The sequence below is a fragment of the Coturnix japonica genome, chromosome 1, assembly GCF_001577835.2.
Source record: "Coturnix japonica isolate 7356 chromosome 1, Coturnix japonica 2.1, whole genome shotgun sequence".
Classification (NCBI taxonomy): Eukaryota; Metazoa; Chordata; class Aves; order Galliformes; family Phasianidae; genus Coturnix; species Coturnix japonica.
In genome coordinates, this window is record NC_029516.1 from 97372730 (window position 1) to 97444818 (window position 72089).

Here is a 72089-nt window from a genome sequence, read left to right on the forward strand (position 1 = left end):
AATGTAACTCTAAAAGGTTTCTAGGGCAGATGGAAAGGGTTTGGATGCCTTGACTTTTTACTTTTTCCTGTAAAGAGTTTGACAAAGCTTGAAAGTGCTGCAGCACAAAGATCAGAGGTTGTTTTGAAGCCTTTGCTCTGTCTAAAGAAGAAAAGCAAACAGGACAAAAATCCTTCTGAACTTCAGCACTATGCTTCTGCAGAGAACAAGAAATCCACTAGATTCAGCAGTCACTGTAGCAGCACTGGGTGGTGCACAAAGGGGTCTGGCAGCAATATCCGTCATTTTGGGTCAAACTAGATTTCTGTAGCTGAAGGAGAGAAGACTGACCACTGAGCTTCAAGCAGCAGTGAGTACTAGCAGTGATGTTATCTTTGCAAAGTACTTCAGCTCCTCTGAAGCTGGGAGCCTTCCCGAGACATTGTCTGTGCAGAATAAGGACTCAGGTAGTACACAGGGGGGAAAAGGATGCCTGAACTCTGGCTCCTGTGCTAGAGTCAAGAGCCAATGAGATTCTCCTAGATATCTTAATTAATCCTGACATATACTATAAAAATACATGCATGTACATATATACACATATATATACCTATGTGCATGTATGCTATGTGTGCTATATGTATATGTTATAGGTATGCAGAACCAAATGATCTCAGCTTGTACTGGAATTAAACTCTTCACATCTGCAAAACACCACTGAGAATTTTGGGGCAGAGGATTTGATTTTTTTCTTTGCTTTTTTAATCTAAAGGGCACAGAAAAGATGATGAGAATGGAGAGTTTGTCCTTAACCTTAATTTCTCCAAAGTCATTGAAGTAAAGGAAGGAGTACGTTTAAACTTATTTCTCTCTACACACCGCAAGCTATAACTGTTGTGGATCTTTTTAATCACATTAATTCCTTTGTCTGTAAAGAGATTGAAAATTGTTAACTGATAATTAACATGTCTTTTTACCATTTAATTAAAAAGTTAACTGCCATGGGCGAGTGCCAAATAATACCTGGGTACTACACATTTTAATATCCTCTCCGCAAATCAAAAGCCAATCAAAAAGTCAAAACCCACAGCACTCTTTGGGCCTTGTAACATTTAGGGAATTTAACTTTAGCTGAGACAAGCTTTCTTTCCACCAAAGCTCAAGACATGTCTATGAATTATATTCCTCAAAATTCTTTGGCTTGACTGAAAAATTCACACTTGCATTTGGGTATATGTATAGTTTTAATGTCTGTTTTGGTTGTGTTTTGTTTTTCAGGATAGAAGATTACTCACACTGTAGAGTAAGTCATATCATTCAGATCCCTGGATGAATGTCTCAAAGTTTCAAAGCTATACTTGATATATTTTTGTGACACAGACAGTGGTAAGATTTTGTTGAAACCACTGGCTCCTAGCTCTTGTATGAGAACACAAGTTAGATTATAATACAGGCCTTAGGGCAAAGATTTTCAGAGGTGCTTTGTTCCTTAACTACATACAGCCATTAGCTTCTTAATTACAAGGTAAAAATATGTACTATTGGGAATTAAGGCTGAGGAAACTGATCTTTTTTTCTACATTTTCAGTTATTTAGCAAATTAGCTGATCTGTATGAGTGGCCAGTCACAGAGTGCAGATCTATGCTTGTTAGATCTACTGCTATCAAGAAGACCAAAGCCTATAATTACAGCACATTCTCTGTAATGAAGGTCATGTTCTAGATCCCATTCTGCTTTCCAGTATTCATATGTACACATCTTTCTGAAACAAAACCTTACAATTTGAAATCAACATCCTTGATTTAAGCTGCAACACACGCTTCTTTGTCACAAAGTTTGTGTAAAATTGTTCTACCTCTTTAGAAATTCATAGAGCAAAAAGGAGGCACAGGCTTCACATCAGTACACTGATCTCAAGTCCTTGGAAACTTCAATTTCTGCAGTCACAATCAAAATGCAAATCTATTCTAGCACCAGTGGAATGTAGAATACCTTTCAAGGCACAGTCATATGTTCATTTTTATTTTTTTTGGGGGGGTTTGATTTAATTTGGATCAAATTTTGACTGAAAATATGTCAGCCTACCTTCCCCTGTGCTTTCTGTGTCTTCTGGAGCAGTTCTTCTAACTTCTGCAGTTAGCCATACTTTAATAAAACCAGCCCATTTCCAAGACACTTTAAATGGTAGGATTTAAAGTGAAGCAAGACTGCACAGTTACTGTTACTGCTAGTGACCATGACTGACAGTACAATTAGATTTTGTCATGTATATGCAACATATAAATCTCCAATTAGGCTTTGCTCGCACTTGCAGAGAAGAGCTGTTATTGGTCTTCCTGCACAGGTGAAACTCCTTGGAAGCCTGTGAGCAGTTCTACTTCAAAAGCCAACTCAGATGCTCTTCTCCATGTTAATTCTTTCAGGTAAGTGGGAGTAAGAAGCAGTGAAATTGTAGTCATATGCCAGCAGACAAGATTGAATGCATAGCAAGTGCAGACATGATGAACAAGAAGGTGGTATTTTAATAGTCAATTTTCAGAATATAACAACTCTTGAAAATAGAATAGCTTAGAACATTTTCTCTATTTAGAAGTGTCACTGCTTAACTGTTCACTTAAGTAAAAGCTGAACTGTGGTGTACCTGTAAGGTAAAGTATTACCAGAGGCTGTAAAGGCTTTCAGCAAAGGGGTACCTCAAAATCAAAAGCTCGTGCCATCACATAGCATAAATGATAGAACACAAATACTAGAGGAATCTTTAATCTAAGACCCTTAGAATAAAGCCCATTTAACATAGCACCCTGAGAAGTGAGTGTCTCCCATTCTCCTCCATGTTTTCTACCATGAAGATGGGGAAGGCTCTGAGGGCAAGGTGTGTGAGGAGCAGCTGGAGCCCCTGGATGTGCTCAGCCTAGAGCAGAGGAGCTGAGGGGAAGCCTGATGGCGTCTGCAGCTCCTCGCAGGGACATCGACAGGGCCCAAGGGGACAGCATGGAGCTGTGCCAGGGGAGGGGCAGCTGGGGGTCAGGGAAAAGGGGTGCACCACAGGGCAGTGGGCATGGAAGGGGATGCACAGGGCTGTGGGCATGGCCCCCAGTGCTGGAGTTCAAGGACAGTGAGACACGGGGTGTGAATTTTGGGTGTTTCTGTGTGGTTGGACTCAGTGATCTTTGCAATTTGCTTCCAACTCAAGATACTCTGATTCTGTGATGCTATGCTTCTAGCTAATATAGACAGCTGATTTCTCAAGACACCGGCTCTCATTGTCCCTGCTCCCAGGTCCTGAACTGGGACTGTGGGACAGCCCCCACTGTCTGGGTGATGAGGCCCGTTGTACCTCTGGGCTTCCCTAGGTGCAGCTCAGCATGCTCTGTGGAGTGTCTCTCTTGGAGGCTATAAAATCCTTAAGGCAGACCAGAAAATAAAAACATTATATGTTCCCCCACTGAGTCTAGTGCAAAGAGCCTTCTCTGTCAACAAGCTTTGTGGAGTACAGCCTGAATTGCAGCAGTGAGATTTTCTACCTGGATATGACGCATATATTTTGATGATGAGAGAGACGAGCTCTCAGACAGAAATCTGTTTTTATATCATACCTCACCAGCACACGTTCTTCATGCACTTTCAAAATGAACATGTGCTTCTTGCCACCCAGCTGGGTAGCTGGCAACTGCTGCTGGCAGCAGCTGTACCCGGGAAGGACATGTGCTGGTGTATGAGCATGGCCCGCCTCACTGTCATACTACTCCTTGCTGGGCTCTCACAGGACTGGATGAGCAAGTATATGATGGGAAAGGTAGCTGATTCTGTTTGGGCGTGTTACAAACTACAGACTGTGCCATGCTCACAGCATGTTTCTTTTCCCACTGAAGTAAGCAGCAAGAGAATGTCAGATCCAGCCTTATTCTCCTGCAACCAGCAGGGTTCTTAGCAGCACCAGTGAAAGCTGAAAATGTTTTCTTTCAGCTGTCTCTGTCACATTTGTGAGCCCTTCGGTGAGAATTAACCCCTTAAGCTCACAGACCAATGGTATTCTAGTCAGAATACAGATATTAATGTACCGATGACTGCCTCTCCCTGGAAAATGTTGTCACATAACTCAAAGCTGCTTTAGGGGCTGAACTTCACCATTTTTAGTCTGGATACTCACTCCCACTCCACCTCATCCTATCACTATCTACCCCAGTAAAAAGTCCCTCCCATTCCTGCTTGTAGGTTCCCCTGTAGTACAGGAAGGCTGCAATGAGGCAAAGGCAAAGGGGCCTTCCATGAAGGCAGTGCAAAATCCCTTCACTGAGACGAGCACTGGATGTGGATTTTGACGAAGAGGCTGCTGCAGGGTGTGGAAAGGCTGTCAATCTTCTTGGGCTTTCCAAAGTGCTACTTTAACTTTTGTGTTTTTTTAATTGATTTGAGAGAAATTTGAGGGAGTTAAGTGCATTCTCAGAGCAAATTGAACCTGTATTTCTTCACAGATACATGAGTCAGAGCATCTAAACGTGTATTGCCAAATACAGGCATTGTGCTCCATCAGAAGATGGATGCTGGAGGATAACTGCATCATTTCCAAAATCCCATTTTATTATCTTGTAATTTTTGTCAAGCCAATGAGCGAGAGCACCCTTTTCCATCCCTCCAGGAAAGATGCCTGACAGAGAAACACTGTATGTTGTAAGAGAAAGCGTAGTGAGATTCATGCTGTCTGAAGTATGGCCTAGTGATAGAGCTACGGTGGGTGACACAGTAGCCATGACATTGGTGACCCTTGGGACTGAGGCATTTTCAGGGCCTGAAATGGGTGGAGAAATCCACTCTCAGACCCCAGGCTGAAAGATCTTCCTCCCACAGGCAAGGCCAAAGGTAGTTCCACAACCGCCCGCCAGAGGGCGCTAAGGCTCCTCAGATGTGTATCGCGGGGGCTCGGCGAGGCCGAGGGCTCTCATTGGCTACCGCTGGGCGGGCCGGGCGCGGGGCGCCGCTTCTTAAAGGGCTGCGCGGGGCGGCGGGCGTGCGGTGTCGGGCGGGTGTTGCCGTGAGGGGTGCGGGCGGGTGTGTGTGTGCGGGGCTGCCGGGAGACATGAGCGAGGTGGGTGAATGGGAGCGGGCATTGGGAGGGGAGGGGGAACTGCTGGTGCTCTTTGGAAAGTATGTGGATGGGAAGAGGGGTCTGAGGGTGCGGGAGGCGCCGAGCGTTGAGTGTGGTGTTTGCTTTCCTAAGCTCAGCTGGGGGAGGCAGGGGTGATTTGGATGGGGCTGGGTTGTTTGTTGGCTGTATGTGGGGTATGAAGCTCGTAGCTTTTGCAAAGCTGCTTTTTTAATGAGTCTCTACAGGTGTGTGTGTGCTCTTTCAAAGTGAGAGGTGTTGCCTTGCTTCAACCGTGTGCTTTGGTGGAGAGATTGGGGGGTTGAAAACCGGACTTCAAAGGTCTTTACAGTGCTTTTTTTCCCTGCACAATCACTGTAGAACAGATTGTGCAGAAGCCAGATGTGGGAGCTCATGGAAAAAATGACATCTCTGTAGTCTGATGCTAATGTGAGCTTCATAATTATCCTTCCCAGGTCAGTATTTAAGGGAAAGAATGTGGATAGTTCCATAGCCTGGAAGGATCACTGCCTGCTTGTAAATGAATAGGCTGTTTTAGTAGAAGCGTTCTGGGGGCAAAGTAGTGTTTTTCTCTTAGGTGTGTACTTGGCCAGGATGACTCCTTGACAGTCAGGCAAGTGCCAGCCAGAGTCAGCTGGCAGCATCCTGAATTCTTCATTGCACTTTCCCATGGGGATGAGTAGTGGTATCTGTAATTACACCTTACCTACCACCTATTTCTGGAGTCTCTTTCCTGTTATAGAAGACCTGCTGCTTCTCTAACAAATGGCTATTCCTGTCTTAGCAACACAGAAAGCACAGTATCAGTTCTGACTAGCTGTTGTGCAACTGTTATGCTTTGGTGCTCTCTTAGGTAAAAGACTTGAGGTAAGGACCTGAGACAGAGTTGTGAGGAGAAGCTTATGTTTTGGTTTGTGGGTCAAGCAAGTGGGAAAAGCAGAGGGAAGCTTCCCTGTGCTTTCCTGCTGCTTGTGGAGATCTGACAGCCCGAGCATACTTGCACCATGCCTTCTGTGACCTCTCCTTGCTGCTGCCTGCATTTGAATTCACTGGGCAGAGTCTGAGCTGTAGTCTTTTACAGAAGCTACACCTTTGCCCCCCACACTGCCTGCTCCTTTAGGGTAGTGTTTAGGGAGAAATTGTCTGGTGAGGAGGAATGGTTGAATGACCCTGCCATACAAACTGCAGATGTGCAAGGCACTCGCAGGTTATATTCTTGTGCCAGGTTGTACTTGCTCAGTAATTCCACTTTCATAGTTTAAATCATATTGCTTGCTTTGTGCATGGTGTGTCCTGATGAACATTAAGATCACTTTTAATATCACCACAGGGGTTCTTTATTCATAATAAATTTCCTGGTGCCTCACAGAGCAGTATTTCTAGCACACCTTCAGAGCTAGAAATGCTGTCTTTCTACGTTGCTTAGCAGTGCAATCAATGCCTTCAGTCCTGCTGTCATTCAACAGATAATACTGGAGCATTTATCACCCACAGCTACAATGAATGAAAGCCGACAGTCAAAAGAATATTCTTCTTCCGAAAGACAGGTGGGAGCAACTGGACCAACTCAAACCACTCCAGTTCAGAAGGCTGCTTAAAAGCAAGGGCAAAAGGGATTAGAAAGCTCCTTAAACATCTGTTTGCTCTGTTTGGATGGGGGTCTCGGTGGATTTCAGTTGTAATGCTGTAACTGATTTTTTTTTTTTTTTTTATTTTCTTTGTCCTAATCTGACAGAGAATCTGAGGACAGTGATTAAAAAAGGCTCATGTAGAGCCCTGGAAAGATTATCTCAAAATGGTGTTGGGATGGCTGAAAGGTTTTAGCTTATGTTAATAATTGCTAGTATTTGAGTGGAACTTAAAATGCAGTTGTAGCAACCTCTGAAAAGAGCTTTCAGATCATTTGGAAGTTATTTGTTGGGACTTTTTGTGTGGCTTCTTATTTTACTGTCTAAAACAAAATTAACTTAGTTTCTGATTATTGCTGTCCTGATGGAGAAGTCTGAAGAGAAATCGGCCATAAATCTGACTACAGTACTCCTTTATTTTCGTGCAGCTAACTTTTTCAGTGAGGAGAGAACTGTGCAGAAAGTCTTCATCTGAAATTAGTCTTAAAATGTATTTAAGGTGCTTTGATTGCTTGGTGAAGATCTGGCCCTGGAACAGGGAACTTAAGGTATAAGGGTTTACCTAGTTGGATCATGGAAGTGTCCAAATGTATTCATTGCTAGATGCTTCTTGATTTTAGCTGGAGGTGGTTCATTATGTACTGAAATAAGCTTTTAGGTGTTGAAGTAACTTTGGAAATCTGTTCTCAAGTAATTGAGGAGCCTTTTCTCTAGGTCTGTAGGTTTATTCCTTCATCTTTAATGAGCATGGAGAGAATGGCTAAGCTGTTCAGAGTTAGCTGCTGTCATACAGCGTCTGAGGCAGATGCAGCTGTTCTTCCATTAAAGATCTCTGGTCACCTAGGATGAACTGGGGAAAGTCATCTTCGATGTCTGGTTCACAGCTTATTCTGTGGAGTAACTATTTGACATGTCAAGTTAGTAAGGTCGTGCTTAGACAGTATTCCTCTGGCATAAAGGTTTGCAAGAAGTATTTTTAACTATATATGAATATCTTTATGACAGTTATTGCCGCTCTTTCCTTCTGTGTTGAATGGCTCTGGCTGTTGTTAGGGATCAGTCTTACTCTTGGAGTCTGACTGTAGGATGCTTAGGTCTCTTAGCTGGGCTGGGAATACAAAGAACTCCAGCTGTTGTTTCTCTCTTGGGTTGCAGCAAGCTCCTTCCTGTTGCCTTATGGCTCTTGAATTTGGCTGCTGTATTGTGCCCATCTCTGGGAGAATCATGAAGGGTACATGATTGTGTTGCCTGTAATGGGGATGTGCAGGGTATTTCTGGCTCATCAGCTCAAATCTTGTGGGGAATGCCAAGCAGCTCCCAACTGTAGCCCAGAGTACTTAATTTGTGCATTTTGGACCTCAGACTACTTTCAGATGGTTACACAACAGTTGCATTGGAAAAGATGTTGTCTTCACTAGAAATGTGATATGCCTGACATAGGGGTCAAAGGCTTGTCCTGAAATTTGAGCTTCACTGGTCCTTGGAGTGGGAGGAGATGCCTTATAACCAAGGCAATCTACTGTGACTGTCTCCAAGGCAAGTAGTACCTCTTGGTGTGGCCATGTTTCCAGTCTGCTAGAGCAACATAGGGTGTCTGGTTCCTTACAGGTTAAAGAAGAACCAGGGATGTATTTCCATCACTTAAATACCCTAGTTAGGAGGCTGTTACAGAAAAAGAGGACTGTGGCCAAGAATGGAACTTCAGACACAAGTGCTGGTGTCTTAGGCACAAAGGTGGTGTCTTAGCAAGCAGACCTTTTGCAGTAGGATGAGGGGATGGGACATTGACAGTGCTTTTTTCCCCCAGATGCTGCAGTGATCCTCAACTTTTAAACTACCAGTTTCACTGAGGTTATACCCACAATAGGTACACAGCTGCACAGATCTGAAGTGCAACAAGAATGTGGCAGACTGGAGGGAGAAACTGTGCAGCTGTTGTAGGATAGGGGCAGGACTTAAAGGTGTGTGAACATATATGTTTTTAACTCAAATATACTTAATGGCTGTGTAGTAAATTGCTTCTCAAAAGAGAAGGAAGGAGAACAAGTTCTATTTTAGATTTACCACTCTTCCACCAGTGGATTCAGGCATCTTCTCAAACAGCACTTAAGAATGAGGTTGGAAGCTAATCTCCTTAGTTTGGTGAAGGTGGTACAGTTTAGAGAGAAGCTTGTTTTCTTGCAGTGTGTAGAATGCTAACAGATTAAAAGAATGTTCTAGCAGGGGACAGTCAGCTTCAGATAATATTCTTTCCTTATAAGAGGGTAACTTCAAATGCAAACCTCTGTAGCTGTAAAGCAAGAAAACTGCATCCAGCACTTCAATATGAAGATTAAAAGAATATCATTTCAGGCTTCAAAGGCATGTAATTTTTTAATCAAATGTCCCTGCATTTCTAATGTATCATCAAGCTGAAGAGGATCATCTTTCCTCCATTTCTATGCTGATTTGATCATGCTTGTGATGAAATAAGGTGTATGGGTCAGTGTTTGCTGTTATGTATTACTGCTTATTTCATAGACTTGGAAAATATGTCAGTGTTTGTGTTTTTTCTTTTTGTAACAATAGTACAACAGAACTTGTAATACATACCCTAGACACTGGGTATGTAAATCATGAGACTCTCATTGCTTGGTTGAAAAGGGCTGAGAGAAGGCTGTGTGCATCAGAGGAAAGCTATGCCTTTCTTCATCCTGTCAGTTACAGCAGAGCCTTAAAGCCACAGGGCTATGCAACACTTTATTCTTCGTGAGGCATATGATCCTTTAATAAAGATGAATAACAGCCTCTCTTTTTCTAAGAAAAGGTGTTCTGTTTCTTTTTCCTCAGTTGTTTAGACACTAGTTTAACAAAAATAGGCATGCCAAATAAATAGAAACTAGGGGAAATCATAGCTAACATTCTTTATCCCTTTACTTTTCCATCTACTTTTAATAATGACGGTCGTTCTTTCTTTCTCTTATGGAAACAGATAGAGGGGACAGATAGGCTACTAGTCTCTTCTTAGGAAAAGAAATGACAGTCTTTGGAACAGGCTCAGAGCAGGCAACTACAGAAGAGCTGTAATTGTGAAACTCGCTTTTAATGACAGGATTAGGGGAGGAGTAACCCAGTTTATCCTTGCTCTCCACATCTCTTCCCTCCTTCCATACAAAAGAATGTATGGAATAAGTATTGCATTGGCCAGGTCTTCAGCTGCTATTTTCTCACTTGATCAATTCGTACCAAGTGGTACATACCCTTATTTATGAGCAACATGAAACTTGGAGGAAGAAGCACAAGTTCAGTCAGAGAAGTGAAGATTGCCTACATGCCTTGAATATTATTTACAGCTGCGTTCTCTCTCCTCTTAAAGAGAAAAGTAGTATTTTAGAGACATTGAATTTTCTTACCTTATCGCCTTAGTATGCAGTGTGTGAAATGTGACCCAGAACAGAGATGTACCTTATACTGTAAGAATGGTGAAGGTGGACTGAATGATGATAGACCACTTTTGTTGAAGCTGATTGTAAGACATGAAGAGGGAGTGGGGAGGGAAGCTGTTAAAGGTGGTGTCCTTCTGACTTCAAACTTTAGAAATAACCAGATTAGAGACTAGTGAGTGTTGTGCTTGCTCATTATGTGTGAGATCTGCAGGTTCTTTGGTTGACACTGGCTGAACATGAGCCAGCAGTGTGCCTAGGTGGCCAAGAAGGCCAGTGGCATCCTGGCTTGTATCAGAAATAGTGCAGTCAGCAGGAGCAGGAAGGTGATTGTCCTTCTGTACTCAGTTCTGGTGAGGCTGTACCTCAAGTACTGTGTTCAGTTTTGTGCCTCTTACTATGAGAAAGGCATTGAGGCCCTGGAGCATGTCTGGAGAGGGACAATGAAGCTGTGAGGGGTCTGGAGTGCAAGTCTGATGGGGAGGAGCTGAGGGAACTGGGATTGTTTAGTCTGGGTAGAGGAGGCTCAAGGGAGACATTAATGCTTTCTATGACTTCCTGAAGTGATGTTACAGTAAGGTGGGAGTCATTATCTTCTCCCATTAAACTAGCTAGAGGGAATGGTCTTAAGTTGTCCCAGGGAAATTAAGGTTGAACGTTAGGAAAAACGTCTTCTCTGAAAGAGTAATTAGGCACTGGAACATACTACCCAGGGAGGTGGTGGCATCACCAGCCCTGGAGGTGTTCAAGAAGCATTTAGATGCTGTGCTGGGGGACATGGTTTGTTTGAATATGTGCATGGTTGGATGGTCTTGGAGGTCTTTTCTAACCTTGGTGATTCTGAGATTCCCTAATGTGTGGAGAGGGAGTTCTAGCTATGGCAGGATGCGTACAGATGAGTATTTAGTGTCACAAACAGGGTCCTGATGTCCAAGGGCCTGGCAGAAGGTTTAAGCTATTTTGTCACCAGCTTTATTTTCTGCTCTTCAGCTAGCTCATTTGATTCCAGTTACCCAGTACTGCCAGCAACACTAGGGAAGCTACTGTAGAATAAACAGTTAAATGGGTGTCATGGTTTCAGTTGGAGCAGAATCCGTTTTCTTCATTGCATCTAGTATGATGCTGTGTTTTGACTATAGGAGAAAAACAGTGTTGATAAAACACCAATGTTTTAGGTCTTGCTGAGCAGTGCTGTGAGGAGCCAATGGGTGCACAATGAGTTGGAAAGAGACAGAACCAGGGCAGCTGTGACCTAAACTGGCTGAAGGGATATTTCATGTCATTAGAATCAGAGAATGGCTTGTGTTGGAAGGAACCTCAAGGATCATCAGCCTCCAACCCCCATGCTGCATGCAAGGCCACCAATCTCTGTATCTAATACTAGACCAGGCTGCCTAGGGCCCCATCCAACCTGGCTTTGAACACCTCCAGGGATGGGGCATCCACAACTTCTCTGGACAGCCTGTGCCAGTGCCTCACCACAATCAGAGTAAAGAACTTCCCTGGCATCCAACTTAATTCTTTCTTCCATCAACTTAAAACAATTTTCCCTTGTCCTGACACCATCTACCCTTGTGAAGAGTTGACTCCCCTCCTGCCTGTGGTCTGTCTTCAGGTACTGATAGGCCGCAACGAGGTCACCCCTCAGCCTTCTCATATAACATCATGCAAAACCATAAAACTAGGAAGTTGGCTGAGTGGGCATTGCTCGGTGGTGAGTGATTGCACTGTGTTGCTTGTTTTGTTTATATCTTTTAAAATATGTATTTATTTTAATTACTGTTATTTCTCTTCCTTTTCTGTCTTATTAGATTTTATCTCAACCAATGAGTTCTATATATTTTTTTTTTCCTGAGTCTCTCCCTCATTCCACTTGGGGGCTAGGGGAATAAGTGAAAGGCTGTTTGGTGCTTAAGCCATCTGCTGATTTAAGCCACAACAATGGGAGCCAAATGTTCAAGTTCTAATGATTTAAACTCAAAGGCTGTATGCTGCTGTGCACCTGAATGGGGAGGGCTGTGTGTTGTGTCACAGCACAATGTGACTGTAATAAAATTGGGGAAGATTAAAGAGCTGCAGGAAGCCTGGCAAGCTGTGTGCCCTGATGTAGAGGTATTTGTGAGGATTTCAGGTGTGTTATGTCATCCCCAGAGAAGATGCAGTTCAGAAATGCCCAAGCAAGCACTGATCAGGCCTATATCCCTGAAAGTAGGACAACTCAGTGTAACAAGCTTTTTAATCTTGTCAAGAGTTAGTAGGCTCTTTCCAAGTGAATCAGTGGCCCTTTCCAAGCTGAATCCATTGACCTGCATGATATTAAGGAAGGGTAGTGCTTTATGAGGGTGTTTTAATAGATGTAGTAATACTATCCCACAAAGAAAAGACTGGATTTAGTGAACTAGTGTTTCTGATCCAGACTCATTCAGCAAGTCATGTGGCTAACACTGCTATCTAACATGCTGCTTTGCCTTTACCATCTCTATGAAGAAGCTGCTTGTTTCAGCAAAGCCATGAATAGGCACTAGGATGAAGTTGGGTTAGTGAGAGGAAAGAGTGCCCTCTTCTATGAGAGAACAAGGGCACTGGGCTTTGGATGTGCAAGATAGGCTTCCTATCAAAAGGGACTAAACAATGCATCAGACAGGTGAGTGCAGATAACCTAAGGTAACTGCAGTGTAATGGATGGTAATGGAGAGTAGCTGGCCTAAGATGAACTGAAACATGTAGCTAAAACCAAAAACATCTGAAGTGCTCAAGTCCCAAGTGTTGGGTGAGTCAGTAGGGGAGAGGTGTAGAGGCGGAAAAATAGTTCTTATTTAAAAATCACAAGCATGTCTTTCATTTGGTTTCTAGTGCTTTTTAGTCTCTAGTTCCAGTGCTCCACACAATGGGATTACTGCAGTGTTTTCCTAAAAAGCTACTTTTTCAAATCTTAAGGACTAAATACTAAGTATTCTGGTTGCTGAATTTCTAAGCACAATTTCAAAACTAGTTTGAAATACCCTGAACAGTATCTTTTATTGGAACTTGAGAGATACTGTGTAGAGTTGTGGAATGAAGTCTGAGCAGCACTGAAAACCAATTCCTGAAATTCCAAACATGTTTTAGTGGAATGTGAGGTGAAGGGATACAGAACTGCTGCAAAATAGAAGCAGCAACTTGATTGGAAGGAGGAGGAAAATTAGACTAGGCAAATGGAGGTGGCTGGGCAAACAGGTTTCTGCACATTACGTAGTGGAAAAATAAGACGTGAGGCTTCATAGCTGTTTCATATGTATCACTACTTCATTCAGATCTGACAGATGCATACTCATCACTTAAAGAGAGAATAAGCACATTGTTGGCTTGGCACACATTTAAACTACATGTGCCAGCACACGTGTGCTGCAGTTTAAGCAGGTCAGCCAAATGCCTAAGGCAGGCCGACTTCATGCCTATTTTAATTGGCCAGTCAGATTTGGCTGGCTATTGCTTCAGCTTCTTTTTCCAAGCTATGGCATAGCATTAGCATCCAAGCCAAGCTAAATATGTCTCTCCAGAAAGACTGCAGGAGACCCTCAACTTGCCTCATGAAGATTTTGTTCTGTGTTCTGCCTTGTATTCCTTGCTTTGAATAGAAGCTTGGTGCCTTTTCACCCTGGAGCTAGTTAAAGGGATGGAACTGCATATGTGGAAACAATTAGCTGAGGATCTAGCATTACTCTTGTAAATGGTGGAGGGGAAAAAAAATAATGAGTTGCAAATCCAAATTCTAATAATATCTTTTGTGGTCGTATCATATAAGCCTTGAAAATTAATAGATGTTTTCATCAGACTGCAGTGTGTCAGACAGCACACAGCTGGATCTAAGTGAATGTTGTAATCTGCTTTCTGCATGAAACTTAAGTCTGTTGGGATATTAACAAAACAAATACGTGCTGGAGGAACACATTCAGGTCCTTTTTTTAATGACTTTATGTAATGGATTGTTGTTAACCATGTATGAATAAGCTGACAATATCTTGCTAATGTGCAGTGGAAGAAATGTGAATTTTGACTGAACTTGCATTAGAAAGAACAGTTCTGTGGAGGAGTATTTGAGGCAACACAATGAGGGAGCTTTGCTTGAGTGTCTGATCAGTTTTGCAGAACTGCCATGCAAGCCAGCAGTGTGTGATTGCAGCCCAGAAATCCAGCAGTATCCTGGGATGCACCAAAAGAGAGGTGGGCAGCAGGGAGAGGGAGAGAATCATCTCCCTGTGCTCTGCCCTCATGGAGCCCTATCTAGAATGCTGCTTCTAGGCTTGCGGTCCACAGCACAAGAAAGACGTGGAGCTTTTGGAAGGGGTCCAGAGGAGAGCACAGAGATGATGGGAGGGCTGGAGTGCCTTGGCCATGAAAGAAGTCTGAGGGGAATTGGATTTCTTCAACCTGGAGAAGGCTCTTGAGAGACCATGTGGCCTTCCAGTGCACAAAGGAAGACTACAGGAAAGACCAGGAGAGTCTCTTTTCCAGGGATTGAAGTAGGACAAGGTGTAATGGCTTTGCACTAAAAGAAGGGAGATTTATATTTGATACTGGGAGGGAGTTCTTTACTGTAAGTGTAGTGAGGTGCTGGAACAGACTGTCCAGAGAAGCTATGGATGTCCCATCCCTGCAGTCATACAGGGCCAGTTTGGATGGGGTTCTGGGCAAACTGGGCTGGTAGGAGGTGTCCCTGCTCATGGCAAGGAGGTTGGAACTATATTGTTTTTAAGGTCCCTCCACCCCAAACCAATCTATGGTTCAATCTGTGATTCTCTGGTGTCATGAGAACTTGTTCTAAGGCTAGAGCACTGCAGGAACTGAAGAATATTTAGTCCTAGGTCAGGTGAACCTGGTGCATCTATCCTTGGGGTCAGGGATGCTGGGAACTACCTACAGCTACACTGAAAGTTGTTTTCCTAATTTCTCTGCTGCTATTAACATCAAAACTGATAGTAGCATTAATTTCACTGAGCAGCTGCAGGGTCTGGAGAGCTTCTAATTTGTGGAAATCCGTATTTTTCAGCCAGCTCTTGGATGAAGCTTGTGATCTGTCTTTTTTTCCCCCCCATCTACATTCTATGTGAGCATATATGAATGCTGTCCCTGAAGCTCAGCAATCAGTGTGACCTTGTGCATCACCCCATACATTTTCCTTCTTAGTGCTGCGGAGTTTATTTCTAATCGCTTGGCTGCTGCTTGGATACACAGTGCCAAGGCAGCTTTGTTAGGAACTTCATAGCACTGGAAACAAAGCTGCTCCCCCAAAGTCTCAGTGGGTCACTTTCAATGCGGATCTGAACAATAAAGGACAAATCTCTGTCAAGTACGGCCCAATTTCAAGGCAGCTTCAGCTGCCAATTCAGAGTTCCCTGTGTAGGGATGTCCTGGTGGCACAGAGCCAAAGATAACGGGTCTGCGTCATCTCTTTGTGCAGCCCCTGGGTAGGGTGCGCTGCCAAGGCTGCAGTGTGCTCTCAGTCCAGTGATTTCCCCTGCTGCTGGAACAGCCCCACAGAAGCTGCTGTCAAAACTGTAAATGGCTCTCGGGCTGCTTGCGGTTGCTGTCTGTGACCACACTGCTTGCCTGGGGGGGTTGAAGAGCAAAGTGATGCATAAACATCCATGCTGCTTCCTCATGCTGTTGTCTTGAAAATCAGAAGGCTTTTCCCTATGGTGGAGGCAGGATGCTGCTTTGTACAGTGACTTGAAACTTTTGTAATCAATAACGTCTCAAAACCTGGCTGGGTGGCAGTTCTAGCAGGCTGTAGTAACATCTGTTTACCACTGAAATAAGTAAGGATGTGAGGAGGAATTTTGTTTGAATTGTACAACTGGAAATAAATAAATAAGCTAATAGCAAAAACACCAGAACTTCTGCAGTCTGGAAAGATGCACAGTCTGTTTTAATAATGATAAAGTCGATATGATCAGATATGAAGCAATTTGTCAGTGCAGGCTTCTGCCATCAATAACCAAGCTGTCCCTTGAAGACAGCCTCTAACTCAATTACAGCTGGGTTTGTATCTTAGCAAATTAAATTACCCTCAATTTCAGCAGAGTTTGGAGGAATCAAATATAAAGTAAATATTTGTTTAAGAAAACCAACACCATCCATAATCAGCTATATCATGCCTGAGCAAGGAGCCTGACCCCTTAATTGGCTTAGTGCATTCTTCCCATCCAAGACTGCTAATATTAAAGGGTATCCAGGATGCCCTCTGAATTCAACACTTTGCTATGGTCCCCAGGGCTCTGATTAGCTCCTCATCAATTGCTACAGTTAGCTGCCATTAACTGTGCCTGTACAGGTGGCCAAGGCTTATAATGGAGGTATGCTGTTGGCATGTATCTAGACCTCCCCTGTCTCTGAGCTGCTTTGGTAGCACCTGGCTGTGTGGGGTTTCTTTGAGCTTGTGCGACATCACAGGGAGATACAGATCCATGTTGAACTGACAACTGATGAAATGTTTTGGGATCTGCTTAGCAAATAATATTTCAAATCGGGGCACTAGAATATTTGAAGTTTAAAAAATGTAATGATTCCAAATAACTTCTCTTGAGAACACCATGGCTTCCAGATTCTTTCTCTCAAGATCTGCTGTTCCAGCTTTTTAGGAGAAAGCCAATTCAGAATAAAATGAGCTGCTGAAATCATTGGGGGATGCAAGGAGATCTTTCTTCTTAGGAGTGCTGTGCAGCAGTGCTGGAACAGATAACCCAGAGAGAGTGTGGATTCTTTGCCCTTGGGGCTTGCAAGACCTAGCTTGGGTAGGCCATGGGTATGACCATGGGTAGGGTCACCAACCACTAGACCAGGCTGCCCAGAGCCACATCCAGCCTGGCCTTGAATGCATCCAGTGATGGGGCATCCACAGCCTGGACTGGATCACACAGGGACGGGGAGTTCTGAAGGCTGGTTTCCTGTCCCAAACTTCCTTTTCTGGAACTGTGGTGCCAAATTTAATGCTACCAGTAGATAAGAACTAATAGGATTAAAAAAAGCAAGTGACCATCCAATGAATTCCAGTCATTTTTCATTTATACTTCACAGCTTAATCAATCTATTTTTATGTAATTGAAATATTCCTCTCGGGTCACCTTGGTATTTCTTATTTATCAATTTGCAGTATAATTAGAGGACACAGGCATTACCATCCTTGTCCAAATGAGAGCTGAGGTATATTCTTTTGCTAGTTAGTGTTTGACGGCTTATTCCATAGTTAATTTTACTCTGTTTATATTGTTCTTAATAGAACTTAACGTGCAGTTTAGAGATCTCACAGTGCCGCAGTGAGATTCCAACTCTCACTCAAGCAACTAACACCACTGAAGTAAACACAAGTACTTGTTCACATGCAAGTTTTCCTGTAAATAAGCCTTGCAGGATCAAGCCCTGTTTCCTGCAGGAAAGAAAAAAAATGAAGGATTACTTCTCAAGGCTGGCACGGTAATTAACAGGATTTGGGAAATACATACTTGCAGATGCTTTCAAAATTAACTTCAAAGATTCCATTAATCCCTGCCTCAGAAAAAAAAAAAAAGTGATTACAATGTCTTTGGAGAAATATCTACTTAATAACGTTTTTATTCAGAATATGATAATAACCTAAATATTAAACAAGCTACTGTTTGTGCTAATTATGTTGATCATGTTTGGTGTTGGTGTAAATATTCAGTTTAGAACACTGCATTGAATTTGAATACAAAATCAGCAGGTTTTCAGTGTGTTGATTTATAAATTGCAGTGCTGCATTGGTGAAAGTGGGGCATAGTTCTCCTCTGTGCTATTAGAATCTATAAATACAGCACTGTAAGTGGGTTTCTGCATCTCAGACAGTGATTCTCTCTGCTCCTTCTCATTAGCTGCCTCCCTCTTTACCCTGGAAGCATACTGGGTGCTCTTGCTGAGGACTCGCTTCAAATCCAAAAGCTCTGTTTAGTCAATAGTGAACTAGCTGCACCTTGCTGACTGAGCCAAATGCCTGAACACTGCAAACACCCCCATGATTAAGGCACTCTGTCCATTGGGTGAACTAAGCATTTTATGTAGACTTATGTAGTTTAAATGGCTAAAAGGTGCAAAGATGTGAGTGCTCAGGTTGTATAATTTTTAGGAAGATATAAGGAAATTGCACAGGCAGATGTTTCTGGAGAGGCTGTGTTTCAGTAGCTTAATTCCACCAACCTATGACTTCTTACCTTTTGGAGCTAGGCATGCTGCTGGGCAAATGAGGGGAGAACAGATTGTATTTTGTCCTGATTACCTCGGTGGCAAGAGCCAAACATTGATTCACAGTGTCTAAGAAGAAATGCATTTCTGGTTATCTACTGCTGTGTTGTTAATTTCTGAGAAATATTTTCTTAGTTACTAGGATGTCAATATGTGTGTGTGTCCATGCTCGTGTGCCTTCAGTGACTAAGGAAGTCATAGAAAACCAGTCCACAAATTCCACCATAATTTGAATCACATCTGCTCATTTTGGCCCAGTTCTGGGGTTTTAATGTATAAAAATAGCCATAGGAGATCCTTAAAATTAAGGACAATCAATAGCTAGTCAAGTACAACACTGCTTGACTGCATGAAGATAATTACAGAAATAGTCAGAGTGCCAGGGAATGTTTAATTTTGACAGCCGGTATTGAAAGATGAATCCTGGCACTCTTGCTCTGGCAATATTATGCTGCCCTGGCAACGCAGGACAGGCAGAGAATAGAAAATTCCCATTGTGCAAAGGGACATGAAGAGAGTTCTACATAGGTTTCTATACTTTCACAAAGAACTGAGATCCTAGGTTGATAGCAGCCAGGAAAAAGCGGTAGTCTCCAGGAAGTCATTTCTACCAGAAACTGCTAGTCATAAAAACAACTGCTTTGTACTGAAGTACATATTGATAAATGTTTTTCATTTCTCTTGAGCGCTCAAAAGATATCATCTGTGATTTCATGCAAAGATGTACAAGAAGTCTGCAGGTATATCAGACTCACAGATACATGCAGACAAAGTAGTGGCTAGATGTTCTGTATCTGTTGCTGTTACCTTTAATGGGGGCTTCAAAGGATGATTTTATCTCACAAATATTCAGTTGTGGGGGGAAAAATATGTGGAGAAACTTGCAGAGATGGCAAAATAAACCAATGAGGAGAGTTTATTTCTAACAAAGTTTGTGTAGTGGTATTTGAGCTTCCCTGGGACTCTTCAGTTCTATCTGTAAGCGTTCTTTATGTAACTATTGGGGTTTAACATCAATCTATATCACAGACTGGTGTTGGAGACTTTAAATTGGAGTGAATTTGTGAGAGAGTTTGTGCATGACTCTCCTGTCGCATGCCAAGATGCATTCTGTTGTTCCCTGTTCATCTTCATGCATTTTGATATACAGTTCCCAGAAATCTCCAGCAAAGAAGAATTTCACCAACTTGCACTGAAATTCCAAATTCTACAGAGTATATCCACTTGTTCCAGATCATAGATATTTGCTTTTTGCCTCTACTTAAGTTTTGGGTCTTCATCTAGTTTCTGACCTCAGATTTTTTGAAAGAGCAGCAGTTCCACAATCCCCATTGATTTCAGTCAGTTCCAGATGTCACCTCATCATGGAACTGTTTTCCTGTGCCATGCTTGTGTAATGTAGTGATTAACCAGCAACAGCAAATGGTTTCCTCAGTGCTCACTACCTGTTTTTCTTTTTAATTTAATTGAATATTTGATTTTCTTTTTTAATAGCAAATTCATACCTAATAGAAAAAAGCATGGAAAAGATTTTCTCAAAATCAGGGATTGCATGTAAACACTTGGACAGGAAGTGCATGGAAGATGAGGCTATATGAAGGATGTAGCGTTGTGTGTTTTCTATCTTTATATCTAATTGATTGCCTATAGTGTGGAGGAGTGGGCATGCAATTGTAATGTCCTTGAAATTCTACCTAGGGAAAGAAGAGAAAAAGCACTGACACAGTAATGACAATATAAGCTTTGGGATCTTCCCACACCTGTAAGCGAAGTGAGCTCAGCTTTGGCTAATTTCATTAGCCTAAACCTTTCTGGTACCTTTAGAGATCAACCAAAACTAAGTAAAAATCAGCCTAGAACGTTGTGTCCTTTTTCGTTCCTAGATGAAGTCCACAGTGATTGCACAGATTCGAGGTACTGAACAGGAGATACTTAGACCTGAAATCAGTGGGCACCAACTCGGTGCATCTTCAGATTGTTCTGCTGCAAAGCAGGAAAATTACAGGCTGTACCTGAAAAACTTGGGAAGTCCTTAAGTGAACACTTATAAAATTTTTATTTGAAGAAAAGTTACGAACTTAAGTTTCTAAAATATATTTTTCACTGCTTTTTCTCATTCTGGTGCTAAAGCAGCTGCTTTTGGTAATTACAGCAGAAGACTGTGGAAAAACACCTGTGAAATACTTTGGATGCATCTTATACATTTAACAGAAAATTCAGCATAGAGAACAGATATCACTGATAAGTGATAACAGCACAAATTTTAGTGTCTCTTGGCATACAGCTGGCTGACCTATGACACAGATGTTTTTTATGCTGTGTTGTACCAACATGTATTTCCTTTTGTCACACACTTGATGCCTTTTGTGTTAGAGGCAGACCTGGTAGCAAAATGAGGCTTAAGAAAAGCCTAGGATTTGTGCAGATTTCCCTGCTGTTCTCCAGTCGATGAGAACAGAGCGTGCTAATGATATCCAAAATATGTCAGTGAAATAATTGCTTAAAAAAATTCTGATTCAAGGCCGCGCTGGCCATTTCTGATATTAACTTTACAGAAACATTCCACTGTCTCTATTTTCTTAATTTTACCCTTGAGTGCTCTTATTTCTTTCTTGTTCTTTTTATTTTCTTTAATGCAGAAAGAATCGACATTTAAATATTTGCAACCACTGCTTCACTGGGGTACAGCATGCTATGCCATATTGGCTCTGCACTCAAATGAAAGATAAAATCATCTGACCCATTTGTCTGAGTTCCCTGACAGTCTCACCTCCTGATACTGGGCTTTCCATACCTCCTCAAAAGTAACTCCTTTGCCCCAAGAAACTTCATAACCAGTGCTTGGATACAGTCCCTAAATCCTGAGGTGCAACTTTGTACTGTAGCTGAAAGGGTCTGAAAATCTGAATACAAGAAGTGAACGGAACAAAAAGCAAAAATTAGGTTTGGGATTGCAGGGTAGGTTAGGAGAATGAATAGAAAACCTCACTGCAGTAATTTAATGTTCTTATTGAGAAATCCTCCTGCCTGAAAACTCACTTTTTGCCCTTAGTTTGTACACCTGGGGACTAATTCTGTAGTTTTTACATTACATTAGCGGGCTACAGTGTATGGCAATAAGAAGGTAACAGGAAAGTAAACCTATTCTTCTCTTCTGTGGTTCCTGGCGGTAGCCCTTTTTCCTTCATCTTCTGACAAATTGGGAGTGACTTTGATTTTTGGAGACATTTTTAATGATGTGCCTTTGATGTTCAGCAAAACCACTGAGTTAAAAATTAATATAGCCCCAAGCAGTCATAAACTATGTTTCTTCCTACGCAACGTGGCAACAAAACTGTTTATCCTGTTTTACTGGATAATCATTATGGTTTTGGACTCATGTTCATTTTGGCTCAGATGTTTCCTCTTTGATACCCAATGGACAGTTTATTCAGTGCTTCTGTCCTAGTCCTTGCCTTACAGAATCTGGGGAACTTCAGATTTGAGTGATGGAAAATGACTATGAGTTACAGGAAGCAAAAGGATTAGACTACTTTAAGCTTTTAAAATATGGTCAGCAACTTGGGGATTCCTTATTTAAAAACAAAGCCCAGAAGTTAATACTATTTTTTTTTATTTTTATTTTTTTCCTATTTCAACATTTTTAATTTGATCCATTGGCTCTGAGGACAGTATCTGTTATGCCAGCTTCAAAAGGGCTTTAATCCATTGCTTCTTCAAAATACTCCTCCTCACGTTCAGTCCTTTGTTTGGAATGACATTGGAAACCTAAGCCTTGTTTTGCAACCTGTGGTAGCATCATGAAAGGTGAAGAAAGAAGCAAGAGGCTAATGCTAATAATATCAGCATCTTGAAAATGTTTTGTTTTGTGTTTATTTTTTTTAAAGTAGATTCAGTGATTGTATTGAAGTAAATACTGAAGGCTTTGCAAGTGGATGAATATGTTGTATATGGCTTTTTTTCATAACAATTGCAATGCCCCATTAACAAGAAACTGATTTTCTCTTTCAAATCCATTGGTCTTATTTGGAATACAGCACAGTGCTTTTGGATGAAATTATGTATGCAGCAGAGAAGGAAGGGCTATCAGAAGCTTGTTTAAGAGACTTTCAAGTTTCATTCTCTGTATGTCTAATGGTCCCCAAACAAGCTTTGTGTATTTAGTCTGATTTTAACTTATAAAACAATTTTGACCTCATGAACAGAATAAAGTCTTCAATGGCTGAAGCTGAGATTTCATTTATTTTCTTTAACAGTACTTCCCCTTCTCCCAAAGGGGAAATCGTGAGACATGAAATGTGTGCTTCCCTATTCCAGCATTGCATCAGCAGCAGACCAAACCTGACAGGTATAGCCTGGGGAGGAAAGAGGAGCCTTCATAACAGCTAGGCAGCAGTGTCTGAAATACTCAGAAGGAAAACCTAAAAAAAAGCATTTAAAAGTGAATTTTTAGAGGAAGTAATACAGTTAATGGATTTTTACTTTATAGAAAATGGTATTTTATTTTTTTGGGGAGGTCCTGGTAATTTACACTGAAATCTTGTTTCAAATAGTGATTGAAATTGAAATATTGAAGTATTAATAAAGCTTAATTTAAAGGCATAAATGTTAATATCTTTAGCAAAACTGGTGACTTATGGCTGCTGTGAACTTATACTTTCAGATTTTTTTATTTTTTTTTTTTAAAAAAGCCCTTTAGGATCTTTTTTTGGATTTTTTCAGCATTATTAGCTTTTTTTTTTTTTTTCCCTCCCTGTTGCAGACTGTGAACCTCCAGGGAGAAACAAAAATATACTTCCATTGCTTGGGATGGTAGATATGGACTCAGTGTTGTTTTCTGTAGGGATTCTGTCTCATTTCACAGTGTGAGATGAGGCAAAGGCAGCAGAGCAGAGTCATGCGCTGAAGCCTGCCACAGGGAGGAAGATGAGAAACCTCACCATGGGCATGTGGATGCACGATAGACCATATGTAGCTTTTTTTTTTTGCCCTCCTGAGGGGTTTGAAGAACTTTTCCTTTCTCCCTCTGGCTTTCTATAATGAGAGCTAAGAGTAAACATGAAGGTTTTGTACTTACATCATGAATACTCTGAGAATGCAAACACAGTGGGAGATGAAGGACAGAAACTAGAGGAGTTTTTAATCAGCTGCTCTGCAGTAAATACCTGAGGATAAGTATGCCTGTATGATTCTTCATAACAGAATGAGTATGGACATCCATATTTTAGTGCAAACCATGTGGTTTACAGTGCTGCTACAGTTGTTAACTTTCCTGATGCGTGAAGATATGTTGCCTCTGAGTGCAACCAGATTTATTCACTGTAAACTTAATACTCCTGCCTTTTCACATGGACAGCTCTAGAGGATGGATTCTTTAATCTGTTTCAGTAATACATATTAGTATGAATAATTTTGTGTAGGGAATTCAAATCTTACCAAACAAGTTTACTAAGCACCTTAATTCCACCTGTGAGATGCTCCCTCTGTGGGGTGCAGTATAGAGGTTTTTACTGAGTAGCCATTCTTAAGCTAGTATGTTATATAAATGTAACCACACTAATACAGCTTTGCTATGGTGAATATCTGTTTGGGCTGCACTGGCATTTGCTTTAAGTCACTTAGTATTTATTCACAGTATTTTGCATGGCGTGTCATGAAGGTGTTCTTTAGACTAAGTAAGTTGAAGTGGGAAGTTCCATCTGTGCTTGAGGACAAAATGGAAAGTCTGACCAATGTCAAAAGAATCCCATGAATGGAAGTATGGCAGACACCCAAGGGAATGTCCTATTGAAGCTCATACCTTTGCACTGTTTTAACCAGACTACGCGTAGCCCATACTAACAGGTGATAGCAGTGTACATACATGTTACATGCATAGTACCAAGTACCTAAATAGTACCTATTTAGACTTCTAGTTTTCCTAAACAGCATCATAAGATGGTGAGTGACTATCCAAGAGATTGAAGGGAAGTCTTGCTGTAACTGCTAGCAGTTCCAAGAGGACAATCCAAGTTTGTTCTAACTGCTTTTTCTTTCCCTCTTCTACCAGAGACAAGGAACCGGAGCTACAAATGGAAAAGATAAGACGTCTGGTGAGAACGGTGAGTGTAAGCTGTATTTCTTGATGGAGAATACTGAGCCAATTAAATAGATATGGATATAGATATTTACTATAATGACAGATGTCAGACAGCATCAGTCTTGTTTTGTTTTTTTTTTTCCTCTGACCTTTTCCATGTTTTTGAAAATCTCTAAGGGCTTCATGGGATCATGTCCTTTGTATATTTAAATCATGCATTTAAGTAGAGATTTGCTCCTGAGTTTGTACTAAGTAAATCAAATGTTCAAATTCATTACAGCTGCAAAGAAGGCTAGAACACGATAGTGTTTGGTATGTGAGAAAAGAACAGAAGAGAGAAGATTAAATGTTATAAGTAGTTGCTTCATGATTGAGGAGGGTGTACAAAAGTAACAAATTACAAAGAATTGTCCATAAATGTAATTTTTGTGGTCTGATTCCACCTAACTTTAGGCTGATATCTGAGGTACTAAAGTTAGAAGCCACTTGCTCAGAGCTCATCTGAGAGTTGGTGTGGAGGAGATGTAAATGGGGCAGATCATAGTGACCGTACAGCAAATGATATCCTGACTTTAGCATTCCACATAGCTGGATGAATGCTCCACTGTTCAAAGGGGCAAGTTGGTTTCTTGGTCTCTAACAGGATGGCAAGCAGAAATCAATTACTACTCCACAAATGGTACAAAAAATTCTATCTAGAAAATGGTTTTTGTTAGTTAGTTTGTTTTTATTGCTTTTAAATATAAAAGAAGAAAACCAACTGAATTTTCAGTAAAAACATTTGGTATTTAGTTGATAACTGGTTTTATTTCCTACAGGAGGCAGAAGCACATTGCATACCAACAATCACTCGGTTAAAATCCTGTTACCATCAGCAATATTTTTCAGAGGAAAACATTTTGATCAGCTTTAATTATAGACTCACCCGAATATGAGGCAACAGCATTTTGTAGACTTTCACAAACAGGGAAGTGATTGAACTAAATAAAAAAAGTGCTGTTTGCTCTGTTTGATCATCTAGCTCTAATCAAAAGAAGTATGTTCTGGTAGTTCATCTTCTCCAGTGAAAAGCAAGAAGAATGTAAGTGTCTGCTCTGAAAAGTTAAGGGTTTTATTGGGGTGAGATATTTGAGCAGTGATTTTAGATGTGCATTCTGGTCTTTGTGTTGGTTTGCCCAGAAACATGAGGCCCTCTACTGCAACATATCCTGAAACACTCAGTCTTTTTTTTCTGCTTAGTTTTCATATTACCGAGAGGTGACTTTCCCATAAGAGTTGTTTGCATAATGCTACAGTAAATGAAATCAGTGGATGATGTTCCCAATATGATAAAACAAAAATTAAAGGATGGAAAAAAGAAATAAATATTTTGGCTTGTTATAGTGTTGAATTAGTGGGAACAAATGTATCCTGACAGCAAAGCCATTTGCATCCTGAAGTTAACAGGAAAGGAAGGCAAGCAAAATTATGCCAACCATTCGGGCAGCATGGAAAGCATGTTTTTCTCTTTGCCGTTAAAGCACGTTATGAACTGATAGCCCATTTACTATGAATTTCTTTACAAATAAAATCATCCTACTGCCAAATTTAGCTTAGATTTGCTTATTCTGCAGCCTTTTTAGGGGCAAATTTCTGTTTCTCCTCAAGGAAAATTTTGACTGGGTTGCGTTATTAATTCAAATATTCAATTCTACTTAGTTGTAGCATAGTTTTATGTATAATATGAACAGGCAAATGCTTACTTCATCTTAGTTAGATAACGTAAATTATTTTTGTAATGAAATTATAACCAAGAACCCGTCACCCACATAAAAGAGAGCAGCAGCAGGGGAGATAGAACACAGTCCCTTTTTTCTCCCAAATCCACATACTTGCAAGAGAATGAAGTAGATTTAGACCTTTCAACCTGAGACTGAATTCTATATCAAAGAAGCAGAACAAGTCTGTCTGTCTGCACTTCATTAGCCGTATGTAGTTAGAATTTGAGCAAAAGTAATTTATTCTTGAAACTGGGTGTGCTGTAAAACCTACTTACAAAATGTAATATGCTGTCTATTTTGGCCAGACGTCTGCAAAATGTGCATGTTTTAAATTTATTTTCTTATCAGCCACTTCTTCAGATGATCATTTCCCTGTCAAAATGAACCTTTCCCTCTTGTTGGAAAAGGGAAGTGGAGGGGAAGAAACAAAACTGCCTTTCATTTTAGTGTAAAATGTGGAGTTGTACTATGAAAACTGTTTGAGAAATTGAACTGGCATAGTCACTGTCCTTGCTCTTGATTACAAATCTAGGAAGAATGGCCAAGAACTGGCCCTGACAACAAATAGTGATGCTCAGATCTTGTTACGGTTTTGATTCACATAATGGAGAAACTGCTGTGGGTTGAAGTTTTTTGTGGAGAGTGAATTTTTGGGTCCATCTCTAGGCTGAGTCAAAACTGGAGAAACTAAAACCAATGTCTGTGACAAGTGTACTTTCCCTCTTTGAAGATGTGTATGGGGTTGCTGTTGCTGTAAAGCATTTAAGGAAACTAAATATCTGAAGCCTCCTTTTATAGTAGTGGTAGGTTTGGTAGTTATTAATGAATGTGCGTTGTTTGATCTCTGGGCAGCGATACCATATACTCAGTTATATTTAGTCACTCCAGCAACAGCCTCTCTTAGTCTTGTTAAAAGTCTCTGCTGGAGGTATTTACTACAAAGCAAAAAATGCAGGCTGAGTTGATGCAGCCTTGTCCTAGCAGCCCTACTGGCACAAGAGGATGTGCAATGGGAAAGACAGCTTCAGAAAAACTGTGGAGCAGTGATGTGTGACAGTGTATGTCAAAGCCTGCGATAATGGGAGAAGAAAATCCTGTACAGAAACTGTACTGGTTGTGTTGATAAATGGAGTGTACCTAGATGGGACCTTCATTTGTCAGCAGTATCTTCCTGCAGACTGCTAAGTGGTAGTGTCTTTTCACTTCCAGAGTACTGGTCATTAGCAGACCTCCACTGTATTTGTATAGTATACACCACTATATCCTCCTGGCTTTATACATCAACAAGCCAGTAATTCTTGAAAATGTATCTGTATTATAAATACTGAATAATCGCTTGGGTTGGAGCCAGTTCTACTGATGTTGAAGGTTAACAGCGAAATTCTCAGTGACCACACAGGATGACATTTATCTGTCCTGACCTTTTAAACAAGTTGTAGTTTGGTCTTGATCATGACCTGTAAAAGGGCAGGTAACGATTCATCTCTTCCTAAAGAATAACAACTACTACAGAGTGCTATCATGGTATATCAGTGGCTTGAAAAAAGCTAGTGAAGTCAGTGTAAGAGTACATGACAACTTCAGTGGGCACTGAATGTTGCAAGGTGGTATCATATAATCTACTCTTTACAGACTGGCACATTTAGCAGGATAACAGCTACATCAGAACCAACTATTATTTTCTTTAGATTTACAATACTCATTTTTCCTATTAATAAATCTCATTCTCTCTTCTGTACGTAATGCGTGTGATTTTTAGTTGATATTTGTAATCATTATCTCAGGATATTATATCTATCACTCAGCAATGTGAGTATTAAAGATAATAAATCCTTTTTTTTTTTTTCTTTTTTTTTCTTTCACATGATAAATCCCCAGCTCTAAGTAAAAAGAAAATGAATGCTTTTGAATTAAGTTGCATGTTATGGTGGAGTCAGCCTATGCAGAAAGGGGAAGATAGTCAGTTGTACTGAGAAACTGAATCCATTTTTTTTTTGTTTGTTTCTTTTCTGTTTCCAAGCATTTATCCTGACAGTTCATGATATTTGCTTTGAGTAGTTAGAAAACTGTAAGTGGATAAAGACTCTGGGTTTCTTCATCTCTTTTGTGTACATCATGGGTCGGTTCTGCACAGGAACTCATCTAAAATGGAGGCATCTAAACTGACTTAAATCTGAATACTTCTAGAAAAAGAAAATTAACTGTAAAGATTTGTATATGTTGGGATGGAGCTCTCATTAGTAAATTCTCCTTTTTTAAGCATCTTGTAATGCAGTCAACTGTCCATTCACTAACTTCAGCTGCTCAAGGAATTTGGTAAATTATACACTCTGTGCCTGCTGCATTCTGAGGAGAATGCTAGGTCCAGCAGGGTAAATAATCATCTTCATAGTAAATAACCATCTTCATGTGGAGTTCTTAGATCAGCGGTGCATTATTTCCTGGCTAGAATTCAGGATTGTTATTATAGTAGACTTTAATATAAATATTTGTTTGAGGACTCAAAATTAATTTTCCACTAATATTCTCCAATGACTATTTAAAAATATACTGGTTTTGGGAACAGCCCTACAAATGAACTTGTGGAGAAAGGTTTCAAAAAAGAAAGGAAAACATAAGGCTGATTTGTGTAAATATTTAAATATGCTCATGGAATGTGGGTTTGCCATGTCCGCCCAGATCTAGAGGTCACATTCTTCACTCACAGGGAAGGATAGTGATTGAGCTGTAGCACTGTAATGCCTTGTGCATTTTGTTTTTCCCACGGAACATAGCTTGTGAGGCAAAAGATGAAGCAGGTTTCTCTCTTTGATATTTCATCTTCACGGCACTAATCAGAGGTTGAGAAGGGTACCATAGTCTGGAACTATGTGTAGTACTGAATTTTCTTGGGTTTTCTGTTGAGTGTTCGGAGGAAATGGCCTTGCCATCTTAACTTTCCTCACTATGGTATTCTGCTAAAATACTCTTGTCCCTTGAAAGCAGTGCCTCACAGAAGAGGGCCTCCTAGTCAGGAAATGTCTCCCTCCCCCATTTCATTCAATATATGCCCAGAAACAATTTTTGTTCTATCTCATAGAACCCACCTGATTCTGGTGGGGATTAAGGAAGTGGAAGATTCAACATAAACTGGCAATGTGCACTTGCATCCCAGAAGGCCAACCATATCCCAGGTTACAAGAGAAACATGATCAAGAGGGTAAGGGAGGTGATTACTGCCCCTCTACTCTGCTTTTGTGAGACCCCACCTGGAGTACTGCATCCAGTTCTGGAGGACCCAACATGAGAAGAACATGGTGCTGTTGGAGCAGGTCCAGAGGAGGGCTACAAAGATGATCAGAGGACTGGAAAACCTCCCCTACAAGGACAGGTTGAGAGAGCTGGGGCTCTTCAGCCTGGAGAAGAAAAGGCTCCAAGGAGACTTTATAGTGGCCTTCCAGTACCTGAGGGGCGTGTACATGAAAGCTGGGGAGGGACTTGTCATAAGTGACATGGCACGGGGTAATGGTTTTAAATAGGAAGAGGGTAGACTTAGACTAGGTATTAGGAAGAAATTCTTGATTGTGATGGTGGTGAGACACTGGAACAAGTTTCCCAGTGTGGTTATGGATGCCCTCTCCCTGGAAGCACTCAAGGCCAGGTTGAATGGGGCTGTGAGCAACCTGGTCTAGAGGGAGGTGTCTCTGCATGTAGCAGGGGGGTTGGAACTAAGGGTCCCTTCCACCATGTACCATTTTATGGTAAGTGTGAAGTAAGAATCTTTTGCTGTACTTCAGCCCCCAAATCTCAGAATAGAAAGTCTGTGTTTCAGTAACTTTCCTAGATGTCCGAGCAGCCATCAAATAATGTAACACCTTCATAAAGCCTAAATACAAAAGTGTTTGAACCCTTTGCATAGTTACGTAATTTGTATTTTATCATGTACAGATTGCTCAGGCTCAGACAAGGGTGTAAAAATCCTGTGTGAACTCAGTGCTGAGATCTGTAGCTGAGAGCATTTCAAATGAGACCTGGGAGAAAGCAAGTAATTCTGGATGAGTAGCTATGCTGTTGAGATGGATTTCATGGTAAAAGCAGTACAGGCAGCCATATCCACTAACTTTCAGGAATTTTCCTGGGGAAACACAAACAAAAAGTTTAGCCAGAACCAAACCAAATATGTCCCAGGTTCTCTTCTGACCTGTATCTCTTCCTTTGACCTCCTAGTCTGTGTATCAAGGAGTCCAGCAGTCTCCTCAGGCAGCCAGCATGTCTCAGCTGAAGACAGATCTAGCCTTTAATAACAAGGCTCTCAGATTGTTCACAGATCTTCCCTAGAGAGGATGCTGAAAGGAACAGAGGGGAATTATACAGGAACTTCATTTCCTCTCCTAGGTGAATTTCCATTTCTTGAGGCCAGGGATAAGTTTAAGATCTCTCCAGAGAAATACAGTGTGCTTATTTATTTAGAAGAGCGTTAACAAGGATAGTTCACCAAAAAATTTCTTATCAGCAACTTCTGATGCTTTTCTCACTACAAAAACTTTCAAAGCAACAGCTTACATGTTTTTGAGAAACTGAACACCTTTTTATACTGGAGCTTCACCTACCCCCACGTGTCTGCACACACACGGTGGCCATCTGGTTTCTGGGGAGGGCTGTCTGTTGGAGTTTGAAGGAGAGAATATACCTGACTGAAACTTCAAATAATAGTTTCGAGAGCCCAGATGCTGCTTGTATTCACCTGTTATCTGACACACCTGGTGTGATATTGCGTATTAGTAATGGATTTTGTCTGGTGAGGAGGACCGTTCATTTTAAAATGTTTAGTCAGAAGCATCTTAAAGCATCTTATTAAAAGTTCCAGCAATGAACAGAGCCAGCAGTGCTCGTGTAGTCCTGGCCAATGTCCTGTCTTCAGACTTCCCTGGAAGTTTTCATTTTGTGTGTTGTTTGCAGCTACTCTCATGACTTCCAAATAAGTCCATCTCTAGATGCAAAGAATACCACGTTATGCACATGCAGTGCTTCTCTGTGCATGTTGATGCCTGATGTTATGCAGCTTTTCTGGTGTGTCATTTTGTTGTTGGTGGTTTGTTGTGTTTTTTGTTTTTTTTTCTTTCTTAAAATAAATGCACTTAAGAGGCAAACAATAGTTTCCTGTCTGATAAAAGAGTACCAGGAAAGCAAATCATATGCAGAAGTTCCCAGGGGGAAAAACGCACACACACAAACACACACACACAAAAAAACCAAAAAACCAAAAAAACAAATAACAAAGTAAAACAGCACAACTATAAGGAACTACTTCAACTTTTTAAAGTTCTTTAAAGGACCGAAAAATATGACTTGACTTCAATTTTTCTCCCCTTTCTTTTTTCTACCCCCCCCCTCCCCCCGAGGTCCCTTAAATCCCCAGCTAGCTGTCACCTTTGAGTTGGAAAAATCCTCACGCTTAGTGTTCCTGCCACAAATGAATCTGTCTAGGTACTTATATGGTACTCACCACTGTAGTAACTGAATGCCTTCCAAGTATTTAAAAATAGAGATAACAATAACAATCCCTGCCTCTTTTCATCTCTTTCTTTCCAGCTTTCTACAAGAATAACTTGATTAATTTATGAGATCTTTATTATGTACACAGTGCCTGCATACAAGATGGGATATGCATGTGTATATGCCTACTTACACGTGATGTTTTCAAACTGTGTGCACACAATTCAACTTTCTGAAGCATGGAGAAGTGAACACGTGTATATAAGTGATACTTACCTATTGTCACTAATATGGTCTGCTCCTTAGCACAGCTTCTGTAGGAGGAAGAAATTAGTAGCGCTACAGCCATCCTGAAGCACTGCGATTAGGAGTAGCCCAAGGAAATAATTATGAATTATGCTTAATGATGATTCAGTTGCAGTTGTTAATAGATGATCTTGGTCCTACTGCTTTAGCTGTTGTACATACAGTTCAGGAAAGTTTATACTGTCAATAAATCAAGCTCAGTGAGTTACTCAGAGGAGCAGTGAAATTACCTGAAAGAAAGGACACTTAACTAACAGCTTTTAAGTCCCAGACCTTAGCCTTTGTGGAAAGTCCCTCCCCAGTTTTCCTCTAGGCCCCCGTCAGATACCGGAAGGCTGATGTAAGGTCTCCTCACAGCCTTCTCTTCTCCAGGCTGAAGAGCCCCAGCTCTCTCATCCTGTCCTTGTAGGGGAGGTGCTCCTGCCCTCTGGTCATGATTACTATGTGGCTTAGATCCTGCAGCATTTTGTCCAATTTTTTTTTTATTTTTTTATTTTTTTTTGCATTTCAGTGGACATTAGGGCACCTGGAAGGTGGTCCAATCTCTCATATTTTCTGAGAAGCCAGTATGTAAAGATTAGGGCAGGGGATTAGGGGTGGGGGAAGCAGTTGTAAATTAAAGAAGACAAATGGCGATAGAGCCCTGGTGATGCTGGTGGGTTTTGCTATTCACATGACTGACAGTTATGATGGAGTTCCCATCAAGTTGATGAGGAAAGGCAGAACTGAAATTGTGCCTTTGACAAGTACCATATTTCTTTTGGAGATCAGTTTGTAATTATCAGTGCACTGCCTGCCTATACACCAGGGTAAACAAGACTTCTTTCCATGACTGGCACATAGCTGACATGCACTGGCTTGCTTCCACAGATGTGTACTCATCTGAAATGATGCTGTCATCAGTACTCTGAGAAGAACATTCAGTTCTGCTTTGTTACTGATAGGAACCCAAACAAAGAACCCAGGTCAGCTAGTTTTTAGATAGGCCTAGTGAAACTAATATTACCTCTGAAATGAATCTGTCCATATGTCATCAAGGATAGTTTGCTAATAGTATATAAGCATTCGAGTCGGTGGTACAAGAAGGGTGGTGTACTGACACTGGAAGTCCTGGGAGCTAGACTGACACAAATTACAGATGTCTCTCTCCATGTCCACAAACTCTAACAGCAGTTGATTAAAAGGCCACAAGAGGTGGATGTAGCTTAGTTGCATGATTTTTCTAATTTAGTGGAAATGAAAAATGAAAGAGGAGCACAATCAATGCACAACAGAGGTTACCAGAGTTTATTGTTAAAGAAACATCACTTTAACTACACATTATCTGCTTGACTTCATATGATAGGCTTTTGTTCTGTTGCTTTTCTTTTTCAGAAGACTTGGTTTTCTAGATTAAATGAAAAATCTTTTTCAGTTATGAGTTCCTTGTCCATTAGTAAGTCACTAAAAATCTTCTTTTTTGTTTTTTTCTTTTCTGATGGTTTTCAAGCTTTTAATTTGCAGCACAGAGCCCTAAACACACTAAGTTTAATACTCCAAAATTAGCTTGCAATTTGGTATTATCAGGCTGCCTTCTGCAAGCGGCTAGCATCTAGAACAGCTGGAGTGTTACAGGCATGATTAAATTTTGGTCCTTAGCTGAACATCCATACGGGATCAAGGTAGTTAAGGAAGGAGCTGGATGCTACAGTATAAACTAGTGCACCTCCAGTCTTGACCCTCAGGACTGGATTCTAGGGCATTATATAACAGGTTCCCTATACATTGCAAGAGGAAGTTTCTCATCCAATTGTATCTTGGGTTCCTAGGCTGAACAGGAGCCATTAAAATCAATGACAGTAAACTCTGCTTCTCTTTAGAAGTTTGGGGTGGAATTCCTCTTTTCTGGCAGAAAATGTGTACGTGTGAGAGATCTATATCTGTTTGTCTGTCAATTGGCAGTTCTTCTGTGACGTGATAGGACATGCGGAGTTCAACAGACATAGAGGAGGTTGAGGTACTTGATAAATTCTTTGCATCAGTCTTTACTGGCATTCAGTCTTCCCACTTTTCTCATGCACCTAGGTGGGAATTAGGTGGGCAAAATACCCCCCCCCACTGTAAGAGCAGAGCAAGTCTAAGATTACCTTATGAGGCTGGTTGTGTACAAGTCTATGGGGCCAAATGACAAGCATCCCAGGTTCCTGAAGAAACTGGCTGATGTGGTTGCTGCGCCCCTCTATCATATTTGAAATGTCATGGCTGACAGGAGAAACCTCTGGTGACTGGAAAAAGGGAAGCATCTCTCCAGTTCCTGAGCAGCCAGATCTGGTGGCAGGATGGCTGGCCATGGCTGGGAAGTTTGAACTAGGTGATTTGTAAGGTCTCTTCCAACCTAAGACATTCTATGACATTTATTAGAATGAGCTTCTCCGCTGAGCTAGGTGTTTGGAGATCTCAGTCTTATTTAGGAATAAAATGGCTTCTGACTTGCTCAACTCTGTCAAGGCTGAGGAATCTGTGGGTGTAATGGAAATGCCAAGTCACAGCCTGAAGCAGTGATTGAGCACCTGGTAGAAAGGCAGAGACAACCCAGGGGAGCTCAGGTGCAGGCAGTGTACCTGAGTATGTGGAAGGGATGGAGCCAGGATCCATCCTCTCCCATACCTCTTTTAACAGTTGGCAGTGGAGGTGAGGGTATCTTGCTGGTGATCCCTGCCTATGGCCTTCTGAAGGTGAGCAGCTTTTTTTCCCTTTGTTTCTGCATCTATGGCTGCTGCATTTGGGCTTATCCTCACTTGCTGCAGCCTGGAGCTCTGCTATCCTGCTGTCATTGCTGTGTTTTCCATCACATTATACCATTACAGTGGGTAATATTACAGAGACTCTGAAGGTAGATGCTCAATGGAGTTTTTCAACGTATCAGCTTTGGATGTGGGCATCTAATTTCTCCTTAATTCCATCTCAAATATGTGTTCTTGTTTAGATCTGGCCAAACTTAGCTTCCTTGTGTAACCTCTTCCTGCCATTTTCTGTATGGAAATATAGCATCCAAATATTTCCTGGCTTGGGGTGGTCTTATTTTGCTAGGATACTGGATTTGAAAGCATTTGCTTTGGTCAAGCATACTCAGTTGCTCAGTTTGCACTGAGTTAGGAATAGGAAAGACTGAGAAAAATAGATGTTTTCCTAGGAGGAATTTTCAAAAAAAAGGAGAAACTTAAATAACATCAGGTATGGAAAAGAGTCACAGTGGAAAATTGGACAGGGTGCTTTGGCAACTTTTGGGAAATACAGTCGCTATTGCAGAGACTGGAACTCTGCTCTCAGCTCTTCTAGGGTCTTACAGCAGCATTATTTAACAGCAGTTGATTAATGAGTATTCTAACTGTATTTTGAGTATATCATCTTTCATTCTGATTTATACTGAAAAAACCCTGAGACCGCTGGTTGACTCTAGGTAGAAAAGCATTAATTATTTTCTAGGTGTTAGTGAAACACTGGCACTCCACACTGACCAATTTACCAGCTCCTCTAAATGCTGCCAATAAAGAATGGACGGGTACAAATGTATTCATTAGCACCAACTAATTAAAATCCAGGCTAATAGCCAGACAAAAAGAGTACTTTATTGTAAGATTTTTGAACTCATTGTCTGTATTAATCTAACACTAACTGTCCTGGCTCCACAGTTTCTAATCTTAGCTAGAAATCTCATGCCAAGAACCCAACCAATGGACAAGACCCTTTTGGATTGCTTATGACTTTTTAACCCTACTTCTGATTTCATGGCTATTTCAGAAGTGCTCCTTCCTGAGAGTATATTGCAGTAACTCTTTCAGACATAAAGCGTAGGATAGAGTCCCTTGCCTGAACATCTTTAGTTTGATTGCACTGTGGTGGTGCATTAACTTCTGATGCAGTGCGACTTTTTCTTCTGTACTTCGCAGTTTAGGTTAGCCATCAATCAACTCAATCAAACTTTTACTTTTGTAGCTTATTTTTTTTTTATTTTTTATTTTTAAGGGCTTGTTCTGTTCATTCTACCTGTTTTACATTTGCACTGTTTTCTCCAGATAGACAACAGTGCTCTGTCCTTTTTGGTATTCTTAAAATAATTTAACTATCATTAAAATTGGTAGTGCCTTCCATTATTATTTTTCTGACTTTATCAGATTAGAGATTGTAAATGTACAACTCACACCAAAGGGTGCTAGATACAGAGAAGGCATTAGGGTGTTTCCTCTCACCCCTCCGTTCTTTCTGCCACACACTGCAGTATGTGCCATGCTTTAGTGACAGTCCATAAGCCATTAATTTCATCGTATCCCTCTTACAGAGCGGGAGGCAAATAGGGAGGGAAGGATCACTTGTATCTATTGCAATTACATCAGTCTTTTTCCATTTCATCTTGAGGGCTTAGGGCTGGGCAGTATGTGACCTGGAGATTGCACCCTTCAGTGCTCTGTCTGCACAATATCACCACAGTTTGTGGGAAATGGCTTAATTTCAATATTTTAATTTCAAAACAAATGACAGAGCTTCTGAAACTTATAATTCCCATTGAGTTCAGGTGAAGGGATGTCTGCTGCAGCTCTGCGGCTGTAGATGCTGCAGTGAGTTTCTGGCTGCGTTTAAGAGGGGAAGTAAAAAGTAAGTATGGTGAAAATTCTCTGCTGAATTCTCTCATTTGTGTTTAGATATGTTACAACTAAACAGAAGGATAGGAGTGGAGAGGTTAATATATGTTTAGTCTTAGATTTCACTGGATTAATGCTCATAGTAGTGTAGAGTATCAGGTGTGGTACCTTTGAGAAAAGATGGTGATGTTGCTGCTCCTGTGTAATAGTAGAGCTCCAGTTACGTTTGAGTAGCATGATGGGTGTGCATTTGTCCCCATACTGGTTTATACAGCAAAGATGAGAAACTGATATCCAGATCCAAATATCCCTCTTGCCTCTGATAACCAGCAGCCTGAGCCCACAAAGAAAAAGAAGTTGAGACAGATTCTGAGGCAGCTGGATTCAAGGCTGTTTGGCATCTCAAAGCAGCTACCTCTCAGTCTAGCAGTCAGCAGGCTAATTGCTAGCAGACAGCATGAAGCACGGGTAGAGTATGATCTCATCTAATAATTTTGTTCATAAAACAGATAACTGCATTTTTCACTAGCAAAATTTTCTTTGTGACCTTTACAAAGAATCTATTCTTAACTAAACCTTGAAATCTCTTGTGAGGTCTGCCTTTAAAAGACAAAGATGTGTTCTGCTGCCTAGAAGTTGGGAAAAAACAACACTCCTATCTTCTGCTATTCAAGGTGATAGGAAGACAGATGAAAGATGTGTAGCTTGGGACCTCTTTGTCAGCGGGTGACGGATGCTGTCAGTGGAGGGCAGAGACACAGGCTTTGCCAATCAGTCACAAGTCATCATTCTGTCAATAAGCACCACTTTGTTCCATGTCAGACAAACTTAAGCCTTTGGCTTAAATTCCTTTTTCTTTCAAAACCAGGAGAAAGAAATAGCTCTACTGGACTCCAGCACAAAGAGCTTTGGAGATTAAGGATCCATGGACAGTATTGCATATCTACCGCACAGTGGTAGATAAACCCAGTGGAACTAGGTACATGGCTTAGAGCTCTTCTACCTATGTGCACAAGTCTGATGCATGTTGCCTGCACTGAGTATTGGGCCTTTTTCAAACTGTGACCCATACAGAAAACGGTTTTTTTCCCCATCATTCTTTTTCCTCAATAGAAAGTGCTGCACACGCAATCAGTTAAGATAGCTACATCAAGTAGTTTCTAGTGCTTCCTTGTAGCTTTTCCTCTGTAAATGTTTGTGTGGGCTTCTAACTCCTGTTGTGTTCAGTTCTAAGTTTCAGTTTTTAATGAACTGAAGTGTAAGGACAGCCACAACTGCCGTTATTTCTGGAGTGTGCACTGTGCAACATCATTGAGAAGCTATTTTACTCTACAAAGCACAGATAGATCCAAATTTACTCTAAACTTCAGGTGAAAGCATTTTATAACTACTGTAATTGTGACTTCACACAGTTCTTAGGAGATCACAGTAATTTTCTACACCTGTAAGTAGTTTTCTCCAGGAAACAGTACTATGAAGCATATTTAGAGGGATCTCTCTTGACTGAACTTTCAGGATATAAACTTGCAAGTAATTAACCTGAGCTGAGACAGAGCAGCTGTTTCTATTCTGCTGTGTTTTTGTGAGGTTTTTGGCCAAGCAAGAGGCAGAGTACAACTTCTACTTTTGTTCAGCACAGCTTAACATTTCAGCTCAATTGCTGAGTTAGAGAGCAGTCAGCTGGCTGTCAGCCTCCTTTTCAGGTGTTGGCCATACCTTTTGTTGTTGTAGGTTATGCTGCCTGGATGTGACAAAACAATTGATAAACTTGACCAAGCATGCTAGAAAATAGAACAGTGAAAAACAATGTAGGTTTTCCATTCAGGCAGTTCAAGAAAAGATGTTTTGTTTTTTCCTCACTAGTGGCTTGCTTGAGAGGAAAGTCTGATCGATTTGGGGAGGAAAAAATACTCTGGTAATTTCTAGAAGAGTCTGAATAGATTGAGGTAGGCAACAGAAAATAGAGAATCAGACCCTCAGTTGTTGCTAATTGTTGTAGCTGTGCTGTCTTCAGTGCTTACACAAAGCTCGAGAGGCCTTTACTATCCTGAAACTTTTTACCAATCCCTGTCTAGTGTGAGTAGGTAGTTTTCTGCCAGTGTGACCTCTCATTCTCCTTATTCTCATGGATAACATGAGTGTGTCCATGAGAGTGGGGTAAAGAATGTGATGCAGTGTGATGCCCTGGCATAATTCCAAGCTACTAGTTCTACTGCCAGTCAAGTCACACTGCTATGATGGGTCAAGTGAGTTGTCCCTTGATTTCTTTCCATCTGAAGTTTCCCTTTCATCTTTTCTGCAAGCTGTTTCTTTTCTGGTGGGCTTTCTTACTGTCTCTCTCACGCTGTGTTTCTGTCTCATTGCTAATTCTTTCTCTTCCCCAGAGAATTTCATGTCTTCTCAGCACAGATAGGTCAAGCACTACTTCTTCCTCTAGCTGCCTCTCCACTTATTTTCTCAGGCAAACTTTGTATGCATCTATGTTCATCAAAAGAGGATAACTGACTAATGCTCTAATTTGAAGTCATGATCAACCCTCAGCTGAAGTCTCTAGTTTGCACGGTCTCACAAAACAGTAACTGTTTTCCAAGCTCGGTTTGACCAGGGCTCAGGTGAAGACAGAAAAGAAACACTAGAAAGAAGAGCACCACATTTAAGGGGATAATGCAATCTTTAAAATAGTGGGATTGGAAATGAGCAATTTCAGTAGTCATCTTTTTCTTCCTTGTCAGCTTGGGAATGAGAGAGGGAGTGCACACTGGGTTTCCCATGGAAAAGAGAATAAAAATATTTAATTTGTTATCTTTATGTTCAGGTCTGAAATTCAAGCAGTAAGGAAAATGAGGTGGATTTTAGTTAGGAACAAAGGAAACTGGTTTGAGGGTGTATTGTACACTGTGCATTCTGCATATGTCAGTGCTTGTAGTGTCAGCCAGTGACTTATGTCCTAGCTTAAATCTGTTATAGCATTAACCCAGCTTGTGTTCTCTGATGCAGAGGAAAGACATGAAATTTTGTCATTCTTTTAGATGTTAACATTGTTAAGCTCATGTTGCTTGTAATCCTCAGAAACAAAGGAAGGAAAAAAAGCCTATATAGATCAGAAAAATATGGGCTGAAGTAATGATCTGAGGTTGGTCAATTGTGTGTGTCAGCTAAGATGGTGTTTCAGATTGGTTTTATTGACAATCTGACATGTCTGTAAATCCAAGCAGAACTCAGAGTATCTGTCAGAGCTTAAATTCGGGTAAGGGAAAATGGTTTTCTATACGTTTCAAATAAGCAACAGGGTTAAGTGCTAGAGAAATCCTCAATCACAGAACACACAAAGGAGAGCTGCGATTATAGATAATGATGTATTAATAATATATATAATGTATTAGTGTATAATCATTATAAATAACAATTTTTTAATTCTTATTTATTTATTTGAGGCTAAGACTTTTAGGAATCATTGGCAACCCTCAAAACACCGACACAAGAATATCCACATTCCCTTTTCAACCCCTCTTCAAGATTTTGTCTATCTATATCTTCATTTCATTTATTTACTGTCTCTACTCTTGTTATGTATTCTTAGTGTGTTTGCTATTGCCTAGATTGGTGGCAAGGTTGAATCTCTGAGTTACTGAATTCTGCTGGTTATCAAATCCCTTTTCAGATGTATACAACCCCACCAAAATTCAACTGCTTCAGCTGAAATTTGCCGTGTTGGTTGCTTGCTGTCAAGCAGAATTTATTTTGGAGGGTTTCAGCAAAGTTATCCCATTTGTTTCCAAAAATGAGTCTTGAACAAAATTCTAGCACGTCTACCAATTAAAAACAATTTCTGGATGCCTCTATTTGGATTGCTTTCAACTGTTATCATTTTGAACAGAAACTTGAGATTTACCATTTGACATGTGGCTCTTCTATCTTCAAACATTGCCAAGTTGTAAATGTTTGGAAAGATGAGCCTTACATTTGCATACATTCAGTGGAGCAGTTAATTTTTTTAAATCATAAGGTAGTAAGCACCAAGACAAATAAACCAATGCTGTCTTTGTGGGGCTTGAGGAACTTAGTTTTTTCTAATTGCTTCTGCTTGCTTTTGTAAGATACGTTTTGGCCAGGGAACGGAGCTGTGAGCACGGTGTGCCTTCTTTATCACCAAGGCACCACAGTTACTTAGAAGGAAGTGTACCTTCTGCCTTGAATCCAGAGTGGACAAAAAGTATAGCTAAGAGGTCAAAGGATGGAATGTTGGAGTTCAGTAAGTCCTGTTGGGAAACTACAGCCTCAGGATATTTAGGGAAGGATTAGTAGTTATGAATGGAAACTGGGATTAGAAGGGAGGAATGTGAAAAGGCATGTGGTAACTGGAAGAGACCAAAAGCCAGTTAATGTGGGAAAGGGTTGAGATGGAGTTCTGAGGTTAGGGTAGGTATGATTTTTGTGGACTAGGACTAACTAGATAAATAAAAAGCAGCACTGAGGACTACTGGGGAACCGTGATGAGGGTCTTGTCTGAGATGGGATTCTACAGAGAATGATATGAGTTCTACAGAGAAGGCAGAAAAGGCTGCCCCATCTGAAGATGTGAATGAGCAATGAAGTCCCTGCCCCTGATGCCCATACCTTCCATCTTTTAATTGTTCCTTTTCTGTCAGCCATATGAAACCCACCAGCAAAATGTACATTCCATCCCATTTCCTACTGATTTTGATTGAGGACAGCAGCCTACTACTGCTGTCAGTTATTTAATTAAAACAAGAAGTCTGTGTGGTGGATCTTGCAGTTTCAAATAGCTGTACTGAGGAGCCATGTGGGTGTCCATATGTTGCAGTAGAATATATAATTCTTTTCTTTAAATCTAGGAAACACAACATGCTCCTAAGACTATAAAGGTCACAAAGTCAAGAATTTCAAACAGGATTTTCTGAAATTAAAGTTGTCTGCACAAAATTAACAGAATTAATTGCACTGTAGTTTGTCATATACTGACTTTTTTGTGCTTAACTTTGCTATGTTAATATCCTTTCAAAATCGCTCTATGTATGCGATAAACATGCTGCTTAAGCAGGAGGGAAACCTTTATTCCCTGGCCTCAGTTAGATTTTCATGTCAATTAGACTATCTGGCAGTGGGTTTAATAACTCTCTAATTGCAATTGCAGCACTTTGCTAAATCAATGCCCACCCTTCCTGATAAAATTGTTTTTAAGTAGCAGTTGTTAAAATACCTCAGGTGAAAACTCATTGAGGTAGGAGGAAAGGGTAAGTGGAATAGGAAGCCTCCATGGCTTCTAATCTCACCTCAGTAAAATTTGTCAGTTTTTAAAATATTTTGCATTTTCCTTTTAATTTGTAACATTTTATAGCCAAGAGCAAACTCCTCCATCATTTTACAAATTGCAAAGGTATTACAAATTACATGGGTCTGAAACACGTAGCATACATTTACAGCAAAGAATTTATTTTTGAACCTTGCTGAGGCTTACTGTCTAGCACTTCTCAGTTCATTGCCTAGAAGTTTTTCTTTGTAAATTGTGCTTGAGATATTGGATCACACTCCCATCCACTATGTAAATATTTTTATTAAGAAAGGAAAAAAAACCCCCCACACAACCCAAATTATAGTGCCCTCCTCAGATGAATGAAAGCATGCAGTATCCACGTCCCAAAATCTCTGTGCAGACTAATGCCCTTTCTCCCTTTTGTCTGGCTGTAAGTCTCTTCAGCACAAGGCAGAGATCAGTCTGCATATGGGAGAAAGATGGTCACAAACATGGGGAAATGTGATTCCTATGTTTTGAGGCCATGTATACATACTCCATAAAGGTAAACAGGGCTTTGATAAGGGGACTCTAGCAGGGTGATCATGCTTGAAATGTATTTGATGGTTGGACTAGGTGATCTTGTAGGTTTTTTCCAACCTTGTGATTCTATGATTGTGTGTGTTTGTTGGGGCTTCTGAGGAAAATGAGGCGCTGTTGAACCAGAATGGGAATGAGAAAAGGGAGGGTGGTCTTTTTTGAAGTAGGCAGGGAGTATTGCAGGTGACATAGGTCTTGTTCTGTAGCTCTGAAGGCTGAAAAGAAGCCTCACTTGCAGGCCAGTACTTCATTGCCATCGCTTTATTAGCAGCTCAGGAATGCACTGTACTTCAAGCACGTACAACCTTTCTTTGTGTCCTCAGTGTACTGTATTGTATTTGCAAAGTGCACCATCTGTCTGGAAAATGAGACCATTTTCTCCTCTCTGCTCCACAGTCTTCTGATATACACAAAATGTTAGTAGAGCAGGCTTAACTTCTCTTTTCCCTCTGATGTTTTAATTGGAAAATCATGCTTGCTTCTACCAATATCTATAGCGGGAAAAAAAAAAAGTAAATATGATTTCTATACATGGTCTGCAGAAGGTGGATATTCTTTCTCCTTGCTACACACCTGAGAATAAGCCCACTGCAACCTAGCTTTAATGATCTACACTGTAGTCAGGTGCTTGTCAGAACCTGTAACCGTATTCTCATGGGAGAACAGCCCCTCTACCTTTTGTCTGAAATAGAATCTGGTTAAAAAATGCTGCTGCTGACTCAGTGCCTAGAACCTAGAAGGTTTGGAATGTCATTTTTTCATGAGATGGTCAAAGGAAAAAAAGTTCAAGCAGGGTTTGAAGTACTCTCTAGTGCCTGAACTTGCTCATTAATCTCTGCTACTTTGAAAGAGCTTGGAAAATTATATTACTCTATGCCATCAGTCCTTACTCAGTAAATACAAGCACTGAAGTCAGGAACAAGAAATCCCACAGAGCTTTGGTATTGACTTGTTAGAATTCAGGGTTCAGCCTTGCAGTACAGTAACTGCCGATAAGTAATGAGCAAGCTGCTGAGAAGGACAACTTGCCCTTCTGGATATGTTCCCCACTCTTTCAGAAAATCTATTCATTGCCATTTTTCACTCTGTTATGCTGAACAGTAAATTGTCCTATGTGCCAATAAGGGCTTCTCTATTACTCTGTGAGAGGAAATTTGTGGGGGAGCTGAGCTGCATTCGTGTTCTGTCTCAGAGCTATTAGACTTATTACTAACCTTAATATCAGTTTCTACAGCTGGAAAAAAAGACTACAGTGTGTGATATTTGTGTATTTTTTCCATTAAGGAGTGATGAAATGCTAATTTGTGTTATTTGGCATTTAAAGAACAGAAGTGTATCCTTCTGTAAAATCCAATTTCCCGGCTGAATCAGCCAGGACTTCAGTACCGAAAGCCATGCCTCCTCCTCACCCATAGGTGCTACATGGGACCCTGGAACGAAGGAGAGAGGATTTGTGTTGGGGAACTGTACTGAGAGGTATCCACTATGTTTTATGTGTGCTTCAAGAGTTTACAGTCCCTTGTCAATGAGGACCTGCCTTGGCTCATATCAGCAGTGAGAAGCACCACTAGCAGTGCCTTTAAGACATAACTTGTCTTTCCCAGCACATCTGACTCAGCCATTTTATTTCTCCTTTTTGTGATCTCAGTAAAGAAGTCAAGTGATGGCTGCCTTCGACACCCGATATGTGCAAGAGTTCCTTTTGAGTGTCTCCACTTTTCAGCAGAATGACTGCAGCAATCGCTTGGCTTATTATTGGCTAAATAGCACAGCGCAAATTTGGTGTTTGCAGTAGTTTGCAAATTCAATTATAGTTCTCACAGCAACTGTCATTTGTCTGCTTATCCAAATGAAGTATTCAATACTGCTTGTTGTGGTGTTAACTGTAATCCCTTTTAGGGAAATAGAAGTCTTACTGAGGTACTCTTAAAAGAAGACTTATATAAATGAAACAGTTTCTCCTTAGCATGCAGAAATACATGCATACACGAAAATTTACTATCCTTGAAATAAATTGAATGTATGGAAAGAGGTGTGGATATATATATATTTTTTTGTCTGTTCAACTGTTTATCTTGAGAAATGTATGCAGACTGTCCAGTCAGCTCCTGAGGGAGCATAAGAGGATCCAGATCAGCTGCACAACTGGCAGCTTCGCTGGCAATCTCAGCAGAAGGAACAAATGTTCATTTTGACCCCTTGTTGAAGGTGAGCTGTTCTCTTCCTCGCTAGCAATGGGATGGAAGCACACAGATGGAGTAGTATGAGAAGCCATGCACTACTTCTTTTTCTTTTGTCTTTCTTCCTGAAGCAAATTAGATTTCTCAGCTGCTGAAATGTCAGCATGGTACCATTTGTTCAGTCTACATAATTTATGTGCTGAGAAGGAATTTCACATGAAGTGGCAAATAAGTTTGTCCATATGAAACTCCTCACTGTGGTTCAGGTGTCTCTCTAAGTCGAGAACGCGATCCATTAGATTAAGCATCAATATTGACATTTGAGCTTTAGAGAACTAGATAATATAAGAAGGGAATTTGAGGATGAGATTGATGCTGTCCTAAAATGGATGCCTGAAGTAGGTCAGAGGGATGACACCCTCAGAGTGCCTGTTTTGGTTTTTTTTCCATTGGGCAGTGGGTTTCTTTCTAAGGTGAGTTTCTGTTAAGTTCTGATGTAAGCAACTATAGCTCCGGTTTGATGCCTTGTGCTAAGGAACTGGAGAGAGTTTTTTATTTCTTATATCTAGAATCCATTCTTTAACCGTTCAGCCTAATGAGTTTCTGTATGATGTGTAACAAAGCTTTCCAAGTGGCTGTTGAGCAAGACAGCCCTTAATATGTGGACAACATCCTGCAGCATGTAATTCCTTCTGATCCTTTCAGAGTCATATTGTCCTAGTATCTCAGTTCATTTCCCCTTACTACTGTTTCTATTTTACATTCTCTTAAGGTACTCCTCTTCTTTAAAGATGTAAGCAGCCCAGCCTGCAGGGGAAATAAACATATAATGCAGTTTTCTGTGTTCAGTGGAGACGTAGTAAACTCAAATTAACAATTCTGTTCAGATAACAGCCCAAGCGAAAGCAAACAGTGGAAATTTCCTAGTACACTCCTGCAGTGGAATCGCTTTGCTTTGTCTTGGAAAACTACATCTGAGAGCAGAGGCTCTCAGGAGTCAGAGGAATTTAAATTCTGTACATTTAGTGAGAGAATTTTGCTACGTGGCATGTTCAGCAAAAGACTACCTGGGGCTGGACTGCATCAATCCAGTACTGTAGTGGTTGTGCTTGTGGATGCTGAAACTGAAGTTACAAATCCAAGTGATGCAGGAGTGTACAAGGTCTACTGATGGGTAATGGTGAAAGTCAGCAGAAGTTTTGTGATGAACTGGTGTCTATCAGGGTACTCTGGTCTTTGTTCAGACTGTGACCTTAGAACTACTTCAGGAGACGAGGGTTTATGTTGGCTGCATCTCTGGGGCACTACAGATGAAATATGTTTGGTTTTATGGAAGAATGATCAACTCTTTTGCCAAATACATTCCTTAAAAACCCTCTCTGAGTAAGATTGTTCAGTTCAGTCTGTGGGCTAGATCAGGTATTCCAAGACCCATTTTTTTCTGTCTTCAAATGACATCAAATGCCTCCCTGGTCATTTTTTATGACCAGGTAGCTGCAGGACTTTGAGAGTGGCCCAGCTAATTCCTCAGTCACTCACAAGCTGGCTTGTAGTGCAGAATGCTAATACTGTACAGATTCTTAAAGCAGCGGCTTTTTCATCATAGGGCTCTACCTAAGTGGTTATCCTATTACCAATAGACAGAAGTGCCTGCATTTGTCCAAATAAATTTGCTATGCTTGGACATTATTTCTTTTGCATTTAATCTATGTAGCAAAGTAAATGCTTCTTACAGCCAACCTAATTTACAAGGCATTTATAGATAGCATGTGATAAAATGGGATATGGAGGTACCAAAATGACTCAACTGTACAATGCTGAATGGCAAAGCTAAGGGTTCTTATACCTTATGCTGTCCACTGCTGAGTGTGATGTTAAATACTTTGTAAATGTGGTGATGGATTTTATGAGAGGTGAACCTTTTCTTATTGTGATTTTCCAAGCTCTCATGTAATGGTTTTCATAGAATCACAGAATGGCTTTTCTTGGAAGGGACATCAAAGCCCATGCCGCCCCAACACCTGCCATGAGCAGGGCTGCCCCCCACCAGCTCAGACTGCCCAGGGCCCCATTCAACCTGGCCATGAGCACCTCCAGGGATGGGGCATCACAGCTTCTCTGTGCAGCCTGTTTTCATAGAAATTGCTCTGAAAAATTAAAAAAAGGACTTGCATTAGTTGCTAACAGAGCTCTGCTGGTGTACAATGATGCCTAGAAATTGCCCTAATTTTACACTTTGAAGATAAGCAGAGCAAAATTGGATGCTTCCTTCATTTTTTGTGTGGAGAGAAAGACATTCTAACTCTCTATCACGGTTCTTTTGATTGACTCTTCTAATCTTCCTGATTGACAGGTTTTCTTCTGTAACCTGTGCCATCTTCCCCAGCTCATCTTACTTTGGCAGTACATGAATTTGAGCCCCCATTTTTTGTTACTTCTGTGTGGCATATTGTGATTGCTGCCATTTCTGTGAACTTAATCCTTAGCTAACCTTGTAAATTGCAAAAGAGAGAGAGAGAGAGAGATGATAAAGAGTAATATTCCTGGAAAGTGCCACTGCTATGCAACACAAGGGAAGCAGTACTGCATTTGAGGATGAACAGCCTTCTTTTGCATTTTCTTTGCAAGGGCTCTCAGGTACCATTGGTATTCACATAATTAATAGTGTCTGCCAACTCATTTTGAATTGGTTCCCTGTGGTCTAGAGCTAAAAAGCATTTTGAAGGGCTGCATCTCTATTATAATATAAAATAGGCTGGTTTCTTTTCTCTGACTTGGATGCAAAATGGCACAGTATGGATGGCATCAGCAGGGCTAAACTCTCCATCCTGCAAAAAAACCTGGGTGTTAACATCTCCCCTGTCTACAAGGAAGAGCTGCTTGCCATGCCATCTGACCACAGTAGCCAGGCAGTACTTGCCAAAGGGCTGTCTAGCACAGCCGCAGTCATGCCAATTGCACCACTATCTCGTGTGCTAGAGAAGCTGTGAACAGTGAATAAGCCCTACTGTGGCCCTGTGAGTTTTGCTGGTGCAACCACAGCCTGGGTAGCAGCTTTCAGGCTGTTCTCTAGCCTTTATTTTAAACATTTGCAGCTGAAGACACTTTTGCAAAGGTCATAGAACTGAGGAGTGGCAGAGGATAGTGAATTTATTATTCTGCATCCATAAGTGCCTACCACATTAGGGTTCCCATCTATGACTTGGAGTGCCTGAGTGCTACCATAATAGGAAAGTAACTAATCATATATTAATCAAGCGGTTGACTAGTGAGGCAAGAGGGTGGTTTGCTTCACGAGCTGCTGAAATGCAGCTCTTTCCATAGCAAAGCTGTTTAAAGGCACAGTGTATAGCAAAGATAGGAGAACTGGAAATTGCACAGGAAATTAAAAACACATCATAACAATTCCCCTTTAAAACTTGGCTGGAACACTGGGGATCGCATTCATGCAGACACTCGCTTAACTTTGGACTGAGACTGTGAGGAGGGTTATGGCTTGCTTTCTTAAGGATGGAACTTGGGGCAGATCATAAGGATCCCTGCTGATAGGGCATCATTCTGTAGTAATATAGGGTTGTGACTGTGCCCTCTGTTTCTCCCCAGCACCACTTCTTTTTGGATGCCAGAGACTTCTGTTGGCTTTGGAAGTCAGTCTAGCATTCCTTAGGTTCAGGTTTAGCTAGCAGGAGATGAGATTATACAGCTGAAACGGCTTCATTTGCTTTGTAGATAGTTAAACTTCCAGAGTTTAGTCTCCCCATGGAAATGTGAACTATACCTTGTAGTTTCTTAGCCAGAATAGATCCCCATGAACATGTGTATGTACCTATCTATGCATCACTTATGCATTTGTAGGGCATTTGAAAGATCTTTAATTGATACATAAATTATTTTTGAGATAACAAATGATTGCTTAAATAATACTTGCATTTTAAAAAGCCCAATATTTATTTCTGTATAATTTGTTGAGGAATATCGGTCTACCTGTATTTGGCTACAAATTAGTTGAAAATACAGTTTTTCTAAGCTGAATTTTATTACAATTTGTTTTGGTTTCATTATAGTTTACTCCAATATGCATCTAGTTTTGTTCTACTTCACTGAATATCTGAAAAAATATTTCTGCTTTTCACGTTGTTACAACTAAAGGAAAAAAGAATACTCATAACGAAATAACATTTTTAAAATGCATAGGAGAACAACCACTATTTTGTACAGCAAAACTAGTTTTTTGAATTAGAGCTAACAATGCCACATTACAAAAGCAGAGGTAAATTTAAACAAGAAAGGACTTTGATTTTCTAATGAGGACATCTTTTTTATAACAGATTGTAATTTGCAGTGTAGCAAGAAGACGTTAATTCTTTCCTAGCATGTTTTGAGTAATATCAAGAGGATGGTTAGTCTGGTTCAGATAAAAGTAGCCATTACATTTAATCTGATGACTAATGATAACCTTTATTTTGCTTCACACTGTGCTTCTGAAGTCACAGGAGCTTACTGTGCTCCAAGGGTTGCTCTTCGGTTTCAGAAATTATAGCTGTGTGGACACTGCACTTCTCCAGCACCTCCCATCTTCAAATAACTGACCATGGAAAATTAACACCTTTGTATAAGCCCATAACAACCCCTCCCTTCCCCACCATTGAGTGCTTCTTTGCTGATATAGACAGAACACACAGCTTTGACTTTGGAAAAGTGGCCCTTGAATGTCTGCATTTGTTATGAAATGCAGAAACAAGAACAAATGATGCATTCCTTGTCACAAAATGCATGCGTCACCCTGCAGCATTTTTAATAAGTAGGAAGGAAGAGTATCATGTTATTCTTAAGCAAATTTCTGTCCTTAGTAGGTACAGTACCTAAACCTTTGAGTTGGATTGTCTCTGTCAGTTAGTAGTGTGCTGTTGACTATTTGGCTTTTTATTCAGCTAAATAATGGGTTAGAAGATAAATGAATAAAATGGGGCAACATCAGTTACTTTCCTTTCTTCTGTTGGGCTTGGGCAACATCCACTCCGTCAGCATTCCCATCTGTTCACATGCCTTGGGAAGTGAGAGCCTCCCTGGGAGCAGCCGGGTGACCAAAACAAAAGCTCAGAGCCAACTGCTGGGTTTTGTGGCCTTGGTAACTGGCTGGAGATATTTTAGTGTTGAGAAACAGATTGTTTCCTTTTATCAGTCATAAGATCAGTTTGGGTGTTATTTTTCCTCATCTTGCAGAGGAAGAAAAGACAAGGTTGATTTCCCTAGCTATTCTTCCTTTTTGTCCTTCCTCAAGAAGGCAAGACCTTGTCTTTTACTTCCTCACCCCTCAATTGAATACAGAGAAGAAAGAATGGTTGTGTCATCTATTCGCTTTTAAATTGGTAGTTATATGGACTAAAATGTGACCGTCTGTATGCCTAAGCACCCATGTTTTCTCTGTTTGCTTCATGCAGTCTAGTCAGAAAAAATGACTCCTCTTATAACATAAAGGTAATGCTCCACACGAATGTCAACATCTGTGAGATTTCTGCCCATTTTGTCCTCCTTAATTAGAGACTGTTCTGCCTCATTGGACAGACTGGTGTAATAGCTTGAGATCAGGGTGGCATAAAGACTGTCTCAGCTTGAACAATCTTTTGAACTGTGGGAGGTAATGATCCCGCCTAAGGCAAAATACTGCTTCCAGCATGTCGTGGGGCACTATGATTCTGGCCCACATTTCATTTAGCCTTTTTCTAAATGCTGCAGTTTACCTCCTGAAAAAATGCAAGTTTTTGTTTTTTCTGAGTGTATTCCATCTTCAATATAGTCTCATAATTCCTATTGAATGTGGGCTGGGTGAGCAGGCATGGAGGGTAACACTTAAAGACATGAAACAACACTTAGAGGCTCCAGCCCATAAAAATTTTCATGCTGAATATTTTTCCAGTCATTGACAAGCAAACTCTACTTCATCTGAGGGATGGAGAACTTATGACGATAAAGAGTGAGTCTTTTTTTCCTCCAAATCCAGCTAATCAGCTTTTGTCTGTCAATGAATACATTTAGGAAGCATTAGTCTATTACCTATTTGTTCAAAGGCCACAGGTGATTTCTTTTTAGGTTTTTGGCCCATAGTGAATAAGCCATGTTCTCTTTTTCCAGTGTTGTAATTCAATTTTTCTTTATACTAAAAATGTAAATGAAAGAAATTGCTGAAGGTATATTTGTGAATAATTGCACTTGCACTGAATTTCTCTAGAGTTGTCTTTGTAGAATTGAATATGTAAGATTTCATTGTTTTCCTTGTTACAGACACTTTCATTATCCATCCAGTGTTTGCAATGGCTCATGAGGCACTGCAGCAGATTACAGAGATAACTTTCTAATGTTTCATCTGGAAATTGAATAAGTAGAACTTTTTCAATTGCAACAATGTGAAATGAGCTTTCAGGATTTTAGATTTGGAAAACAGCTAATTAGATGCAGTTTCAGGCTCTCCTGCTGGGATGACTATTGATATACTGAAGTAGAGTTTGGACTGTGAAAGTTTTCTCAGTCTTTAGGCCTGTGAAATTAGTCTGTAATGCCAAACTGCTGGTGGGCATGATGTGAACGAGACTCAACAAGAAGTCAATGTTGTGCTCCATGGAGTTCATTCTGTCACTGTCTGGGAGTCAGTAAATGAAAGAAGGATATTTGCATGGACTTGCGTTCAGTTCACTGATTTGAACATTCAAACTTACTAACCTGCATGTTTGAAAAGCGAGAGTAGAACTAATGGGTAAAGCTAGCATGGCATAGGGTACATGTATTGTAGAAAGATTACAAAAAAGCTTTGTCACTCTTACTGGCACTGTAAGGTCATCTCTAATCTATGTAAGTCCTGTGTATAGGCTTTCAATCATTCAATTTCAATCATTCATTTCAATTATTCCAATCAATCATTTTGATTAAGTGGGCCAGTTTTTAAGTCATACTTTTAACGCTAACTAACCAGTAAAACAAAAGCAGCGGTCATAGTGGGGTGTGATATATTTCCAATCGTTGTAGCAACACAAGCTGAAATCTAAAAAAATATTTTTCCTGTAACATAGACAAAGCTGAAGGAGGTACACCATTACATTCTCCTCCAGATCAACAATCCATCTGTTAGAGTGTCTGTGTTTTGACAGACATCAATAGAAACTGTTTGGGGGAGAACTGCAAGACAATCTCATTCCCAGCTTTTATGGAATACCCCATTTAGCTCCTTTCAGTTTAACACAAGACTTAAAAATCTTTAAACAAATATGTCTGTGTATTTCTATATATATTCATGTATACTCTGTGAATTCAAATGTGGATATACATGAAGAATAGAAAGATGAGGATGGACATAGGGAGAAAGAAAACACACGTATGTCATATGCATTGTATACAGATGATACACGTGTTTCATTACATTAATAATTTGTTTTAATTAATAATTAAGTACATTAATAATTTGTGTATTTCTATACCACCCATAAGCAAACAATGGAAGTCTTAATTACCCTTCAAAATATCTTTTATTTTAAATACTTCTGATTTTCTAATCTACAAATCTAAATCATGGCTGAAAACAGATGGCACAAACATCACTATGTATTGATTGAAAAACAGAGGTGCACAAAGAATTTGTTAGGAATTTTTGGTTTTTGTTTCAACAAGAATGTGTCCAAAAATAGAAAGAAGTGAATCTTCAGGTATGCTGAATTGTTGTAGTACGGTTTTAATACAGTGATAATAATGCACACCAGGTAAGATTAATTAAAAATCCTAGAGAATATATATATATTTTGAGTCTATAAATATAGCTAAGATTGCTGAGTCACTGCTGCAAGTTAGCATCCTGTTAAGACTGTTGTAGGACATAAGTTGTACGAGCCAGATTTCATCAAGTTTTAATAAGGGTGTCAACTCATCCACTAGAATAGAAGTTTAGCAACCTGGCAGGACTACAGAAGTGCTGTTCAGTACTGTTGGGAAAAAATTGTATGGCCAAAGCTCAATTAGAGTTGAAGCTGGCCAGCACCTTGGGGGGACACCAAAAAGTGCATATTAAAATATGTTCGCAGCAGATGGAGGACCAAAGATGACATTGGTCTGTTACTTGATGAGGATGGTTGTCTCACAAAAAGGGACATAGATAAAGTAGAGAGATTTGATCTGATCTCAGGCCTTCTTTGCCTGTCTTCAGTGCTGATGATGGGCTCTGGGGGTCACAGGGTTGGAAGACCATCACTGCATCATGGCCCATTAGTCTCATTTCAGTGCCTGGTAAAATTGTGGAAGATTGTTCTGGGAGTTACAGAAAAACACTTGAAAGAGTGTGCGGTCACAGGTTACAACCAACATGTGTTCATCAGGGGAAAGTACTGTTTAACAAACTTCATTTCCTTTTGCTGCAAGGTTACCCATCTAGTTGACCAACAGAAGCCAGTTGATGTTATCTTTTTGGATTTCAAACAAGATTTTGATACTGTTTCTCAGAGTATCCCTCTGTCCAGCATATGGCCAGACGAAACCACAATGTAATGGGCGAGCAATTCATTGATGGTTTAGTCTCAGAGGGTTATAGAAAATGAGCTGGCAGCCAGTCATCACGGGATTCTTTAGAGAACTATTTTAGGATCAGTTCTCTTCAGTGTTTTCATTAATAACTTGGGTACTGGTCTGGTAGGTATTTTAAATAAGTTTGTAAATGCCACCAAATAGAAGGGGAGGCCTGATGGTGGCTGCAGTTCCTCCCAAGGAGTGGAAGGGCCGTGCTGAGCTCTGCTCTCTGTGACAGCAACAGCACATAGTCTCATTGATTTCAGAGCAGATTAACTGATTATTTAATTACTAGTGTAACATTTTTTGCCAAAATATATCAAGAATATTTCTCTGTAATTTCTCCCCCCTTCAGAACAACATTAAGTTAACAGGATCCTAGTAAGGGACAAGAAATTTTGACATATGGACAAGTAAATCAGTTTTCATGTTCTTATTGCTGATTTCACAAAGCCACAACAGGACTGAGACACAACAATGTGAGTGCAGCAAACAACTGATTCTATGGAGCAGAGAATTTCAGTGGTATTTTGAGGTTGGTGGAATATGTGTGCTCACTTTGTTAGTCCAGCCAGATTAGAGCTATCGTTGCAAGCAGGGCAGAAGTTTTCCTACAGCTGCACTTCTAAGCTGTGAGTGGATGAAACAAAATTCAGCAAAGTCAGCTGGGCTGTGTCTATATGGAAACCTAATGTAATTGAACTGAAGCTGAAGAATGTGAATAAAGGAAGGCAAGGAGCCAACGATCAGGGCTGAAAGGCAGTAACTGAGCCTGTGAAGAGTGACAGTGGCAAAAAGAGAGATTGAACATAAATGATTCAACAGGGAAGAGCAGTATGTACTGAAAGGGATGAGGCAGGAAACAAGTGAAAAGGATGGAAATTAGACTTAGGAAGTAATATCTCTTCCTCTTAACACAGTCAGTGGGATAGAAACAGGATCTTTATTCCTATTTTAAATTATTTTAAGGTGCCATTGTTCAGGTTTCTGCCTCCTGGAAGCACAGGAGCATCTCTCAGCCCTTCACTGTTAATTACTTAGGCAGAAGAAGACTTCCTCATATGTCAGGTTGTTGTGTAATGAATTCTGAGCACCACTTAGATGTCACTTGTCAGTGACTTAGCTATAAATGGGTTGTCACAGATGCTGCTGCTTTGAGGGAGGGGTGGGTTTGATCAGCTGTGTTAGCCAAAACTGGTCCCAGAGGTGTTTTTTGAATATGCTCCCCATCGCTGTGTGGCTGTGTTTGTGGAGGAGAGAGGGACAGGGCGTTCCATGTGTGTTGACCAGCAATTGTGTCTATTTGAAATATGTACTGATGTTTTGTTCTGCTTTCTTTGGGCAGATGGACAAAAGAAAGTTCAAGAGGAATTTGACATAGACATGGATGCGCCAGAGACAGAGCGGGCGGCCGTGGCGATACAGTCCCAGTTCAGGAAATTCCAGAAGAAAAAAGCGGGATCCCAGTCCTAGTCGCTACCTCATAGCTGAAAGCAAAATAACCCTGAAATGATTTATCGAGAAAAAGAGAAATATCACAAAGATGCATGTACAGAAATGATCAATATTTAAAGCCCCATTGGCAGATAATAAACCATAAGCTTCTGTGTGACTTCATCCCAGGTGTTTCACACCCATTATCCTCTGTAACTCACCGTTTTACTTGATGTTGTAATAAAAAGTTAGGGTGAAGTAATTAAAGTGTCTGCTTTCATCTGTCTTTTCATATAAATCTAGCAAGTGCAGCGTTACAAATGAATCCAGCCCAGATGCCTATTTTCCTCTTCACTTAAAGCTTGGAGACATAATGGCACCGTATGTTACAAGGTTTTTGCTGAGGGATGAAAGCGTGTGCCTCAGCCCTGTTTGCCTCATTTGGAGAGTTCCAGCTGCCAGCCAAATGTAACAATAAAATCCCTTTCTCATAATAAGCTTAAAGTAAAAAGTTGCAGACAGAAGCTGACAGGAGGAGGAAAGGTGTGTAGGAAGGCATGGACGTTTATCTTTGTCTTGCAGTTATGCCAGTGAAGTGGCTTAAATGATGAAACGGTCACCGTCCTTCCTGTTTGAATGATAACGCCCGGCTTGGACCACATTGACTGTTATGGAGGAAAAAGAAGGAAAATCCAATTTCAGACACCTTTGGAAGTTTTTTATTTTATGTTTTATTTTATTTCTAAAAATAGAAGCTGGCCCTCTGTACTCTGTTCACTCTCCATGTAGTCAGTAACAATTCCTGTTCCATTTCCCTATTTCCTATTGTTTGTAGTGCTTGATGAGTAACTCATGGCAGACTCCCGGTCTCCATCTATACTATTTGTAATTTGAAGCCATTTTGCATGAAATCCTGTATCACTGTATTAGTCCAGTATTTTATTAATAGAAAACAGCCACAATGATGTTTCTTACATTGGGACTTTTCTATTATTATTATTTTCTCCCTTCTACAGAAGGGCAGCAGACCTGCTCCAGGCTAAACCTGAGTAAAAATCTTGCCTGGCTTCACACGTGATCAGAAATCAGCAGCCTATATAGGGCACAGGGAAGGTTCAGAAATGGTCTTCATGGTTTCTTATAGTCAGAAAATTGAGCTGTTTAGATGGAGCAATCGGGGTATTCACTACACAGAGACATTCCCCAAATCCCACCCTCTTCTCAGTTTCAGCAGCAGGTGTGTGGATTCCAGTAGGCATATTCATCCCTGGAGAAATTAGAGACAGAAGTGTTTTCAGAAGGATTGGTGTTTGCAGCACTTCTCCAAGAAAGCAGCGTGATCCTCACCTCCAGGCTGATGGAGGTAGGTGTGCTGAGAGGTGGCAGTCTGCCTACTCTTAGCTGAACAGCCTGGAACTGAGACTGCTTCAGGTGTGAGAGATTTAGGTGTAATTTCCTGCTCTGTGTAGTGGCATTTGATGTCTACTCTCCCACCTGCCACCACATGACAGAGGACAGAGCATCGGGCCTCTCACATGAACTTGAAGCTACCACTGAGGGATAGGAATGGAAGGAAAGTGAAGATCTTATGCTGCTGATAATCACTTTCCATGAGAACCCCTTGGAGCAGTGATACCAAAAAGGTTCAAAGCTCTGAGCAAAAGCCAGGCTGCAAGACTGCAGCAGGAAAGCCCTCAGACTTGTGTGTGTTAAGGCACTTTAAGCACTGGGCAGCAATTTAGTGAGAAGCTAAAATGTGATGGCAGGCAGTAGGAACTGTAGTACCACGCTTATTAGGAGGAGCCCTCAGAGATATTGGGAGGAGGAATTGTTACGGATCCTGTGGGCAATGCAGAAGTGATGTGCAGAGACAGTGTGTGAGGTGTTCAATAAACATAGCAAGACTGGGCAGGAATGGGCAGGACGTTTTTAGATCTTAGTTCAGGGATGAGCCCCCCTAAATGCTGCCCAGATGCTGCCTTAGGCACCTTTGCCCGTGTCAGACCCTGGCTGTGTGCGTGACATAGTACTGCACATCACTTGTAAAGTCAGAGTTCTTCGAGCCACAGCTGAGTGCTTCTACTCCAGGAGAAGCATCGATTCTCTGTGTTCAAGAATTTCACAGATAAACCTCAAACAACTCTGCTGCTGTGCTGCAAGCGAGTGTAGCTTATGGAGGCTATAGATCCCCCACCCCCTTATCATTCTCAGAGGCTGCTCATCATCTAATAATCACCTTAGTGTAATAATTGAAAAATTGTAATGGGTTTGGATTGTGTTGGTGTCATTTTGTTTAGATGAACATATGTCTGTAATAAGGGACTACGTTTGCGTTCTGCATTATGTCATGTGAAATAGCATGAGCTCTGTAATAGCTACTTAATTGAATAAAAACTCTGGGTAAGCACTAGGCTTTTATATTTGATCTGACATTCCTTGGACTTAAATTTCCTACACAACAGGAATAATCATATGGTTGGGACACAATGAAAGCAATTACGTTATTGGAGTACAGCAGCAAGGGCTGTTAGTAAATGAATTATGTCTCTTTCAGTAGCAGGGCTGCTCTTTAATGCAAAGTTTAGAGTGCAATAAAAACAGTCTTAATATACAGTGAAACGTAACGAGGAAATAGTGAGCTCATTCAATACTGGTTTTAATGGTGGCTGCCCTTGTCAGACAATGCCCTCTTTATGAAAATGCTTGCATCAGATATTCAGTTCAGATTCCCAAAAGAAGAAAGCTTTCTTGCTCCCAAGTCTTGCATTCCATCCTTTGTGTCATCCAAGATGACAAGTTTTAATTTCCTTTCTTATCACTAATTCATACTTTTATAAGACCTACCTGGGTATTACTGAGGTGAGGGAAGGAGTTTCACTAAGATAGGAAAAAGAGGACACTTACTTACACATTGCAGGCATTAATTTGAGTCTTTAACTTCCAGACGTTCACCAGCCTTTCTAGTTCACTGACACTATGTAGTTGGGAGTTACCAAGTCATGAAAAGCAAGATTTAAATTAGGTGGATATCTGTGCTGAAATCCCATCATTTCCTGTAGGTAACACAAAAGATCATTCAGAACAGAATGTATTACAGAAAACAGGGTTATGACTCTCAACACGTACACCCACACCCTCCCCACACGCATCTGTTTCTGCTCCAAATTACGTACCAGATTGTCCCAAAAGAAAATAACCTATGCTTGAATAATCAGAACAATTACCTGAGCATTCGCCGGACTGTGAAAGCAACCTGTAAAGCTGAACAACAAAGGAGTCTATTAGAAGCAGAGAAACACCATCAGAAGGAACAAGAATGCTCAAATGAAAAAAAAACAAAACAACAAAGGACTTGAATTCTATCAAATTAAATGCACAAAGATGAGCTGAAATCCAGTCTGTATCTTGCGGTTGTAACTGCAAGCTGAACACTTCTCAGATTAGTAGCCTACTGGAGAACTGTGGGGATGTGGGGAACCTGCAGAAAGCAGAAATTCATCTTGCATTAACACTAACAGCAGAGGCTCCCACAATAGGTTTTTGGGGTTTTTTGGGGTTTTTTTTGTGGTTTTTTTTTGTTTTTTTTTAATAATGTATTAAACTGAGAAATTAATCATCAAACTGAGAAGTTAGGAGGACAGAGCTTGTAGTAAACTGACAAAATGAATAATAACAGACTGCTGGGAATGAGTGAGATTCACCTGCATCTTCTAGAGGAACTCATAAAGAGCAGCTGTTTTGGTTATTGCCTCACACTGGCCTCACTTCCAGGGAAATAAGCTGTAGCAAATTAACAATAGCTTTTAGTAGAGGGTCTAGGAAGGTTTGGGGGTTTTACAAAGATTGTCTTTATAAGGCTTTTGTAGAGAAACTGCAGTATGCCATCATGCAACCTTAGTATACTAACACCAACCTGAGAACAGTTGTAATTCATAAATCTGTTGTGGCTGCAGTAAACAAGAGAGGTGGATGATGGTAACCTGGGTGCAACCTGGATTTTCAGAAAGTTTGGACAAGGTCTCTTGTGAACGTCTCTTAAAGAAATGAAAGAGTCCTGGAATAAATGGTAGGGTTCTCTTGCAGAAAAATCATAGAATCATAGAATTTCCCAGGTTGGAAAAGACCTTGAAGATCATTGGGTCTAACTGCAGCCTGACCATGGTACCCTAACTCTAACAACCCTCTGCTAATAAGGGACAGGAGGTGAAAGAATGAGATGTCCAGCTCTCACAGAGTTGTAGTGTTGGCAGTGGGAGTCCCAACAGCATCATGCGTTGTGGAGCATCCTCACAAATCACTTGGGGGAAAAAAAGAGACGAAAAGCAAGGTAACACATTTTTACTTCAATCCTTTCTATGTTAAAAATCTCATTCCTTCCTCCCCAGTTTACAGAAAGCTTGCTGAGAGCCATGACAAAAGAAAGGTCATGTCAGGACTATGAGGGCACTGTTAGCACTGGTTGCCCCTGCACAAGGCCCCACATCAGACCCCAGGACCATCTGCTCCTGTCCCAGTGAGGGTACAGCAGGGATAGACTCCTGCTCCCCACAGTCCTGCCGTGGCCCCTTGGCCCACCAGATGGTCATGGTCCTTGTAGAAATAAGCACACTTCCATCCTACTGTTTCTGTGCCCTTCATCACCCAAGTGGCATACGATGCAGATCAAAACAAGCCTGAGCCAGCCTCTGCAGCTGTATGGCAGAGCAAGAGGAGTTCCCATGCAGCTCTCGGGGAATGGCATGACCCTGCTGAGTTGTGGGCACTGTATCTTACACCTTAGTGATTGCAGAGATCACCACAAACAGATTTGAGCAGCATGCAATGAGTTCCTCACTGGGTGGGACAGCATTTCCACCAGGCCTTCTTGTTGGATATTAGCAGCAGCTGAGAAATCCTTTTCAGCCAAAAAGCAATACTACAGCTTGTACTGTTAACAGCCTTCTGGAAACTGTTCTAAAGCACAGTAGCCATATGCAGCTGTGCAAATGTGTCAGTAAAAGCATTTACAGCAGAATGAAATGGAGAAGGAAGGGTGGCAGGGAATGACTGGAGCAAAAGAGGAATGTGTTTGGGAAATGAGAAAAAAAAGACATCTCTGCTGCAACTCTCTGAGTCATCTGAAGGTGTTTTCTATTCAGCTCAGGTAATATTTTGTTGTTTCATTCATATCTGCAGCCTGCTCTCTGCCAACTTCTGCCCATCATGTCACACATTCTGTCACAGCCATGTCACTGCAATTGGCACTGACAGCAGAGCCGGAGTGGTGGAGCAATGGAATCCAAGTACCCTCAAAATCCGGAGTTTGGAGGCCACTGAACAGACACCATGTCCATGTCCCTCGTAGCTAACCCTCACATTTGTGGGTTTTTGTTTTTTTTTTTTTTTTTTTTTTTTTTTTTCAGGGATAACACTGTAAAGAAGCAAAGCCTCTTCAAAGCAAAGTTGACAAAGGTGTGTATGCACTCCAGTGAATCTTACTTTCATGTAGCATTTCCCAAACACTGGTCCAAAGTCTACTGGGTACAGAGGATAAGCACAGCAGAGTGGAGGCATACCCAAGCAAGGCCAGAAGCATTCCTTACAGTCATGATCCCTGCTCATCTACTTCAGCAGACCAGCTGGAGTGTGTCACAATTTATTGGTCATGAAAGCCAAAGCCTGAGGAGTATGTGTGGAGGAGAGAAGAAGTAGTGTGCAGCCACGCCATATAACAGCCTGTGGCAGGATGTGGCGATGGTGCATATGTACCATAAGTAGTGGAGTTCTCAGAGAACTTGAAACCTCTGCATCTGAGAGGCATCTTAGGTGCACCAGTTGTCCCAGAGGAGGTTTAGATTAGATATAAGGAACAACCTATTCTCTCAGAGAGTGGTCAGGCACTGGAATGGCTGCCCAGGGAGGTTGTGAAGTCGCTGTCCCTGGCAGTGTTCAAGAGGAGTCCGGATTAGAAGCTACAAGATATGGTTTGTGGCTTGTGGTAGCAACAGTAATGGGAAGATGGTTGGACTGGATGATCTTGTAGGTTCTTTCCAACCTTGTGATTCCATGACTCTATGATTCTATGATACCCTCAGTTTTTATTGCCTGCTAGGTACTATTTCAGGGCAGGCATCTGTCTGTGGAAATTTCCAGTATGAAGTCATGGTGGTACAGCTGTATTACCACTGAAGACCACTGAAGCTAGTTTGCTTGATTTTTCCTTAAAACCCATAAGCCAGCAGATGCTCTGTAGCAAGGAGAAGCTTGCTAAGGTGTCTGCTGAAAGTCAACAGTTTGCTGTGAAGGCTAAAAGACATGTTTAATCTCCAGTGTCATCTCAGTCCTGTAACTGTAGGATAATGTAGTCATTCCTCAATACCCATTATCAACAATTTGGCACTCAAAAATCCGGACCCTTTAAAGTTTCTTAAGGGAACTTACTTTCCCTTAAATTTCCCTTAAGAACCCCTTAAGTTCCCTTTAAGGACCCTTGAAGTTCTTTACCATGAGAGTGGTGAGATGCTGGCACAGTTGCCCAGAGAGGTTGTGGATGTCCCCATCTCTCAAGGTATTCAAGGCCAGGTTGGTCTAGGATTAAATATGGAGGTTGGCAGCCTGTGGCAGAGGGGTTGGAGATTCGTGATCCTTGAGGTCCCTTGTAGTGCACGGATTTCCATGATTCTATGACCTCATCTAAAATCTCTTTGAATGTGGTAATCAACATACATATCTAATATATCCTTCCCCATCTGCAATCAACGTAATTGTCTTGTTTTGTTTTATACAATAAAGATCATCTTCAAAGTGAAAATGTAAAAAGAGTAGCCATGCCACTTCTAATCTATTAAGATCTAGTTATGAATGGGTTATTTAATCCAACTCCTAAATTGTGACAGCACCTTCTTTTTTGTTTAAATATCCCTGAACTCTCCATGGCAGATGGTCTCCTGCCTTATAGTATCTGTAGCAGTGATGATTCTCAAACCTTCCTGACAGCTTGTTCTGTGGCTGATGTTTTCCTAAAACTTTTGAGTGTTGTTTATACTTAGCCCAAATCTTCCCTTCTGCCACTTCAGTTGTTCCAAATCACCTATACCCACTTTTCCTAACCTTATCTTCTAGGCCTCCTTTTTTCAAACTTTGAAATCATTTTTGTTATTCCCCTTTGAACTCTGCCAATTTATCTGTGCGCCCGAAGTGAAACGCAGCCATCCAAATTAGATAGACTTCACCAACATCAAGCACAGCAGAATAATTATCTTGACTATTTTACAAGCGACAGTCCCCTTACCACAAATCTACATGGCTTTTGGCATTTCTGTGACAGCATTATTTTGTTGGCTTAGAGCCATAACATCATTTCCCAGGAATCTGGAGCCTCTCTGTGATCTCTCTGTCTAGTCTTTCCCTTCCTTTATATGAATATCCCATTTTTTAAAGAGACTATACTGACTGTAAAACAGCTTTAACTTTATGGTCCCACTGAACCTCTGCAATACGGGAATGATACAGAAATCCATGTAGATGGTCGTATGCAAATTGAGTAGGAACTGTAACTCATACAGTCTTCCTCATGCTTTCCCCCTTTCCATTAATAAATTATTACAATCTGTTGCATAGGCTTCAATGATTTCTAAATCTACCTTTTTTGGAAGCTCAGAAAAGCTTTAAATGAATTCCTACTTTACTCTGAAAAGTTAGCTTTCCTTTACTTGTGATGTCCAATTATTTGATAAGAAAAGTCTGAATATCTTATCTAAAAATAGGCCTCGAAATGAGCCTGAGGAGTCTTGCCCCTTCTCATTGCATTATGATTTAATGCAAAGTTAAACTGATGCTATTACTCACATTCATTAGTAGACTCCACCGTAAATATTCCCCCTGAAGACTTCAGGACTGATGTGACAGAGGGAGGGAGCATGAGGAGATGACATTTTGCCTCATCAGAAACACAAAGCACAGTGACTTTTTGAACTTAGTCTGCAGCTTTCAGCAAAGTGATATCACCCTTTTTCTTCTTGGTAGCCACGTCCACATTTAATATATAGTGAGTGATATAAAAATAACCCACCATATAGTGGCAGTAATGAAACGTTATGATGATAATAATAACTACAGCACTGGAAACACCAATACGTCTGCATAACACTGACGTTTCTCCTAAATGCATTAAAATAGCTCATATCATACACATGAACCACAACAAAACATTTCTTTGTGCAGCGTAGGCTGAACTATAATCCTCCTCCTGGAGTGGCCAAGCCCAGTTGTGGTGATGGCATTAAGCTGGCTGCTTTTGACACCGTGGTCCTTTGTGATCACATCTTGAAAAGCACTGGCTGCCATTGAGCCAGTCAAGAGAAATGGAGTCCACTTAAATATCACTTGGAGATATAGGGTCATCTTTGTAGGAATATGGAATTTTTGTTTTTTTATCTGAGACTTTCAAATGATTATATGAAACTCATCACAGTGCTGCACATCCTTGATGTAAGATTAGCTTGAAGGGTAATTTGATACCTGATGAGCACACTTCTGCTGGCCTGGCTGGGAATTTGCCTAATTCAAGCAGGCAAACATTATTGCCAAAACAGCAGGCAGCTCAGAAATAAACACCACCACTAGACCTTTTGGTTGAGTGGCCACAGGGTGGTGGAATCAATACACTTCCTTAAAGCCCTGAGTGGCCCCAAGAGCAATCATCACTTCCTGGGCTACAGTAGTTGGAGAAGATGAAGAAGCGGACACAGTGGTGGGAAATAGGGGTAAAGAATGCTGGCAGGGCTGAGTGGAGGGGGGTTCTATAGTGGAAAGAGATAAGGGAAAGGTGGAGGAAACATATATAATGACAGTGCAGTAAGGAAAAGGCAGAGCATGTGGGTAGCGAGTTACAGAAGAAGGGTGGGTGGAGGGGGAATGGTGGCAGGGAAGGGAGCAAGATGCCTGATGTTGAATAGCTGGAGTATTTAATTCCCCACTCACTCTTTTGCTCATATAATGAATTACTTCGATATTACCCATTCAGTTACATAAAATTAAAGGGTGTAGTGTTGTCTTCAGGGGATACCTGAGCAACGACACTGAGACATTGCAATGCGTTTCAAGTTATGCAAGGCAATTGGCAGGCTTATAGGAATCACAGCTGTGCTGCATACATTCTGTCTTAGAGTTAAAAATAAAAATATCAGTGTTTGATCAGCCATCCTGCGGTTTGCCCTCCAAACTTCCCTCTGACATATGGTGCGTACAGTCCCAGGAGAATCTGTGAAACATCTCTTGCACCTAGGATTTGAAAGGGAATTGAGAGACATTGTATTCGAAGAAATTAAAATCGTTGTTTAAGAAGGAAAGGTAATTCGTTTTCCCCACTAGAATTCTTCTGTTGTCAATATTTCCCTGATCATACAGGTCTTTATTCTGCAATGGATAGGTTAAGGCAATCAGTTGTTTTTATCTGGCAAATGAAAAGGGATAAAGCACAATTTGGAGGTAAGTAAACAGAGAAGTCATTTTCCCCTCAGCATTAATTCACATCTCAATGGACATCAGACCTGTGTTTATTGAAAAATAGGTTATTGCCTGGGATGCATGGGATTTCAGTAGAATAGAACACAAACTCCAGCTTATTGACATAAGCTGCATAGAAAAAAGATGATTAGCTCCTCTGTTTATGCCATGTGGATGCACACACAAGGAGAAAACATTCATTATGCACCATATTCCATATACTTTTATACAGAAGTAGTAAATGCTATTTTAATGTTAAATAAACACTTTTCCATAGAAGTAACTGTTTTCTTAGCATGACAGAGGTACCTATATATCTTCCATTGTAACGTATGAATGTCAGTTAGTGCCTTTTATATGAATTAAAAGTCCATTATCCTGAATCTGTGCCATGCATTGCAATTGAAACTCTGCAGGCTCTGCTGTTGATAAGACTAAATTAAATAAGCAATATTCAATAGTATTTATAGCTGCCAAGGCTTTAAGGTTAAAGCTCACAACAAAGAAAACTGTAAAAGAATAAGGGAAATCCTGAAAACATCCAGTGAGAAGAGGAATTATATTGAGTAACATTTTTGCCTGCATAGAAGCAGACTTTGATGAAACAAGCACAAAATATTGAATGTCACTTTTTCATCTGCACAGCATTCCTTCAGTGCCAATGCACAGTCAGAGCTCCAGCTCTAACTTACCAGAAGTGTGCAGCTGGTATATAGGAAAGTAGGAAAACTGGAAGACAGCCCTGACCTCCACTGTGTCACCTGCACTTATACCGTGCCTGCCCTTGAGTTGCATTTGCAATGCGTGCCACCACAATGCACACTCAGTGTGGAGTAGGGAGCTGGGTCGAGGGTTACAGCACAAGGGAGGTTCTGAGATAGAAATGTTGGATCAGCCATTACAGAGCCTGCCAACAGCCCCTTCTTGCTCTTGGGTACAACAGCACAGGTGGAGAGACCATGTGCAGATGGGTCCCACCAGCCAAGGGCTCCTCAGCTTCCCTTGGGAAGCAGCTTTGGTGAGGTGTTCTCACACAGCAAGGCTTGATTGATAACAAAACAGATCCCAAAATGTGTGTGTGGGAATGGATTGCTTCACCAAAATAGACATTCATCAGAAAACCTTGAAGTTATCACCCAACATCCTTTGCAGCTCCCAGAGCAGCAGCCCACTTACCAATTCCAGCAAGTCCTAATTCTCTAACTTGGAAATAGCTGACAATACATAGGTGATGGATTTAATGCTTGCAGAATGCCACTGAAGAAAAAAAGAAAGAAAGAAAGAAAGAAAGAAAGAAAGAAAGAAAGAAAGAAAGAAAGAAAGAAAGAAAGAAAGAAAGAAAGAAAGAAAGGTTTTATATCTTGAGAATACAAAACCACATAATCAAGAGAGACACAGTTACACAGAAGTTTGATTTCTCAGCTATTGCAAAACTTTTGGGGAGTGCCTGGACCATTGTGGCTCATACAGGCATGCATTTGTGTTGCTTTTCCTTTGCCCTAGCAACCAAATTTGATTCCCTTTAGATTTTCCTGCTATTTCTTGCAAAAATGTTCTCATATGAATAGCTTTTCCCTTGATACACTACCCATAAGGCTTGCTTGGGTTGCTGGAATCAACATTATTATTATTTTTAGAAAATAGGCTGAGAACTCTGATGCAAATCAGTGTTTACTTTTGTTTGCATGCTTTAGGCTATGCTATTCCCTCTTGTGAATCCATTCTCCTGTGTTCTGTCAGCAGTAATATTTGTTACGTGAGATGATTAGTCCAGGTAAATTAACTCCCTTCATCTGCCTCTTCTCAGACATAAACTCACCTGTTGATTTACACCTGTTGTCTGCTTGTAGCAGTTATGGGTACCTGTATTATTGACCATAAGACAAATATTATTCTAAATGTTATTTTCCAGTTTGATAACAGCTGAAAAAAAACAGCTTTGTTGTTGTTGTTGTTTTGTTTGTTTTCTCCTTATACTATAAGTCAGATTAAAATGAAAGCAAGGCCTGTCAAGCTTATGTAAAACTGGGTAAGAATTCAAACAGTATTATGTCATTAAATTTACTGGAGTCTCAGGGGCTGACATTCACAAAAGCAAGTACCATTTGAAGTAACTGGCAGTTATGCACTTTAATCTCCTGGGTGCCTTTGAAGATCTTTTGCAGACTGTATAAATGTGCTATATTCAGGTGCAACAATTTTGTGATGGATGAAGTTTCTGTCAAGCAGGGAGGCTGAACACCACCTCTCTTCGCACTGCATTTCAATGTTATTACCAAGCTCTCAACTAGAGCAAAATCTATCTGATTTAACTTGTATCAGCTCCCATTTATGAGCCTGACTGCAGTGCCATCTGATTGCTTTCTTTATATGTCTATTGCATCAAAAATGAAAACCACTTTTCTCGGGCCATATACCTGCACCTACTAGCAGTTGTGTAATATGTACCTGCAGGTACACACTGGAGAAAGAACTAATATTGTAGATAAGATATTTTCCTCACTGCTGTTGAAATTAATCTCAGACCTTCTCTTTTCCTTGAGAGCTCCCAGCTTGTAAGGCCAAGCAGGGTTCCACCCAAATATATGCAGCATATTTCAATAGATCCTGTTCAGGACAAGAAGTTCAGCTCCAGAAATCATACAGTCACAGATACAACCTCCATTTTTCCAGTCCACGAAGTAGTGCCTGTAATTCCTGGCAGGTGCAAATAACATTGCTGAGGTACAGCTACTAAGCACTTGCTGGGATTGCAAAGTGCAAGAAGAATGTGAGATGTCTGCATTTATTAGGGAAAGAGTGCAGCCACCTAATAATACTCATGCCTGTACAAGTGTGCTCCTCACATCTCCTTGTTGCCTCTGCTGTATTTGAAATGGCTTCTCCAGTACTGATGAGTAAAAAGCTCAATGCCAAATTTGGTTAACCATCACCTCCCCCAGTTAACTCTGCCTATGACTTGTGTTTGCTTGTTAAATTTTCACTGCCTATCTGGAAATAGCCTGCTTCAGATTCTTCTTTGTTTTGATGCCGTTACACATAACTTTTTAGTAATTAAATAGAACTTCCAAATATTTATATATACATACATAATGCTGTTACACTATAATGTCATGGAAAGTATAGCAGTAATAGCAGAGTGGCACAATCCTAGGTTACAGCAAATGAGAACAAGCCCAAATGCAGCAGCCTCAGAAACAAAGAAAGGAAAGCTTCTTATCCTTAGAAAGCCTCAGGTAGGCAGGGATCTCCAGTGAGATACCCACACCTCCACTGCCAACCCTTACATGAGGAGTGGGAAGGGGTGGATCCTGGCTCCATCCCTTCCAGTCACTCATTGCATGTGCCTGTGCTCCCCTGGGTTGGCCCTGACTTTTCATCATGTACATGCTACATCATGTACCATGTTTGAGGCCATGATTTAGTATGTCCACTACAACATACATAAACATATATGTATATAAGTATATAGATATATGCAACTAGGCCTTTTTTTCTTTTTTTTCTGTAAAGGAAAGTGCTCTTTGCCCTGCAGTAATACCAAAACAGGGGTGCCAAGAGGAACACTGTACCATGACCTTCTGTGACAACTGAATACAGCCCCAAGGCAGGTCTCAGAAGAAACAGGTCCTTCTGAGCTTCTGGTTTGAATGGGATGTATCTGCTCAGTCCAACCCACCTTCTTCTGGCACTGAAATTCCTGTTTCTGGAGGGCAAACCATGCTCTCCCATTGCCTATTAAGGTCCTGCTGTGCGCTTAGGCGGCTGCAGTGAACTGACATCCAACACAGCTGTGAAAGTATCCAGCCACTTTCTCCTGCGAGAAACTTACACTGGCTTGGTCCTTTAGAAAGAGCCTGAGATATCAAAGACTTTATCCCATTTCCAGATGGAGCTGATCCAATCCATTATTCCTTTATTATTTATATAGCACATACATTTACTCAAGCAGTGCTTATGTTAGACATGCTTATGTGATACCAGATGTAAATAGTTAATAAACTTAGTCACTGTTAATGCAGACTTGGAAATGCATCTTATAAATCCCTCAGTAACAGAAGGCAGGCAGTGGAGGTAGACAGCAAGGACTGCTTGGTTTTCACCTAACTTGGAAAAAAAGAGAAACCAGAGAATAATACTAAAGGTATTACTGTTAGTGGGGAGATGAAACTGTTATATAACCCAGGAATTTTAAGTCTTCATTTCATAGCAGTTTAAGGATATTTGTTGTAGAGTCAAATATCAGTTGGAAAATAATTGTATTATTTTCCAGTTCACTTCAACATGAGTTGAAAGTTTCAAAAAGTGTATTGTTTCTTATTTGGGATAACACCTGCATTGCTCATATAAGATTCTAGCCTTGGTCTCTGGGCTTTTTTTGTGTGTGTTTTGTTGTTGTTTTTATAGTTTCCAGCATCATAGAGAGATAGCTGTTCCTCCTGGGAAAAAAAAAGAAAAGAAAAAAGTGGATTGCTTAGAGGAATAACCTTTTCAAATTTTATTGGCAAGCTGATAGACGATTGTCCTTGTACTTCAGTAGTGGAGAAACCAAAACAGCTAGGATTTCTTCTGGGTGCTGGGCTCTTGCTGTCAGTTTGTCTTGGAATTGCTGCATTTTGCTATATGTAATGTAGGTACAAATATACGTTTAAAAATTCTGAAAGACAAAAGCATTTAGATTTGATATTCTGATGTCTATAAAACCCGCATTTCATGTAACAGCTCTCACAATTTCTTCTGCACAGGTGTTCAATTCTTTTAAAAGTGCACGTGTGACCTTTAAAAGAAATTACTCTTTTAAGAACCCTCCTGTGTGGGTTATTTCTGCTTTACAAATGAATCTCAGCTCCAAGGTCCAGGGGAAGCTAATGGGAAGTATATTCACTAGGCAGTCTTTTTCTCTAATTGAATTCCTGGAGAGGAATAGTGAGAGGAACTGGTGGCTGATCTGTTTGCCTTGGCATCTGGTTAAGGCATTTGGGATTGCATAAAGCAAAAGTGGGAGTGAAAGAATATGTGCTGATGTTCTTTGTGGTACTAAGAAGCTTCTTACCTAAATGCTGTGCATTTTTCTCCTGTGCACCTGTATACCGTACTATACTCCATATACTTGAGTTAGTCTGCTATGTTTGAAACCATGTGATAGAAAAAGGAAAAAAAAGGGGGGGGAAAGAAGCACACTCATCACACACCTAAAGCATTTGTGTACAATTTTTCACGAGTCAAAACAAATAAGGACAGCATCATTCAAAGTTTAACATTCAGGCTCTTTCTGTAAATCAAACATCAGCTTCCTTTCCATCCCCACACAAAGACTACACAAATCAGCATAGAGCTGCGCAGTGTCTGACGCTTTTTTTCCTTGAAAAACAAGGCAATTATTTGAGTCTACCAACTGTTCCAGTTCATGTGTAGGAACTTGCTTGAAATGAGAAATGCAAAACCCCCAAACTGTATAACAGTTACTGCTATTATTATTTCAGAAAACTACCTTAACCTTTTCAGCAACACATTTGATAGGACTAGTCTCAGAAATATAAAGAGGAGATATCTTGAGCATACTTCAGAAGATATTTCTGATATAGATGTTGTATCATTTATTCATATAGATACTGTATTATTTTTATCTTTTCAGTCAGCCTTACCTCCATCCCTGCAAAGGTGATGGAACAATTTGTTCTGGGTGCTGTCTCCAAGTAACTTAAAGAGAAGGTTATCAGGAGTAGTCAACATGGATTCACCAAGGGGAAATCATACTTAACCAACCTGGTAGCTTTCTACTGGCTGGGTAGGTGGGAAGAGAGCAGTGAATGCTGTGTACTTTGACTTCAGCAAGGTGTTTGACACTGTCTCCCACAGCATCCTTGTAATGAAGCTTAGGAAGTGTGAAATTGACAAATGGACGTTGGGGTGGACTGAAAACTGACTGAGTGGTAGATCTCATAAGGTTGTGATGAGTAGTGCAGAATCTAGTAGGAGGGCTGCAACTAATAGTGCTCCCCAACAGTACTGGATCTGGTCTTATTCAGAATGTTCATGAACAATCTGGATGAACGAATGGAGTTCACCCTCACCAAATTTGCTGATGATAAGATGCTGGGAGGAGTGGCTGACACACCAGAAAGCTGTGTTGCCATTCAGCAAGACCTGGACAAACTGGAGAGCTGGGTGGAGAGGAACCTGATGAGATTCCAAAAGAGCAAGTGTAGGGTGCTGCACCTGGGGAGTCCTACCACCACATGTGTCAGTAACAGGCTAGAAGCTGACCGGCTATAAATGAGCTCTGAGGAAAAGGACCTGAGTGTCCTGGTGGGCAAAGGGCATGAACCAGCAGCGTGCCCTTGTGGCCAAGAAGGTAAAAGGAATACTTGGGTGTGTTAAAAAGAATGCGATCAGCAGGTTGAGGGCAGTGATCCTCCCCCTGTACTCTGCCCTGGTGAGGCTGTATCTGGAATATCATGTCCAGTTCAATAAAAGCCAGGGATCTTTTAAAGAGAACCCAGTGAAGGGGTATAAAGATGATGAGGGACCTGTAGCACATCTCAGGCTATTCAGTTTAGAGAAGGCTGAGAGGGGGATCTCACCAGTGTTTATATCTAAAGTGTAGAAGTCAAGTCAATGGGGGTGGACTATCAATAACACAATATAATGGAATTGTCTTTAAGTACTGTGTTTGTAAATTTGTTCTATTAAACAGCTCAATTATTAACTGTATTTACAGATGTTCTTTTGTCCAGTCACTCGTTTTAAAAAATTCACAGCTTTTATAGACTTTAAATTATTTTTTAAAATATTATGTAAGTTCAGTAAAATTGTAATGCATTTTTGTATTTCATAATCATTTAAAACTTCTTTGCATGTGTGACTGAAGCCTAAGCCTTAAGGGATTTAATACTTAGCATATTTCTGCAATCTGGCAAGGTTGCCTTTCTGCTAATGCATTTGAGTTAGGAATTTATACAATAAATACCATGACAATTAAGTGTGAGAAAAAGGTAGAATTTGGAAAATTAAAACTATTTAAAAACAGAACAGGACCATTTATAATACGGGATTTCTGATGCTCTCCCCACCAAACATATGTTTCACTTAATATTTTCAGTTCACATCATGCACTGTACAAACATGAATCAGTCAGGATTCCTTCTTTTGCATCTTTCCGAAGTTATCTTTTCCTTCAGAAAATGTAGGTCAGTCAAAAATGAATAAAAGTTATCTTCTCAAAAATGAAAATGTGAATGCAACTACTTGACAACAAATGTGTAACAACAAATTTGATATTTCTCCATTTTGTTTTTTAAGGGAATGGTTACTTATGTGGGCAAGCTGTCATAGGTCATAGGTTCACTGTTATAATTCACCCTTCATCTAATGCATAATGTCAGAACTCAGCACATGAAGGATGGGACTGTTCTAGTTTTAAGACTGCCATAGTTTCTAGTGATACTCTATTCAAAAAAGCAGATTTCACTGCAACTTCACCACCTTCAGGAGGCTTAAGAATTATGGCTGCAAATATAAATGAATACAGAATTTTAATTTGCAATATCTGTAAACATTTTAGTTTTCTTTATGCTTTTGCATACAGAGCTGAGTATTCTCAAAAATTCCCTGTGGTTAGGGCTGACATGATCAGTCTGCTGGTAGATAGGGAAATGTGGCTGAGCCCTCCTATCCTACAGGCTTTACAGTTTAACTGATACCTTAGTGAGAGCATGCTTTGCTATTGCTGCAGTACATGAGCTAAACAAGCACTCATGAATTGCCCTTCCTACTAGGCTGAAGGCAGAACGGATGCTTCCTATAAAGTTAATTTCAGTGTTACCAGCTGGACATTGTGATATACTGTCAGGCTACAGGCAGTTTTTAGTGTTCCATCTATCATATCTATCACTACTAATGATTCACTTAGGATAGACTTATGAAAACCTATTCCTCTTTCAACTAATTGCATATCACGAGGCACAGTACAGAAACAGTTTG

General features: G+C 40.6%; 1 protein-coding gene across 2 annotated transcripts; it reads left to right on the top strand.

The window, feature by feature from the left end:
- The first annotated feature begins 4971 nt into the window (after window positions 1-4971).
- On the top strand, window positions 4972-57038 carry PCP4 (Purkinje cell protein 4). Of its 2 annotated transcripts, none has more exons than XM_015882850.2 (3): window positions 4972-5066; window positions 24419-24470; window positions 54532-57038. In XM_015882850.2, the coding sequence occupies exons 1-3, from the start codon at window positions 5058-5060 to the stop codon at window positions 54657-54659; spliced, it is 189 nt and encodes a 62-aa protein (XP_015738336.1). In that variant the 5' UTR covers window positions 4972-5057; the 3' UTR covers window positions 54660-57038. The 2 variants fall into 2 exon arrangements, with proteins under 2 accessions (XP_015738336.1, XP_015738330.1); XM_015882844.1 differs by lacking the exon at window positions 4972-5066 and adding an exon at window positions 6569-6631.
- The last annotated feature ends 15051 nt before the right edge of the window (window positions 57039-72089 follow it).

Excerpts from the sequence above, each read along its gene's own strand:
- PCP4 (XM_015882844.1), top strand. The coding sequence starts at position 6,584 with ATGAATGAAAGCCGACAGTCAAAAGAATATTCTTCTTCCGAAAGACAG. Across the intron at positions 6,632-24,418 it reads ATTCTTCTTCCGAAAGACAG|AGACAAGGAACCGGAGCTAC; the intron begins GTGGGAGCAACT and ends CTCTTCTACCAG. Across the intron at positions 24,471-54,531 it reads TAAGACGTCTGGTGAGAACG|ATGGACAAAAGAAAGTTCAA; the intron begins GTGAGTGTAAGC and ends TTCTTTGGGCAG.